Genomic DNA, 62,561 nt, shown 5'->3' on the forward strand with positions numbered 1-62,561 from the left:
TCTAGTGCCTTTCAGATGTGTTGGACTGCAGTTCCCATCAGCCCCAGGCTAGAAGCATGGCAACCTAAAATATTGGGTAAACTTCTGGAGGGGATGCCACACAAAGCTCAAAGTCAGCTGAAACACACACACCAGCATCTGCTGGGCTCTAGAAGGGTATAGTCTGTGTGTTTGTGTTGAGTGTATGTATTCATATAAAATCTAACCCTGTTGCTTTGTCTCTTTGGCTTCTGAGTTAACACCACTTCTCCTGAGATCCATAAATATTGCCTAACAACACTTGTGCTGATCATTCTGTAAATACCCACAGAGCAGTTATTTTCTGCTTCTCTGAATGGAAAGAGCCACCCTGAGTTACAGGAATTAGCCAGCTGGTAGAAGCACCCTGCAGCCAACTCTCCAAAGCCTACAGCATTCCAGCAAGTGCCAGCCCCTTGAGACTCACAGTACCATTGTCCAAGCAAGCCAAACTTGCCCAGGAAAAGCCAATTCTGTGACCTAAATAAATTAGGAAATCTGGGCTAAGTGATAGGGATGGGACCGCAGGGTCAGAGCACATGCTTTGCATATAAATGGACCCCTGCTGAGCCCCAACATCTCCCATTGCAGGTAAGGGGATACTACCTGAGTTGCCAGGTGATTGTAAGTGCCTTCCTTAACCTTGGACCCTGGAGAGCTGCCAGGCAGAGTAGACAGCACTGGCCAGGCCAGACAAATAATTCGACGTGATCTAAGGACCTTCCTATGTTGGCCAAATTAATTTCATGTACTTTACACAGTTTATTTGGGCTTGGCTAAATGCTGGAAGGGTTTTGTTCAGCCCACATGCTCAAGCAAATTGACCAGATTGCCACCTCCCAATCTAATTCAGGATAGTTATCCCTTCAATTTTGCCCTTCTCTGAATTATGTGGTGATTCTCCAGCTTTAAAAACATTCCAACGTGCATTTGATCGTGTGTATTTTACTATAAAACACATAAGAATTGGGCACATTTTCTGGATGGATTCTATCTTTTATTCAGTCTCACCTTTGGCTTCTGAGAATTCAACAGGCATTGCCAGCATGCTTTAAAATATATCTTTTACAAATAAACAGGAGCCTTACAAGTAGCACATTTCTTCAGCTGAATCTTCTGCAGCTTCATGAGAACATGGAAACCTGCATTACCCTGAGCCAGATATTGGTCCATTTATCCCAGCATTGTTAACAGACTGGCAGCAACCGTGTTCAGGCAAGTGCTTTCTTGCCCTAACTGGAAGTGTCAAGATTTGTATTGTATGTATTCTGTCTGTCCACTGTAAGCAGGATAGCAAAGTGTGTGATGGAGCAACCTTCCTCTACTGTTACTTGGCTCCTTTGTCTTCCAGTCTTTCCTCAAAGTTATCCCTCAACACGAGTTGTTTCAGGCCGGGGTCTTATATTGGATCTGATGATTTAGGAGACCAGGACTGGTGGCCCATTTTGAAGTGCACCCCTGCCTTTTAAATGGCATATTTCCATGACCACCTCTGGTCATTAATGCTAATATATATTGAGATCTGGCCTCTTTGATAGAGACACCACAGAAGCGAGAAAGAAAAAGTGAAGGAAGGAAGGAAGCTTTAAAACATGAGCAAGCTATGCATTTAAATTGTCCTTTTTGCTAGGTATGGCAGACAATATATTCCTGTAATATAATGATAATGATAAGGCAAGCTCCCGCCAAAATTAAGCACTTCTAAGGCTCATCTATTTCAATGGGAAAATTAAGTATGCACACAAATCTCTCAAAGATCCGAGGAGGTTTTGTTGTGGTTTTGGTTTTTCGCAACAAGCTGGGACAATTTCAGGACAATTCAGCTGGGAAAATACAAGGGAAATTTCCTCCAAAAATGGGGATATTTGCTAGATGGAAGGGAAAGAGAAGTTTCTTTTAAAAGAGGAAAATTGTAATGAAGCAATAAGCAGAATTTGGGCCAGTTTTCCAAATTTCAAGTACTTTCTGCATCTGGCTCTAAGCTTCTCTTCTCTTCTCTTCTCTTCTCTTCGCTTCGCTTCGCTTCGCTTCTCTTCTCTTCTCTTCTCTTCTCTTCTCTTCTCTTCTCTTCTCTTCTCTTGATGCAGGATGAAGAAATCCCTGAACTCTGGCAAATGTACACTCACTGGTCTGGAAGAGAAACTGCAGCCGGATTGTTATTTCTCTCCTGCACACATGCACAGACTTCTTTTTCCTTCCAGACTCAGCTGTACCCAGGCTCATGGAAGCAAGACAGTTTCTCACACGAAACAAAAACACCATTGAGACCTCTGGGAACACAGCAATCCAAACAAACAACTCAGTCAGGTGCCCAGGCCACTGGGAGACAATCAGAACATCTTGGAGGCCTTCCCTCAGTAGCTGCGAGGACTCATAACACTAGGAAGGATAAATGTAGCATGGTCTTTTTTTCTCCCCTTTTCCTGACAGCCAAATACTAATGGTACCAGGTTGCAGTATATGATACTGACTGCAGAACTCAAAACACAGCAAGCTACATGATGGCAGTTGAGGGTTAGGGAATACAGCACTTGGCCGTGGAGTGGATGTTTTTGTTACTGACTGAGAAGGTTGCTTCTCAAAACAAGGAGAAAAGGAAACTCCACCACAAAAAATGGCTGGATTTATTGATTTATTATTTATTTCCCAGCCCCTTAGCCAGGAAGACTTGTTGGGGGTGGGGGTTGATTTGCATAATATTTGGATATGCTAAATTATACTCAGAAATGCAAATTTAAATATTATTGCCTATTTTGATTTAAATGGAAATGCGTCTCACCGCATTAGGGAATCCTGTGGCCAGGTGACCCTTGTACCTGCTCCATCAGTTACTCCATCAGCTCTGCCTTCATGAGATTTTTCCTCTTTTCTCTGGCCTTAGACCAGACAGGCCTTCCAATAGAAGATGTCTTCAGATATCCATTCTGCCTTCTATCCATTGAGCTATCCAAAGAACTACCCCTTGTACAAAAGAACTCATGGCCAACCTACTCACCTTCATTATCTTGAACAATCCTTGCATTCAGATTTCTTCAGTGTGACTTTGGACAAAACACTCTTGTCAAAAATATAAGTGGGGTATGGAGAGAATTTATAATAATTTACAAAAAAAAAAAAACCCTTTGGAAGAGCCTAAAAAACATGTCAAACCCAACATTGTTTCAAAAGCTGAAATAAGTGTAAGGATGAAGGAGTCTCCAAGCTAGCACAATCATAGACAGTTAATTGATTCCTTACATATTGCTACATTGTTATTTTGCTAACTAGGTAATAATCGAATAAGAGATCTTGAATGTTCCGTGATGGGCACATTGCATTGTAACAAATGGCAGGCCTCACCTGAGTTTACTAGACCAAAACATTCTTAGAATCAATTTGTCAAAGCCATTGACCTGCTTTCTGCTCAATTCCCTGTTTGCCAAAGTCGTACTTTGCTAACCCCCAGATTGCTGGCTTTCAGTGTCTGCCTGGCGTGAAATAGCCACAGTGCGACCGAGAGAGATTGCAGGACTATGAGTGAGAGAGGGCCACTGTTCCCAGCAGTTGCCACTGCTGGCCCATCCCCTTCTGAACCCAGTGATGTATTAGCTTCCAAACATGCCAATATAAATCCAGTATAAATATTCCTTTACAGGATTTATTTGGAATTCCTTTGTTGGTCTTTATGCTGTTCTGAAATATTTATTTATTTATTTATTTATTTATTTATTTATTTATTTATTTATTTAGGGAACTTCTATGCCACCCCATTCGCTGAAGTCTCAGGGCAGCTCACAAACATAAATAAATAACATCATATAAAACAATATAATTTAACAGTATAAATTAAGTCACCCTGGCCAAAGAATACCCATCCATCTTTTGCAGCCCTGCCCACAGGCCACAAGGATGCACTTTCTTGGGCCGTGGAAAACAATGAGAACATGTGGGTGCAAGAAGAGGGCTTACCTGGAAAGGTGGCGGCAGCAGTGTGCCCTTACCCACCCACGTTATTCAGAGAACATTTCCCAGCTGCTTCAAGTCATCCCCCAGTGCAACCAGTCCAGCAAACAGGCCTTTCCATAGTGCCGCCTTTGGAATTGCCACTACATTGAAACTCCGCATCATTCCGGATGTATTGTAGTGGGAGAGAGGCATGAAGGACATTGCCAAAGGCTCCAGTCCTGATTCCCATCATTCCTATTGGCCATGCTGGCTGGGCTGATGGGGAATGAAGTCCAGTATATCTAGAGAGGATGCCAAAATGGGGAAGTTGGCTGTACACAGTTACCTGGACTATGTTTGATTGAACTTGATGAAGGGTACTTCTGAGTAGGGATGCATAGCATTGCACAGTAAATCATTCTGACAGCGCTGAGAAGTCTGTATTATTTAATGCATACTAATAAATTGTTAATTATTTAATCCATATATGAATGATACAATATTATCTATTATTTAATCTCACTTGATGAGATTTTAGCATCCATTGGATTGATCTAATACTCTTATTTTATTGTGGATTATTATTATTGAATTTTGTACTTTTATTTGTGCTTTTTAAAATAATAGTATTGTACATGCGAAAAGCGCTGGAAATATTTACTGAAGGGCACTATACCCATTTTTTTTGGGGGATTCATAAGTAAAATATTAATGCAGACACCCTGCTGTCCAAAACTGAGCTCTACAAAGGAACTTCAGAGCAGAGTTGAAATTCAGCCACATGAAAGCAAAGTTGGGTGGCAATAAAGAAAGACACACCACTACTCAAAGCTAAGGGTGTCTGAGAGATGGCCAGAAAGGTGAATGGCCATGAGGCTGCTTTCAAAGCATATGTTCTTTGTGCACTAGGAAGATAAAATCAAAGGCAATTACACAAAAGATCTGGGTCAAGCGCAAGTAGGGCTCTGCAGTCCCATGAGGAATTATGTTCACGCGCATGTTGGTTACAGTGACCTGGTTTCATCCTCTATCACATAAATGGACTGTTGTATCCTTTTCTCACAAGATCAGGGGCAGCCCTAAAATGAATACCATCCACGAAATACCATCTAAGATACCTTAGAACTGAGCCTAACATTTTCAGAAGAGATTTTGCTAAAGGTCCTGAGATTGTTCTTTCACTTAATCCTCAATTATGAGAAAACTAAAGCCACTTTTCAGAATTTCCTCCAAATATTCTCCACTGTGTGTGAGTGTGAGCACACACATGTGAGTGCGAGAGTGAGTGTACTGGTCACTGTTTACTCTCACAATAGTCTGGAATGAAGCAATGTTCAATGCTCTGTGGATAATGCAAAATGTGGGGACCAGCTTCCAACACTCCCAAAAATATTTGGGAAAAAGAAGGCAGCCCTGCTCTTGCTCCTCCTGCTGATGAGCTCAACTCTGAAAAACAGTTGGCAGATTTCTCCTCCACAAGGTGGAATTCACTGAAATTGTTCCCCCTTCACTGCCCAGTTTCTCAGTCAGTAGCATAGACAATTTTGAAAAAACACACAGGCAGAGCTGTGTTGCTGCACTGTTTAGCAAGGTAGTTGAAGGATGAAATGAAGTTATATTCTGCTGCAAAATGTATTCACTTATCTATAGGTAAAATGGGCAAGAAATAGGACATTATCAGAAAGGCATATTCCTCTCTGGCATTTAGGAAGTTCAGGGATTAAAAAAAATACTTAGAAATGCATGTGCAATTAAGCAGTGAAATAAGGACACACCTTCAAGTTCATGCAAACTGTATGGCATTGTCTCACCTGAGCTGTGCCACAGCAAAATGAAGAGATTAGAATCTGAAAGCTGCCCCACCTTCAAATATATGTGGCCAGAGAGGAAAGGGTATATCAGCAAGAGCGCTAGGTCAGAGCTGTTCTCTCTGCGGAGCATTAACTGGTAAGATTCTTGTCTACGATCCAAAATGGTATAATGCAGCCGGGCCAGTCACTGTAATCATATCTGCTCCCCACAACACACATGCATGCACATTCCCAGGCAAATGTGTATTAGGGTTGCATCCAGATTCAGGCACAAACAGTTCAGCTAGGAGAAGCAGGCATTCTTGGCCCCTCCTTCCCTCCACAGCCCCTCCAGCTGCAAAGAAAAAAAAAAGCTACACATGAAGTCAGGAGGCTGCCAAATTGGGTGAGGTGTTCTCTGGTGCAGTGAGATCCCCGAAATTCAGGGGGAGAAGGCTTTGGCTAGAAGAACTCTCCTTCCTGGCGAAGGCAAATACAGGATCTATCCCACACCTTGCATGCGCCAAATATCTGCAAAGAACTGTGATGCTTAACAAGAAGCATTCCCCATCCATAACCCCCCATAGACAGCGGGAGGGTGCAGTTTCTTTCATCAAGCTCATCTTGAATATACTCAAACCCACGGGTCCTCAAATACGACCCGTGGGCCAGATCCGGCCCACCATGCCCATTTCACTGGCCCACCCCAGAGGTTTTGCACTCGCCGCGCACACACACACGGGCACGCGGCTTGCTGGGATGGAGATTGTGTGCGCACCCTGGCCCACGACCCCCGCCAGCATCGCCTTGGAGGCCTGGGCCCACTGCCGGCACCTTTCAACTGATCCCCTGTTGGAAAAGTTTGAGGACCCCTGCTCAAAACCTGGCCTAAGCCTACTGCAGATTTGGACAGGACAGTCCTACTACTTGTGAAACCAGTTCTGCCATTCCCAACATTCCCTCACTAGCCTAAAGTTGTATAGGATTGTGTACTAGATGCATTTTGTATCAATATACGCATTTTAAAACACTTTGGGACTATTTATTTTTTAAAGCCCAGAACAGTCAGATATTTAGGAATGGCAAAATCTAGAAGTAGATAGCTAAGATCCCATCTCCACATTTGTCTGGAAAATGCCAATCAAGTGAGTTTCCATCAACCAGAGGATTGTACCCAAAGTTAGTCCTACTTAGAGAAGACCTACTCAAGTTAGCAAGACTTAAGCCCCATTCATTTCTCTGAGCCTATGCTAGTGAAATAACCCAACCCAAAAGTGCTTCAGGGAAATGTTTACAATGTCTTAAAAGAACCTTGTGTGGAAGTTATACAATTATCTAGGAACAGGACTGTCAAAGGAAGTTTATATCTCTCAGATTTACTTAATGCCACAATGGGTATAGTTCTGTGACGTTGCTAAATATTCATATCAATGGTGCAGCTTGACTGGACCTAGGAGCTAAAGTCCAAGGTTCCACAGCTGGGAGGTTGATTCAGGTAACTACCTAGTCAGCCATAGGTAATGAGGGCACTGGGACAGAAGCAAACTCCACTTTGATTCTGTCATCATGATAAAGCTATGAGGTAGGTGACTTAAAGATGCAAAACTGCACATCCGCAGAGTATTTTCGCTGTTGATATTCTTACGTATCTGGAATGTAGAAAGAGTTTTAAAGCAGCAGCTGTACTTAGCAGGCAGGGTGGGAAGAAAATCTAGCTGCATGCTTCTCAAGCAAAGTAATGCACACAATGATCTAAGCGCCCCTATCTCCATAAATCCAGGAAGTCCAGGGTCTGAAGTTATCTAGCTTCACTGCTGATAAGAATTACATTTTTTGAAGTATGTGGTGGTCAACTCTGTTCAGGCAGAGCAAATGATTTTTGGAATGAGTGATACTTCTCAAGGGGGTTGCAAGGATATAATTTCCCCTCACTCTTACGCCACCCTCCTCTCATAAAATGTCCTTAAAATTTAACTGACATTTTGTAACAAAAGAAATGTGAAAGCAATGATATCAAAAGTGAATTTTATTTCGTGGTTTATTTATCTGTTACTGCTTTATCTCACTTTCCTCCAAGAGTTAGGGTTATCTGCACAAGCTTGGTTAGCCTGAAACTTGATAACTTTCAGTTGGCCAACCAGGGACTAGAACTTGGGTCTCCTGAGTCGCAATTCAACATTCTAGCCACTACATCAGGGCAACTCTCCATCATCCTTGTTAATAGCATCAATTTTCTTTGGGCTGCATGTTGTTGTTGTCGTCACTAACTCATTTAATTTCCACTGAGTGAGGGTGGAGAGTCCTGTGTATGTCAAGCCAAGGAAGCCTCGGGGTCAACCTCCTTTTCTGAGGACAGACTTTGACCCTAATCAGTTGTGATGTGATCCGGACACTTCCTGCCTCCACCAGTTGTTTCTGCTGTACACTTTCTGGATTGACATGCTTAGCCTTCTGTCTTCCTTGAGTGCCCTTTCTGTCTGCAGAAAAAGTCCAGACAGAAACTCAATACTTCCTTCTCCATTTCCCCCTGCTTCCTTAAAGCTTTTTAATATTTATTCCTATTGATCTGCCATAATTTCAAAGTGATGTTCTTACCAAATAGCTAAACGGAGCGCTCTGCTGTTTCATCAAATCCACACTTAACTGAGATCATGGAACTTGTCCCATTATCCTATTAGCCTTCCGAAGTAATCCCCCCGGGGGAGGGGGAGAGGGCCTGCTGCCTCATCTCCACTGCTCCTGTGTCTGGCAAGGGAAGAAATCAGCCTGTACGGGCAGCCACAGGCAAAAGCAGAGCCGAGGGCAGGTGGCTCAGATGCAGAAATCAGCTTCTCTGAGTCTGGTGTCACTGAACCAAAGGTGGGAAGGGAAGGGGGGAAGTTTCCCCCAATGCTTTTTCCAGACCTCTGCAGATTGCAGGCACAAAGCTAATCACCCAGTGGCTTTCTTACCTGAACAGCACCTCTTTTGTCAAGAATCCCACAGTTGTACCCAAGAGCATGTCCAGAGCATTTTTGTCCCGGTGCTTCACATGAGAGGTGGGGACAGGGAAAATGAGGGCCACGCTGGACCATTCTCACTGTGCAAGTTACCATTTCTTTTGGCCTCTCATCTTCTGCCCACTTTGCGTACCTTTTCAGAGCCATTGATCCTCCATTCTATTGTTGCTTTGGGGAGGAAAGAGAAGCCCTATATGCTTTCTAGGCACCCAAGCCGGTGCTGTTCTGCCTTCTCCTGATGCTTTCCCCATGGAGCATAATTTTAACTCCAGTCTTCCTCTTGCTGCATTTGGTTATGAGGTAGGACTAGGTGAAGCAAAATGCCCAGGGATGTTCCTGTAGACGTGCACCCAGAGAACACCCACCTTTGCCATGCATCTGGGCGTCTCATTCATTTCAGTAGAAGTGCATCATGGACTAGCAATGCCCTCCTCCATGTGGAAGGGAACAAAATAGGGGTGTTCCACCCCTTTTTGCTCTTCCCTCCCTGTGGCCTTTTACATTTCCTCCAAGTGAAAATCACAGAGAGAAAGAGAGAGAGAGAGAGGTTGCTTCTACCAAACCAACTTTAAAACACTGAGCTCTGGCATATAAGAAATGTGCAGGTTGGCTGTTAGGTGTAAGATGAATAACCCATTAAAGAAAGATCACAAGATTTCAAACAATAAAGTAGAAAAAGTTACGTCAATAAAAATGTTGAAAGGAAAACATTCTATGATTTGAATGGATACATTCGAACATGCACAAAACCACATGAACAATAGGGTAATAAAATTTTCAGGGATAAATGTATCCAGATAATCTAACTAGACTGTGTCCTCACTTTAGACACGTCTCTTGTATACCTTTTACACCTTTCATACAAGTTTCTTGTACAGAAGCAATAGCTTAGGACACAGAAAAATCAATTCAAGTTGCAACCACCCAGATTCAGGCTGGACATCAGGAAAAGCTTCCTCACTTGTCAGAGCAATACGGCAGTGGAACCAGCTGCCCAGGGAAGTGGCGGCCTCTCCCACACCAGAGACTTTCAGAAAGAAACCGGACAGCCACCAGAGTGGGATGGTGTAACTTGGTGTCCTGCAACAGCAGAGGGTGGGACCCGATGGACTTCATGGCCCCTTCCAACTCTATGATTCTATGATTCTATGATTACTGCCAAAGGACCAGGATTCTCCCACCCAGTTCTCAAGTTCCAGTAGATTTCACCCTTTCTTTTGTCTAGAGTACATTTCTTTCTCTCTTCTCTTTGTGCCTCTCTCCTGCCCTTGCCTTTAAACTCAAGATTAGTCATTTTCCACCCCCAGATCTAACTATTCAGGTGAGTAGTTTCTTGAACATGTTTGCCCTAAGTTCTTTCTCCTGAGCTCTTCCTCTGACCTGCAGCTGAGCCTCCTGCAAACTATTTTCTTTCCTCCTCTTTGCAGGCATCCCAGCTCTGATGCACATTCAGATATACATCCAGATATGCATCCTCATCAACACTGTGTTCCAATTAGTCAACTAAGAATGTCTGAATGCGGCAAGGGAGCATCAACCCAGTTGCTTTTTAAAGTGATACACTTCCATTTTCACTCCTCCTAGATGTGTAATCTGTTGTGAAACTTCAGACAGAAGCCAGTGGGGCAGTTCTGCTCCCAGTTCTTTTCTGCCACTTGCGTTGCCCACATTTTCTCACCTGTACTTCAGAACTTCTGGGACAACTTGAAATAAGCAGAAATGGAAGAAGGCAGGTCAGCAGAGCTTCCATAAGGGAGCTCCATGACTTGCTTCTTTCCCAAAATGGACATTTCTGTTCATTCCAAGGCTTTCCCTAGAAAAAGCTAAATCTCCCTTCTATAAGCAGTGGCCTTGATTGTTCATTGCAATTGATGACTTGCAATGCAATTGCTTGCATAGTGGAATTAAAAGGACAGAAAACAGGGAGGTGGTAACTACCCCCACTGGTTTCTACCCAACATAACATACAGATAGTAAAAAGTTGATAAAACATTCTCAGCTTCCCTGTTTTCATGCAATATTTTTGCACCCTGTAATCTTGGAAGCTAAGTAGAGTTGGACTGGATTGAAATCTGGATGGGTGACTTACGTGTTGTGGACCACCCAGAGAGCTTTGGCTACAGGCAGTATAAAATGTAATGTAATGTAATGTAATGTAATGTTTATAATACTCTGAGATTGTTCATTCTTTGAGCAATAATGTGAAGCCTATTCAGCTATGAAAATACAATGCAAAGTCCATGATTAACAATAGAATGGGGAGAAAGCCAATATCAGTATAAGGCCTAATCAGTATAATAATACAAATGAAAATAAATACCATAAAACATAATAAAAATAAAATATGGAAAGTGTTCATCCACAAATACACAACATCTTTCCCTGCTCATAAGAATGACCATCACAAAAGCAGCCCACAACAACTAGGTCATAATTATTGCCCAAATGCAATAATTGCCTGGCACAGAAAAAGATGATATTGTTGGCACCAGGCAACCTTTGTTAGAGAGCATTCCATAAACATGGGTATCACAGAAAAGGAACTGTACATTTGAGAAGGAAGTTTTATTTAGCCATGTATGTGGTAAGAGATGAAAGGTTGATCTTTGCAGAGCAAAGCACAGAAACACCCATTTTTCCAGATACTATGGGAACTAAAAGTGCCCATTTTAATGTCCCAAAGCAAGCAAGGAAGAGCTACCAGGCCACATAAGCCTACTATTCTCTCAACAAAAACTCTTCAATACCAAGGGTCTAATTACCTTAAACCCATGGCCAGTAGCAACTCATGTGTCCACCATGGTTTCCCAATAGCATTTCACTAAAGCAGAAGAGTGCCATGAGATCGCCACATCCAGTGTCTTGCCACTCCATGTTATCAATTGCCAGAAGGAGCAAAACTCTGGATGTGAGGATGTCACACCTGGTTTCAATGAAATGCTAGGAACATAGGAAGCTGAGTCAAGCCACTGGTCCATGTGCACCACCACTGTTGAGGGTTGATGCTGATTGGTAGCAGCTTTCCCAAGCTTCAGGGAGGTTTTTCCAGCCCTGACTAGAGATGTGGGGGATTGCACCGGGAACCCTCTGCACACAAAGCACCTGTTCCATCACAAAGCTACAACCCCTCCTCCACATTGCTACCAATGAAGGGTTCACTGGAGCTTCCTCTACGTGGAAACAATAATGGAACTGTGCCTCCTGGTGCTGACCTCAAGGTCCCATCTACCCTAACCCTGATGTCACCATTTCCCCAACAGCGATTGTGTTCAGTATCAAGGTGAAGAGATTGTGTGTGTGAGAGAGAGAACACACACACACTCATGTGTAAGGAGATACCATTAAACCCTAATTCTCACATCAGTGGAATATAATTTGGAAACATCAGAACAGATTTCTGCACACATGCCATGACCAAAGCCACCAATGATGTAGCCTACCTCACAGCTTTTTGTGAGGGCTAAAGAGAAAAGAGAAGGCCTATGTTAGCCACCTGGGATTCTTTGCAAGATCAAAAGAATTGTGATGTACATGTCATAATAATGAACATGCACAAAGTCTCCTTCTCTTTTTCTATCTTGCACTGTCTTTTCCATAAAACACACACATTCACACACTGGGTCTAGCTATTTAGTTCTGAGAAAAGCTGGTATAGCCCAAAGACCAGTAATGATGTCAGCCAGGTATCCTTTAAAAACTGGGCCCACCTTCTAAGTGGATTTGAGCAAGGACTACCCGGGGCCTGTGCAGGTGATCTAATTCCCGCTCAGCCTAGCCTAATGTTGCATCTTCATCCATTATTTCAGCTTCAGATAGCTGATCTCCCTGAAGAGTTCACTTTAATTAACATTAGTACCACAGAGTGAACTAGCAACGTGAGTGTTTTGCTTGGTACCGAAAGTGAAGTTTCTCAGGCATGTGATCAGTTCTTGGGAGGCATCACACAGTCATGTGAAGAAAGCAACCTGCGTGAACTTCATCAGAGGAAGCAGCTTTGCAATCCGTTTATGACTTTTTCAGCCCACGCTGAGCTGCATGCCAGGCTAAACTGTGTTCTGTAAAAGCCTCTGTGATGTACTGAATAGTGTCTTCAGTTTGAGCCCAGTTCAGTCCTGGGCATGAGGCGTCCAGTGTGGCCTTAAGGTGAGTTGCCATCTCTTTCGGCTTAGTTCTCTCCCCTCCCAGCAAGTGTGAGCATAAACTGGGATAGCCTCACCTCTCTGGAGGAGTCCAAGGCTGGGGATGCAACTCTAGTGCTAATGAAGCGGTGGAAGATGCTGTGGCCACTGTACCTCCCTTCCTTGATTTTTTTTTTCATCCTAATCTCGCAACAGCAATATTAAAAATGCATTTCCTGGCAATCTGACCTGGTGCTCTAGTTTAAAAAGTACATTCCTCTGCTTGAAAGCGTCTTCCATTTCGAGAGGTGTCCACTCCAAACCTGGTATAAAGTCAAAGAACCCAAAGAAGGACAAGCAGCAGAGGCCTTAACATTGCCCACCCACGATTGGTACCTAAGCAACAGATTCAGTGAAGCACCCGAATGTAGACTGATGTTGGGTTTCTATTTATATCATACTTGTTATTCCTAAATTTGCACCCATGCATATATAGTTGCTTGTACAAATATTTGTTTATTATTTGTTTATTTATTTGTGCTGTTTTAATGAGGCTTACTATAACAAAATCTCTAAGCAGTTATGCAAAGTGGTGTCCTCTGTTCTCCTCTTTTTTAGGATGTGCTTCCTCTTTTTTATCAATGTGTAAGTGACCACCCTATACAGCTGGTAGAAAAGGATTCGTGCTAAAGACGAAACACGTTCTTCCTGAAGGCATGCGTGATGCAACAACTGTGCTGAGGCTAAACCATGGATGAAGACAATGTGGCCATCCAGCTGTTGCAGGACTGCAACTTCCACCATCCCTCACTATTGGCTTTGTTGAAGGCAGTTGTGATCCAACAACATCTGGTGGGCCACAGCTTCCCCTTCACTGAGTCTTGGGTCTGGTCCATGCTCAGATGGGAGCCCATTTGGCTCCCAAGTACACTAGCCTGAATTCCACAGGGGAAAATGGCAGGACATAATTTTTAACGCACACACACAAATAACCCATCTGTACATACATAGCAGGGATCCAGATCCATTTTCAACCCAAAGGGCAAATTGAATTTTAGACAAGTTGTTGGGAGACACATTCCAGTGGCAAAGAGAAAGGAGTCACATAGGTCAAAACCAGCAGCATTGGTAGCATATTTCAGTTCTCATAGCCTCTAATTAAGCCTTAGGAGTGGGATTTCAACCTTTGAGAATGGGGGGGGGGGGTTCACAAAAGGTTGCAAACACTAAACAATGGGTGGTTGATGTCCAGGAAAAAGTCATCTGGACAGTCATCTGAGTGAGATGGTTTAAACTGGTGACCTGCAACAGCAGGAGGTTGGACCTTATGGCCTTCTTTGCCCCTTTAACTCTACTATTCTATGATTCTGTAACTCTAAGGTGTGTGGTTCTGGGGAACCCTGGAAGAGCAGCCTGAGACCCTCAGCTTTGGCCTTAAGACCTCAGATGCCACACTCCTGATGGAAACACAGTAGGCACTGATGCCATGCTCCAAATTATTTCAAGGGATCTTGGCATACAAATGAAAATAATAAAATAATAAAATAAAATAAAACTCATGTTTAAAGAAACTGTTACTCTAAACTTCTCGTCCTTCCACACAGGTGAGGGGACTTGCATAGTAAAACCCTCGCTAAGTTAGATTCCTGAAAGAAGAACCAAAGAAGTGGAACAGTGTGTTTTTGTAGCTTTTTCTGCAAGGAAAACTGACATTAAGTCCAATTATCTGCAGGCTTGTCCCCATCAGCCTCTAAATGTCATTGTGTCCAACAGAGCAGAAGCAAAAGTGACCAACACCAGCTGGTACTGATGACAGTATGGAAAGCGCCACCCTTCTGCTTAGGGTTTGGCACACGCTCTTCGAGGCAAGATGAGGAGAAGCAGGTTCTGACACTCAACTTCCCCCATCTAAACGCACCACCAGTGTTCTAACACCAAAGGGATCCTGGGGGTGGGGAACTGGGCCTGCTTTCAAGAGATACAGGAAGAAAGAAGAGCTCAAGGAAAGCTGCCACCCCCAGCCCCACACACACATGCACATACATAATTTGTTCCTCATAATTCAAAGGTAACATAAACAGTGGCCAGGTAGGTGTAAACCTTCTAATCATTTACCCCAAGAACCTCCCTCAGTTGCTGAATGATGTTAATATTATTTGGCACTCGGGACTTCGAAAGCATAAAGCTTTCAAGAGGTATACCAACAAGCACCGTTACACAGAAGGAGCATCATGCCTGATCCACATGAAAACACAAAACACACATCCTGAAGTCACCTGTGGAGTCCTTGATCCCTCCAACTTTCTTCACCCGTGGAAACATTTGAGGTGAAGACACAGCCTCTGGAACGTCTGTCTTTTACTGTGCGTCTGTCTCCCACTTACAGTGTTCAGCAGGGGAATAACAGCTTTTGAAAACAAACCAAAACCCGCTCATACTCACTTTGAGTTGCAAAATCTGCCGTCTCCGTTCCGCAGGCTTCCGTTCTCCCACGATGAAGAGTCCTGTGCTTTCTACACCTTTGCTCTGCAAATTCAACTCCCTTCTGTTCCTATTTCCCCCCTGAAATGATCGACTTCTTTCTCCTTTGCCCTTTCCAACGATCCTTCCCTCCTCTTCTTTTTCACTTTCTTCTCCTTGAATATTCACACCAAGATATATATATATATTTTACTAAGGCAGAGAATCTGATCCTTGCTTTGACTACAGAGAGCGGGCTGTGAGTGAGTGAGTGAGTGAGTGAGTGAATGAGCAAGAGGAAAGGACGAGGGAGGGGGGAGCACAGTTCACTCATGTGATCTGACTGGGAAGCTTATTAAAAGCAGGTCACCCAAGGGGCAGTCTCTCCCACCAAAACCAAAGAAAAGACAGGAAGGGGGAAACGGGAGAACTCTCTAATCAGGAACAGCACACGTTTTTTCAAGCTGCTTCAGTCACTATTAAAGAAAAGTCCTAAGATAATGCTCCATGTCTAAAACCAAACTTAAGATGCTGCATTCCTCCAATCAGCTTCCAAGCTTTTCTCAGCCAAGGAACATTTGACTCTTTCTTTTCGGGGCAGGCAGCAATGTACGCTACATCTTTCACAACAGTTGGTTCCGATGTCTTTTGTCGAGACTTCTTCATGCCAGTGGCTCTTCAAGCCAACGATCTGCTGTAACATCAGAGAAGCCATGCACAAAAGATCACAATAGCAATTTCCCTAATAGGGAGTTAGTTCAGACAACATGCCAGCAGCTGTACTGTGCTAAGAAATTGGTGATAAAGCAAATTCCTCCACCCAGGCTTAGAACTGTGCTCAAAGGACCAAATGAACAGGACTCCCCACATCCCAAATTCAGAAAATAGGTCAGTTCATTTTGATTCCTTTTCAAGTGAGAGACAGTGTGATATACTGGTGAGGACGCAAAGCTGGATTCTAGTCCCTACCTGCCCAGGATGCTCACTGAGTCAGTCTAAACTCAGTCTAAACTCAGCCTAAACATTCTCACAAGATTGTTGTGAGCATAAAAGGGAGTGAAGACAGATAATGTACCCACACCCCCACACCCCCTTTATATGAGGGAAAAAGCGGGACATACCTGTGGCACCAAATAAATAATTTCCAAACCAGACTGGGCCCTGCTGTGGCGCCCACTTTGCCACAAGGTGCATAAGGGGGCACCATCCATCTACGCTTCACAGCCTGCTCCCTCCCACTCGATACTCCAGTGGCGACGCAATGGAAGAAGGGAGGGACGCATTGCTCCATTTCCTCTCTGGGACCTGGTACACCGCTGTGGTGGTGAGCCATGGGTGGGACTGGATGCTGGCAGATGTCAGCTAAGGATGGGGGCGAATTGCATGTCAGTTCAATTTTGATCAGAAACTGCAAGATCCACAAAGTTCTCCATGTCTGGGCAAAAGGAAGTGGAGGCTTCTTTTAAAAATGTGAATGTGAGGGAAATCAACCCTGTCAGTTACATTCACATAGAGGGCTTCGTCATTCAGGAGGGCAGATTTGTTCCTCTTGAATGTACAGTACATTCCCCACCACTCCTTGAATCGGTCACAGGTAGCAGATCTCCCACCCAAAAAAGATGGAAGGAGGCATAATGTCACCCCATGGTTCACCTTGTCATGCTACGCAAGCCTTGCTGGAGAAACCCAGGTCCACCTAGGCCATGCTTGGCCTTCCTCTCTCCACCGCAAAAGCAATTACTTCATTCAAAATAGCTTGCAATGAGCACCTGGCCTTCTCGGCACACTGCTTTTGTTCTTATACTTGATTGTGTATGGGTGTAGGAGCAATCACTTCACCAGAAGTGCCTTTCTTCATCAGAGTGTTACAAGAAAAATTGCACTGGGCATAATTTTTTATTCTATGCATCTCTTAAAGGTAGGGAAGACATCTGGGAAACACAGCAATGGTGTGGCTCTTGGCTTCTGCCTTGTCTCCTGCCTTCCAAAGCTCCCTTGCTTTAGGACAGCAGCCAACCTTTTTCCTAGCCCTACTCCTATTTGTAGAATCATAGAATAGTAGAGTTGGAAGGGGCCAAGGAGGCCATCAGGTCCAACCCTCTGCTGTTGTAGGGCACCAACTTATTTATTTATTTATTTATTAAAACATTTTAAACTTATACCATAGATAGAACAGAAAAGGCAACGTAAGACACAAACAGGTGTACTTTCTCTCCATCAGTTCACATTCTCCTGAAAGTAGTTCTCCTTGCTTGCTTGACCCTTTTGTTGCATTCAGTATGCAGTGGAAGGCACATCCCTATTGGAGCCACACGCACAAAAGACGCATGGCAGCTTCACTTGCCTATATGTGGCTTCTCATGTTCTTAGGCCCTAGCGAAGGTCCTCCTATGTTTTAAAGGTTGTGCAACTGGCAGGAATGGAACAGCTAGACCTTTTCTCAACATAGAAATTTAGTACTGTGAAAAGCTCCAGCTATGACATTTCTGCCACTTGGGAAGCTTGAGCCCTACACGGGGTTTGTTCGGAAAAAGCATCAGTGCTCCTGGAGTTCATTGACCTGAGCACACCTCTCTTCCAATGCAAAATCCCTCTGCATCAATTGTCTTCTAATGCCTTTTCAGGTCTGCTTCCTTCAGCTGTCTCAGCTTTCACCCGCTACCTGCTTCAGATCGGGGTGGGTGGATGGATTCACTGATTACATTTCTATACCATCTATTGCCAGAGTGTTCTGGTTCACAACAAATGGAAATATAAAAGTTTGTGAGTTTCACTTGGTTACTCTCTTGTGCACATAATTTGTGGTCTTTGTTTGTTCTGGCAATGCTGTGAAAGAAAGTTGCTGGGTGCACAACTACAGCATCTCTGGACTTCCTCTTGGCTCAGCTTGCATCCTAAGCTGGGGCCAAGCACAAAAAGAAGTCTGACAAGCAGAAGACAGCTAGATCTGAAAAGCATCACTGCAACCCTAGTAAGGACCAACAGCAATGTAAAGGTTGAACGGATTTAAAAACAGCAAAACTAAAGAACTAAAATGCCCAGAGAAAAAGTCCTTCTTCTGGTTCCGAAAGTACTATGACTTAGGTACCAGGTAAGTCTCTATGGAGAGAGCATCCTACAGCCAGGGTACCACCTCTGCATAGCAGCCGTCCACTTCGCCTCATTCAGAAGAGGCACCCACAGGAGGACCTCTGAAGATAAACTGTGGGGCCAGGTAGGTACATATGGGAGGAGACAATCTTTTAAGCAATCTGACAAGAAGCCATTAAGGATTTTAAAATTAATACCAGAACTCTGAAATGAGAAACACATTGGAAGTCACACAGATTGCAACGCACTGGTGTAAACAGGTTCGCATTGTCTGCTCTTGTTAATAATGTGGCCTCTCTAGTTTGGACAGCTGAAGTTTCCAGTCCATTTGCAAAGGCACCCCATGCAGAGCGTCATTTACCACCACAGGGATGACTGTAGCTAGGCTTTCTCTGTCCAGATAGGGGTATAATTAATATATTACCCTAAGCTGATAAAAGGTTCTGCCCTCCAGGTCACCCAGTGCCTCTAGTGGCAAGACTGGGTCAAAGAGCATCCGCAAACTACAAACCTGAACCTTTAGGGGGAGGGCAGAACAAGCTGCATGACACTTATCCTAGCAGATAAACGATGCACTAACAGTGCCTCTGCCTTGCCTGGATCACATTTGATTTTGTTGGTTTTCATCCAGTCCATTAGCACACCCGGCCACCAGTTCAGGAACCCACTGCTTCACCTGGATTTGAAGAAAAGGAGAGGCAGAGGTCACACCTCAGTCCATGCCTCTGGATAACCTTTGCACAGGGACACATGAGAAATCAATTTCCGTTCACTCACTTCATACTTTTCAGATGAAACATGGATCTGGAGTCGTGTCTGTACATTTCTGGGCTTGCAGTGTGATTCAGTGAGCCCTGATGCTGTGTTTGACAGCTTGCATATATTTGAAAGTGTGTGTGAAAAAATGTGTGGTTTTGAAAAATGCACACAAATTTGACCTCATCTGGAATACTGTGCCCAATTCTGGGCACCAAGATTTAAGAAAGATGCAGAAAAATTAGAAAGGGTCCAGAGGAGGGCAAGAGAGATGATCCAGGGTTTGGAGACACTGCCCAGTGAGGAAAGACTGAGAGAACTGGGCATGTTCAGCCATGATATCCCTCTATAAGTATCTCAAAGGCTGTCACAAAGAAGAAGGTCAAGATCTCTTCTTGCTGATACCATAGTATAGGACATGAAATAATCAACCTTAGTTGCAACAATCCAGATTCAGGCTAGATATCAGGAAAAGCTTCCTCAAGGTCAGAGCAATATGGCAGTGAAAACAGCTGCCTAGGGAGGTGATGTGCTCTCACACACTAGAGTCATTCAAATAGAGCCTGGACATCTGAGTGGGAATGGTGTAAACTGGTCACCAGCAACAGTGGGAGTTGGACCCAATGGGCTGCCTAATCTCAGAAGCTAAGCAGGGTCAGGCCTGGTAAGCATTTGGATGGGAGCCTCGAGTCCTGCGTTGAACAGGGGGTTGTATCTGATGACCGTCTAGGCCCCTTCCAACTATATGATTCTATGTCTGTCAAGCAGGAAGATTTGAGGGGCTTGTACTTACATTCTCTGGCTTAGGTCATCTTACCACAATGTCTGGTTGGAGTTGTGTATATCTTGACCTAACCCTACCCAATGCCATCAGAGTAGTATACTCTTGCATATATCTAATGCCATCTCCATATTTCTGGTAACTTTTTCACTACAGAGAGATATGGAATGAAGTAGGGAACATATGTTCTAGTATGTTAATTTTCTCTCAGAACTCTCCCTCTTCCTCTCCCTCTCTGTGTGTGTTTAATCAATGTTATATTAACTCCAATAATGGGGTGAGGGGATCCACTCATCTGCCAAGATACGCCACTGCTACTTACAATGTACGTTGGCAGGACTTGTATCAATGCAACTGGAAACTGCAGCCAAGAAATTAGAATAAGACTGAGACTTGAAAGGGTAGCAATGAAGAAACTAAAAAAAAAGATCATCCAGTATAAGGGCGCTTGCCTGGAAGACCAAGATCATCCACATGATTGTATTCCCAGTCACTGTGTATGGATGTGAAAGCTAGAAGGTGAAGAAAGGTGACAGGAAGAAAATTGATGCTTTTGAAACATGGAGAAGAGCTTTTCTGGGCTGGATCTTGGACTGACAGAAAGATGAACAAATTGGTCCTAGATCAAATCAAGCCAGAATTTGCTCTGGGAGCAAAAATGATGAAAATGAAGCTGTCATTCTTCTGGCACACCATGAGAAGGGAATACTTACTAAAGAAATACATCATGGTAGGGAAAGTCAAAGAGGGGAGGAGGAAGAGGAGGAGACCACCAAATATAAAACAGATCAATTCCATAAAGGATGCCACAGAGGTGAGTTTGCAAGAGTTGAGCAGAACAGTCAAGGACAGAACATTTTGGACAGCAGTCATTCAAAGGGTTGCCATAAGTCAGAGTTAATTTGATGGTGCATAACTAAAACAGCCACATGTTGCTGATCTTTCCAAGTGCCCTTGATAGATTCTTTGGAGATATTCCTGTGCAGCTTGGAGTAATGAAGAATGTCTGTGGTACACTCATGTCCCTGTGGCACAGGGACACTGACGACATGCTGAGACACACTGCATATACTGAGCTGTTCATAATTATCAAAGGCACTTCCTGTTCTATAGCACCTGTCCTGGAGCTATCACTGTTCCTGTTCTGGATTCTGAGGTTGCCTTTTAAAGAAATTTGGAGAAAGTTCCTATAACTGAGTGGTAGAACACATGCTTTTTGTGCAGAAGTTCCCAACTTCAAAGGTCATGCAGAAGAAAGAAAGAAAGAAAGAAAGAAAGAAAGAAAGAAAGAAAGAAAGAAAGAAAGAGGGAGGGAGGGAGGGAGGGAGGGAAAAAAAAGGGAGGATTTGGTAGTAGGACTTTTAAATTATAGTGCCAGGTAGCTAGGCAAAAAAAGGCCTGCTCTCTTCTTAGGGGACTAACACAAGCCTAACCACCAGCATGTTTTCTAAACTCTTTGAAGTCCCGGGTAGCCCATCCAAAATGTTGGCATCATTTGCAGGTTTTGGCAATGCTGAAGAAGACTTTACCATCAATTCTTCCTGACTTTCCATTTCTCCAAAGCATTCTACAAAAGGGGAAGTTTCCAATCTGGCAATGCTTCACACTGAGTCACATAACACCTTCCACTAGCAACAGCAGAAGGCACTGTATATCCAGTGTGTGTGTGTGTGTGTGTGTGTGTGTGTAGGATATATTGCCTTCACTAGGTGTAAAAATATTCCCTTTCCCTAACACTTTGGTTTCTCCTCTTGCTTTCATCTCATGCAGGATGCATATTATTCTGGATTGTCAAATAAAATCATTGTCATCTAAAACAAAAAAATCTCAAGGAGAGAGACTGTTAGAGATTATAGCCTTATTCGACCAAAGAGAACAGCTGTGATTCTCAGTGTAAAACAGATGATAAAAACGTGCAGCAAACTTCTCTTTTCTACACAAAGTGTTCCATTTGGTGTTGTGACAGGACATGGGAAGGGCTGCAAGGAATCATTGGCCAAGCAGGGCTTTTTGAAAGAGACGGGTGAGAAAAATGCTTCAGTTCATTTTTTAAGCAAATGATAAAATCAAATCTGAATGTATCAAAATTCACAAATCTCTCCATGTTCAGCATGGAAATAATTCAAGTTTAAAAAAAAAACAAATATGAAAGAAGCTGAAATGGACATTTATCCCTCCAGATCCAGGTCTTTAAGTAAACATAAGAACGTAGGAAGGGCAGGCCAGATTAGAGCAAAGACCATCCAGTCCAGGATAGTATTCACACAGTGGCGCACACAGTGGTCCACACCTGAAATCCGCAAGTAAGCATGATGTTTGCAATATCACCTCACCCTTGTTCCCCAGCATCATGCCTCTGGTACTGGAAGTAGCATAGCAATCAAGACTGGCAGCCAGGGATAGCTTTCTCCTCCAGGAATGTGTCCAATTGCCTTTTAAAGCTGTACAAATTGGTGGCCACAATTACATTTTGTGCCATGAAACTCATATTTTTATTATGTGCTGTATGAAGAAGTCCTTCGTTTTAACTGTCCAGAAGCTCCCATTAAGTGTTTAGCTCTTGAAAGTCAGGTCTGAAGTTAGGGAGGTGTGGGGAATCCATTCCTGGGGTGAGACTCCATCAGATTCCCTGGGCTTGGTTCCCCAGGCTCTGGACTGCTTTGACTTGGCCATGGATCCAAGTTGCTGGCCAGCGCACTGGAGCATTCTCATAGTGCTCATAGTTCCGTGCATTACGCCAGCAGCTTCCCTCTTCTGTGCCACATGCAGCAGCCTTTGCTTGTGCTGCTGCTCAGGCTGTGCAAGGAAGTTATTCACACCGTACTCACCAGGAATGGAGTCTTGCACATTGCACAAGCATCATCCCTCTGCCCCTCCATGTGTAGTGCTGCACATGACATGGAAGAAGGTGGCAGCTGAGCAACCTTCACACTGCAAGCATTTGCAGACTTCTCTCAGCTCAGCTCTCCTTCCAAACAGGGCCCAGTGGAAGTCTGCAAACACTAGAGGAACAGATTCTGTGGAGCTTCTACGCATTCCTACTGCATCAACTGAACACGGCCAGTGCAAATGGGTGATAACTTAGTTCTGGTCTGTTTTGACAAGAGCTTCCAAAATTCACAAATTTCTTCATGTTCAGGATGGAAAGAATTTCAATTGGAATGGCAAAGGAAGCAAAAGAGATAGATCCATCCATTGTTACTTCTGCATGTCATTTGGGGGATGCAAGTCTGCAATTCAGGTATAATTTCCTTGTTTCCAATGCAAGCTATCGGGTAATTGCCAACGTAGGTTGCACATGGATAGTGCATGGCTTGTGGGGTTTGAGGAGCATTGAAAGAATGCATCTGAGAGCTGTGGGGAACGATTCATCATATCATATGGCATCCATTACATTTCTTGGCAGCCCAATACCAAAAACTTTCCAGGTAGCTCATGAAAATTAACAAATAAAAAACCTAAAATGCAACATAAAACAAAAGTTTTAACAAATGAAAAAATAAACCATCTGAAACAGCTAAAATCATTAATAACATCCCACTGGTTGATTAAAACAACAGAAGTTAAGAAGGCCTATCATACACTGGAAGATGCCTGGAAGCAGAAGTTCAGACATAGTATGAGCAGATGTGCCAGTGAAGCCAAACCCTCTTTTTTAAAAAGTGTTTGCTTACAGGTGATCACAGAAAGCAAAACATTGTTCTGCTTAGGTTTCATCTTTGCCCTCGGGGTTTGCATCAAGCTGTTCAGCTTCTGATGGATTATGTACAAAGAAGAGAAGCTTGGAAAAAGAAGAGTTGCAATAAAAAGTTCCTGAAATCAAACCTTACTTTTGAGTAGATGGAAGATACAGTCTACAAGAAAGACAAAAGAAAGGGAGTACACTCTGGAAAAAATAAGGGATAAGAGGAAATCTCACTAGCCTGAAAAGGCTAGAGCAGCTAACACAGTTTCTTGAATGGACACCTCCAAGAAGGGAGTCCATTGTGAAGCTCCTTTTAAAGCTGATAGAAAATCCTGAAGTAGCCATCCATCGTAAATCTACTGCTGCCCTCCAGTTATCTCCCATGCAGGCCTGGCATCACCCTTGGTGGGGCAAAGGCCAAGATCTCCAAAAGGGCCCCCACTGCTAATTCCAGTGCCTTTTGTCTTTATAGTATTTTCAGCCCTGGAGGCAAAGCACCTAACTTGAGATTTGAGGAGACATAGGAAGAAAAACAAACCTGTGCCATTGATAACAGAATTTTTTGGATAGATATGGTGGTGAGATACAAGTGCAAAACCCCCCAAAGCATACAGATGTTTCTGTAGACACAGAACTTCCTGGTGTGACACACATGGCTCCCAGAGCTTTAGTCGCTTAGGCACCTTGTTTGCTCCTGGTTCAAGTGGTCAACCAAAGAACAAAGCACTTTGCCATGGATTTTACACAGTCCCTCCATCCCTCTGCTTCAGAGGCTGTTGGTACACACAAGCTGATCCCCCTTCCTTGGAGACAAAAGGGATGAGAGAGGACCCAGCTTACCCAGTTAATCTCAGCAAATCATCTTCATCTTCAGGATGAGGCAAGGAATTCATAGTGCTGGGTAGCTGATGATCTCATCCCTTCACTGCAGCCCTACAGGTTTCTCACAACAATTAAGCCTAGAAAGTATTTATGACTAAACTTAATGCCTGTGCAGAGCACTAGAACAAGACACACTTAACTCCTCATTGAAAAGACTTCTAGTTACTGATCCTGATTTTTTGTTGTTTAGTCACAAAGTTGTGTCATGACCCCATGGACAATATTTCTCCAGGCTCTCCTGTCTTCCACCATCCTCTGAAGTCCACCCGCTCCCACCACCCCAGTGTCCCCATCTAGCCACCTCAACCTCTGCCATTCCCTTCTCCTTTCGCCATCAATAGTTCCCAGTATCAGGGGTTTCTCCAGTGAGTTCTTCCTTCTCATTAGGTGGCCAGAGTATTTGAGCTTCCGCTTTAGTACCTGACCTTCTAAAGAGCAGTCAGGGCTGATTTCCTTTAGGTTTGACTGATTTGATCTCTTTGCAGTCCAAGGGACTTGCAGGAGTCTTCTCCAACACCACAATTCAAAGGCCTCAATTCTTCGGTGTTCAGCCTTCCTTATGGTCCAACTCACACAGCCATACATTACAACTGGGAAAACCATAGTCTTGACTATACGCACTTTTGTCGGCAGGGTGATGTCTCTGCTTTTTAGTATGCTGTCTAGATTTGCTATAGCTTTCCTCCCAAGGAGCAAGCATCTTTTAATTTCTTGGCTGCAATTGATTTTGATTTTAATTTTAGTTGATCCTGATACAATAACCAAAAAATTGCAACCCAGCATTCTGAGTAAGGCCGCTAGAGCACCCTCTGAAATTTCCCAGAATACCTTTGGACTCAGCATAGGGCTCAGAGCAATTAAGGGGACATTAAGATGGTAGGTACTGCCACTTCACCCAACAATTCTTCTCCATCAATGCTTTTCAATTTATTCTAAAATGATATGGAATCAGGAGTGAGCAGTGAAGTGACTAAAGTTGCTGATGACACTGACCTATTTAGGGTGATCAAAACCAGAAGAAGTTGTGAGGAGCTCCAAAGGGATCTCTCCAAGATGGGATAACAGGCATCAAAATGGCAAATACAGTTCAATATAAGCAGGTGTGAAGTAATGCATCTTGAAGCAAACAACAATAACTTTTTAATTTCTTTCTATTGCTTTAGTTTTTTATGCTATTTGAAAATGATTTTTAATTCTTGATAATTGTTTTTATCTATTGTGTTTTATGGTTTTTATACCTTGTTGAAAACCACGTGGGTGATATAGAAATAACAACAATAACAATAACACTTTCATGTATAAACTTATGGGATCTGACCTAATAGTAACTGACCAAGAAAAGGATCCTGGGATCTGGTCAACCACTTGATGAAAATGTCGACTCAGTGTGAGACTGCTGTGAAAAAGGCAAACTCCATGTAATGAGCAATTAGGAAAGACATTGAAAATAAAATTGTCAGCCTCATACTGTGCTTATGCAAATCTATGGTGTGAATGCTCTTTGTAAAGGATATTGCAGAGGTGGGAGCAGCATGAAAAAGGCCAACTAAATGATAGAGCAGCTGAAGCAACTTCCCTCTGAGGAAAGGTTATAACAGCTGACATTGTTTAGCCTAAAAACGGCAATTAAGGGGAAACGTGATAGAGGTGTGCAGAAAAATGCATGGTTGAAAGAAAGAGAAGAGGGAAAGAAAGAGAAGGGAAGAAAGAGAAAAATGCATGGTTGAAAGAAAGAGAAGAGGGGGACATTTTTCTCCCTCTCCCATAATACTAGAACCCATGATCATTCCAAGCAGCAGCCTGGTGGGAGATCTGTGACATATAAATGGAAGTGTTTCTTCACATAGTGCATAGCTAAACTATGGAATCCACTACCACAAGATGGAGCAATGGCCACCCATCTGGAGGGCTTTGAAGGCAGACTGGACAAATTCCTCAGGAGAAGGCTATCCACAGCTAAGGCCATGTGCCACCTCCCAGAGTGGAGGAAGTGTGACACCAGTTGCTGAGAACTTGGGCCAGCAGATGCTCCTCCACTCACTTCCTCCTTGTCAGGTCCTGCGGACAGCTGGCTTGCCACCATGTGAACAGAGGTGCTGGGCTTCATGGCCCCTGGCCTGATCCAGCAGGGTTCTTCCCATCTTCTTATTGTCCTATTACTCACATGGTTTTGAATATTCATCCAGATTTTAAAACATTTTTCTATTGACATTTTCCTTCCATAAAATGTAAATACACGTGAATGTCTAGCTCACAGGCATCCAGAAAGTTTTGAAATTCCCTTTGTGAAATGTTGCATGAGCAAGGAGAGGGACTCAAGTTTACTTTCAGGAAAGAGTATGAACTACCCCACTTGTGTTATTAAAAGGGATTTGCAAGAAATAAGTGTGACTCATTTTCACTTAAATGGGCATAGCCTTCTGAACTTTTTGCTCACTGTCAGTGTCTGAGGCAGAAACTGAAAGACATTTCAGCAAACTAGCACTCATTAAAAATGGGAAGTGTTTTTCTAAGGGTCACAAATGTTTAAACCACCTCTTTACTGTGTCTATCAAGGGTGAACTTGCAAGGGAGGATGACTTTGGGAAGATAATTCATGTCTTTGCAAAAAGAAAATAAAGTTTGTAGTGAATCAGTCTGTTTATAACAGATTTGCTGTTGCATTGGACCATTAGAATAAAGGAAATGTACCCAAACATTACAAAATATTTGGCAGCATTTGTGAGACCCTTCTTCAGGCCAATTGTTACATTTTGTAAAAAAGCCAAATATGGGGGTAGATGGGTTGGGGACATGGTAGAAAATCCCCAGTGTGGGCTGTGGTGTAATTCCAGACTGAAGGATATATGGTTTCAGAATTTACAGAGCTTCATTTTGTGACTCATGATTTTGCAAGTATAAGGGAGGACCATGATAAGCAACTACCTACTGTTTTCCACATGATGTGCACACCTCTTGGATCGCACCATGAAGAAGCAGCTGCTACATCACCAGGAATATGCAGATGAAGGAGACCAAGAACTCCTGAGACAAGAATCTTTTGCTTGCGGACGTGCATGAGAATTTTCCTTTGCATTGGCTTCATTCCCAATCATGAACATATTTGTGCACAATTTTCCAGGAAAGTTCACATGTTCCCAAACTTGCAGTCATGTTGAAGTATGTGCGTATCTGTTATAAGCATCATGCTTTAGACTCTAGGGGGAGGGAGGAATGAACATTTTGGATGAACCTTCTTTTAAAATGTGCCCTGAAAAGCTAGGCTTAGGAACAAAATAGACAGACCACAGTGCAGAAAGTAAAAGAATCATGACATGCACAAACTTTGCTGGTTCTCTCACTCCTGGATCATGTTGGTCCTTAATAAGATGAAAGAGTACAATAGGGTCACACCAAGCCAGCAGAAGTTTTTCTTTTCTTTTTTCTTTGTTGTGTGTTTTGTAATCATTTCTAGGAAGGTGAAATGTTCCTTGAAACAAACAAAGCTGCACATGCAGCCGGTCAGCAGGTCAAGTTGTCTCGAAGGTCTTTCTTTGATCCAGATGGCCCAGAAATATCCATTTCTTCCTTTCATCCTCCTCAGCCATTAAGCATAGTCCTGAAGCTGGGTGGAAGGGGAAGAGTAACACGATTCCAGGAAAACAAGAGAAGGGGGGAGAACACGAGCACTTTAAAGATTTTTTTTCACCTTCTGCTCTGCTGTTGTTTTCCAAGCTATTGAGCTGCCAAACATCAGCTGTGAGTGCCCACAGCCGCCACCTCATCTGCCGCGATCAGATTCCCATTAGTGAGACTGAATTATTTAGCTTTAGTATTGAACACGGGGCCTCAGCTGCTTTTGGCCTACCTTTTATATTGTGCCTGGTCCATCACAGGCATTTCTCTCTAGAAAATAGCCATCCTGCACTACAAGGGACATGTGCCTGAGCTTGTGGGAGCTCTGCTGAGGCACCGGCAGAATGAAGCAGGCAATCACTCGCCATTTCACCTTCTACACTTCAGCAGTGCAGAATGTACTGAAGGGCTCCCTCCTTGATCCAGCACAAGATGGACTCTGTGATGTGCTGTGAAGGGTGCAGTGGGGAGCCTGTTAGTACCACTCTTTCCTTTTCCTCGGAAGAGAAAACGCACCAGGCAACAGAGAGTTCTTTTATTTTGAAACCTTATTGCAATGAAGGGAGTCGGAGGGTTTCCTTCCCCTTTCCAACTCCCAGAGCACATGCGCACATCTCATATTCATGCTCTTTCCCCATTTGCTTCTCCCTCCTCTCCCTCATTGGCTGAGGTACTGGGTGGTCACAATCCTTCTGTCCGCCTATTCTGTGTCACTCCAATACCTGTTCTTCCCTCCCACTTCGTCCATCCCATGTGCATTATAATGAGCTTATTTTCTATGCAGGGTCTGTTAGTTAATATTCATGAGGCCATTGAGCGAGGGTAATGCTATTTTGTGTACATGCCAGTTCCCTCCTGCTTTCTGATCCTGGCTCCCTATGGCTAAGGAATTTCCTTTGCTACATTTTCACTCTTCCTGTTTCCTTGCTTCCAGTCATCCTTTCATCCCTATCAGAGGCCAATGAGTTAAAAATAGGGGTGTGCAAACAAGGTCATAAGGATTCTCTGAACATGATCATGCCCAGTTCCCACTCATGCTCAAGATCATTACTCATTTCATGTGAATGGGAAACTTGTAAAAATCGAGCAGCAACAGAATGGCAGGGCTGCGCAAGTTTCCCCACATTTGCACGTTTCTTGATCTGTGCAACTTTCCTCCTTAGATCAAAGTGCAACTGATTCCATCTGTGGAAGGAATTTGCGCAGACTGGGACATTTGTTTAAACTGAACTGAGAACTGGGACTGAGACAAACCCAAGCACCCATTCAACAGTTCGTGCATCTTTTCAGCAGACACGTCCGCATGCTCGTTTCCGGCCCTTCGAACAGTGTGCGCCTGCATGTTTTGTGAGCAAAATTGAATCATGCATCTCAACTTAAGAAGGCCACCTTGGAAAAGTGCCACTCTTTGTCCAATCAACTGGTCCCAAACTTCTCTTAAATCCTTTGTAACAGAATGAAAAAGTCTCCTTTTTGTGTTAAGTTCCCTCTGTTTGGTTGAGAACTGAAAGGACGAGAAGAGGCATACCCAAGGGACAGGAAAATCTGTCACACCCAATCACATTCAGGTTCTTAATTTTCCGCCACTTAGTTTTTCAATCCATCCCAGTTACTTGAGAGCCTTTTTCTATGCAGACATTTATACATATATTTAGGGGGTGGCATTGTGCAAGATTTCATAACCCTCACAAATTTACTTTTTCTTTTTTCATGCAAGGAAAGGAATGTCTTGACAGGCCCAGGAAAAGCCTAAAATCATAAAGACATCAAAAAGGCATTGATAACTTAAGCTGACAGCCCAGGCGCCATGTTCATTTAGAGATGTCAATGAATCTCCCAAGTAGAAGGAGAAGGCTGTGAAGGCTTGGGAGAAAACAAAAAAAGCGGGGAAGCTTCAGGAAACATTCTCCAATATCAGCTCTTTTGGGAGGTCTTCCAAGACTTCACATTTCTGCTTCCAAGCCAGGTTCAGAAAAGAACATTCAGGGCCCATGAAACCGTCCCCAAAAGAGGTGAGTTGTAAAAGTCTCCAAATACCCCCAAATTAGCAGTCAAGACAGAGACGTGTTCCCAGCTCAGCTCAGCTCTGTTTTTTGCCTTCCCCTGCTCCTGCAAAGCCCTCCCTGCCACCAACCTCTGATCACACATCACTGCTTCCCTAGCCTACCCTTAATTTGATGGCAACAACAGAAACAGCAGCAAGGATGTGTCAGGAGAAGAAAGGAGAGGTGTTCCTTCCATTCTCCCCCAACTTAGCCCATCTACAGTGAGGGAGGCCTTCAAGTTTAGCCTATGCATAAATTTTACTAATAGCAGTAAGCACAGGGGTACATGTATGTGTTCATGGTAATATATTTGCTCAAATGCCATGTAGGACAATGTAACAGATCACTTTATTTTACTATTTATTTTATTTTTCTGCTTTTATCTTGGTTCTGGTCTGGTTAAGTTTTCTGGAACTCACAATTAAAATTTATTTTCAAACACCATTGTAAGCAAACTTAACATACTGGTGGAAGATTCGGGACATATAAATGGAAGCATTTCTTCATGCATAGATAGACTATGGAATCCACTACCACAAGATGGAGCAATGGCCACCAATTTGGAGAGCTTTAAAGCTGAACTCTCTCCTACCGCCAGGGAAGTCTCCTGGCTCGGTCCCATTCAGGATTATGTCCCCCACTCTCGTTTTATCCATTGGTTTTAGGTAGCAGGGAAAAAATCGGGGCAAAAAGTGAAGTAAAGCAAAGGCCATGATGCATGTCAAAGGACAACTCTTTAGCTGTATAGTATTTGATTCCTAAAAATCAGTTCCTTGCCTGTGCTATCCAGAATAGTTTAGTGCACTAGTGTTGGGTGACCTCCCTTTGGTTCAGTTCAGAATTGGCCCAGCATTAATGCGCTTTCTTAGAGAAGATTCAGAAAACGCTTGGATGTTCTCTGAGAGTTCTCTCCAACATCATGATGTACGAATGGTGTCGTACATCTGCAGATTATTGTACTGCCCTTTGACCATTGTAATCTGGTTTTATTTCCCTTGGTCTAATTCCATCGCAGCAGAGAGATGCCCAGAAACTCATCCACCCATCATCCCAACAGAGCACATTTGGGAAACAAAAGCCAGAATTAGGTCTTGACAATGACTATGTTAAACCTTTTCAAGAAAAGTTCCAGAGAATTGACTAACTCCAGTAGAAAAGACAGTCATCAAACAAAAGGCTGCAAGGTTAAGTGGTCTGCCCACATTGTTCACACAATCAATGACGGTTTCATTGTGAATGAGCTATTAACCAGTGGTGTGGCAGTAAATTTTGAAATGCAGGCACTTCACATTACGGTCCCTATTGCTACATCCACATCCGCAGAGAAAGTCAAAAATGCAGGCAGCTGTGTTCATCCGTATCATATTTTAGCAGTTTCCTCTCCCACCAAGTGAGGTCTTTTGTAAAGCAAATGGTCTTAATTGCCCATTCAAGAGCAAGCTACCACAAAATAATTTGCATTACAACAGGGATATCTCACAACAATATTGTTGCTGGGAAAATTCATTTTATCCCCAGCTACTGCAAAGATTACATCTCTGCTAAGAGGGAAGAGGGAAGCCTGAGGTGGGGGAGGCACCAATAACATCATTACCCTGCCTTCCAGGAAAGTCTTGGCATTCAGGTACCAAGCCCTGGCTTCACAGCTATTAATATCAATGAACTTCTGCATGTATGCCTATAAAGCAACTTTATTTTCAGAAATTTGACAGCAATCAACAGAAACTGTTAGCATTTATGCCCATGGAGTGTAAGAGGTTAAGCCAAGGAATTTCTGTACACCTTCTTTACAAAGCAAATGGATTTGGGTGCCTGGCCTTTGGCATGCTGATCACACATGATTTTCACTGAAAATTCCAATCCAAAGGAGACTTTCTTGGGAAAATGGTAGTCCCAGCCACACATTTCAAGATGGATGAATTTATATACTGAACCACGTACTTATGAATTTCAGCAGCATCTCCCTTATTAGCCAGAAATATCTAGCAAGTATGATTTTTTAAAAGAGGCCTATTACAGCTTGACTCCAAATCATTCCTATGTATTACCTCTTGTATTAAGCAATCAGAGATACATGAGCCTTCTGATGCAGATGTTCAACAGGTATAGAAGGGTCAGGATGCTCTGTTCAGGATAGGACAAATTTTTCAGGCTTACATTTAAAAAATGAAGAAAATAACATGCACATTCACCCGAAAAGCCATTTCTGCCAATGTGGATTGAACATGAAGATGTGACCTTTAAGGCATCAGCATGGCATATGTGTTTTGCCTATCCTAATGTCATCCATTCAGAGAGAGGAATTAGACAAGATGATTCCAAAACTGGCAAAGGCTGGATATACAATGCTGATGGGAAACACCAATAGTCAGCAGATAAGTCCAATTATTTAAGACAAGATCTTAAAAACAAAACCCCCTTTCTTTAATTGGAAACTGCATTATCTTCACAGTTAATCCTGGCCAAAAATTATGAAATAAAGCAAGTATAACACAACGCTTACTGGAGTGCCTGGAGGGGAACTCTGTTAGCAGCGGGGCCAAGGACTGACTGCCCAAGTCATATTGGCCTTGGTTACCTTCCAGGCTTGTTTCAAGTGACCCTCAACACTATGGTGACATCCGTTCTCCTAATATTTAAAGATTCACCATAAGCAAGGCTTTCTATTTCCTGAAGCCATTCTATTCATCTTGCAATGGTTCTCCATGAAATGATAAAATTGTTGAGTGGGAAGGAGCCAGTAGGTTCAAACTCCTGCTCAGTGAGGGACTCCAAGTGAAATCATCCCTAGTAAATGGCCATCCAACTGCCTTTTCAGTGCCTCCCAGGTGGGAGAGCCCACAACCTTCCTAGGCAATTGGCTCCATCGTCATATTGCTCTAACAATCAGGAAGTCCTTCCTGATGCCCAACCAGAATCTGGCTTCCTGTCTTGAGCCCATTGTTCTGGGTCCTGCAACTGGGTTGCTCAAGAACTGATCCTGGCCTCCTCTGTGTGTCACCCTTTCACGTCCTTGGAGATGCTCTCCCATCTCCCCTCAGTCTTCTCTTCTCCAGGCTAAAGATGCCCAGTCCTTTCTCTCTCCTCATACAGCCTTGTTTCCAGGGCCTTGATCCCCTTGAGAATCATTTGATGTCATGCTGGGACCTCCCTCTCTTTCCCCACCAGTGACTCTCAGGCTATTCCTCACTAGTGAGGCAGCAGCAATGCCACTTCTGAAGATGAAGAGTCCATTAAGATGGCATAAATTATAAATAAACTGTACTATTGTCACAAACATGGGGGGAGTTGGCAGCAACAGTGACAATATACTAGTCTTCTGGGACTGCTGCTAGATGTCTTCAGGCAGAGTAATATTTAATATTAGACTCTCCTGCTATTGATTTCATCTGATTATTGTTGTTGCTATTGTCATGTTTCTCTGAGGCTCTTTCTCTGTAGGGTAAGGCATATGTTTTGTCTCCTGTTTTTGTTTTTGCAAAAGGAACCCTGTTCCTGTTCTGCCAGGTACATTTTTACATCAAGGTCACAGACGTAAATACAACAATAAATGACAAATACGGTGTTTTGTTTTGTCTTTTTGAACTGTCTTTCATATGCTAGCATTTCATAGAAGGCTTCATTCCCTAGCCAGTTGCAACCTGTGTGACAGGTCAGGGAAGTGTTCACACAGGGCCAGCCCTTTGATGAGGCAGCATGAGTTATTTTCCCAGGCAGCAGATGTTCGGAGACAGCAGCCAGATTGTTGGAGGAGAGAATGTCTATAAACTCCCTAAGTTCTTCCATCACCAGGATACTCTTGCATCACCAGTGTGGAAGAAAGTTACAACTGCCAGTCCAGCTGTGATAGTGCATCAGGGCTCGCCTTAACTTATAACTGCCTGATTGGCTAATCCCCTGCTTAAAACCTTCCTTTCGCCCTTCTCCATACTCACAAGCTCACCCCAAATATTTCCCTTTCGTTCAAACTTCTTAAGGACTTTGACTGATTTAATCCATGCCTACCTGACCTCTCTCACGCACAAACCCATTCTCTCCCTGCCAAGATACTGTGGCGAGCAAGATGCCCTCACTCCAAGTACAGTGCCTTGGTGTTGCTGATGCATTCTCAGAAGGCAGCATCATGTCTGGTAAAGCCCTATTAAAGAAAGTCATCAGGGAAAGGTGAAGGATGGTAGTATAGCTTAGGCAAATGCTGGTCCACAGAGTTTGGAAGGACTGGAGCTTTTCCTTCACTGAATGTAATGGGATTGTGCCTCGGCAGAAGAAAGATGTAAAGTGTGTTGCTTTGTAAGCCAAATTCAGCATATTTATAACTCCTGTGTGTATCATGAGCCCTGATTTCAATCTGATTAATTAGGTTATTATTTTTTCATTATGATATATTTTCAGTTCCTGTGCTGCACAGAATTGTAGAGGAAAGGTTTGTATAGTTTAGTAATGTCCTGTAATACAAGTAGGATCCTGGGATTTTTTAATTGTTTTCTTAGTTTAAAAAAATATTCCAAAGCAAAGCATCTACAAAATGCTAGGAAATTCTGTTCCTGCCAAGCACTCTCAAAATGGAGCTGCAATTCCCTGAAAATGGAACCGCTTGATCATATAGCACTGTTTCCAGGGATAGTACAGAAATAAGAGATGACAGGACCCAAAGAAGTAGCCGACTTTGTTTCCATACAGCCCCTGAAAGCAACATTATTCGGCCATGTTGCTCAGTCCTGTTGCCGAACTGCCCCCATTTTGAAAGCACATAGAGTCAGCCTTCCTTCCTAGCTTCTTGGAGACTGATCATCTGAACAGACTGTTGGTCTAGATGCAGCCTGATCTGATCCAGCATGGTTGTTCCCTCTGTTTGTGGGGCTGGAACCATCTGAGGCCTCGTAAAGGCAGACAAAACCTGCTCCATTTCCTTGAAGAGCCAACTTCCGAATGCTCCCCTAAAAGGCACTTGTCTGGCTTCTTATCCTTCAGGTTCTGCAAGGTTGAGCAGATGCAGGTGCTGCTCTGGACTCATCTTCTGAGTCTGAGGATGGAGGTCTGGGAATGTCCACTCACTGGGAAGTTTCAGGAAAAGTCTCCAAAGCTTTCTAAGGAAAGCAACCTAGATCTTGTTCTTAGCTTAGTCTTCCCACGTTCAAGAGCCATGCCAAAAAGAGAGGCCCACACTCTGCCATGGACATTCAGTGTGTTTTCCGTCTCACTGGGAGGTATTTCAATACATAAACTCTATTCTAAAACCTCAATGTGTAAACTCTATTCTACATCCTCAATCCTTGAGGATAGCAAAACTCTTGAGTAAAGCATTCCTTAATGCTCAGGGCTCATTTCGCACGACACACACAATTCTTTGATGCTTGAATGTGTATGTTTTGCAATGTAACACTTCTTGGCTGATGAATCTAGGGCTCCTCCCCAGAGTGGTTAGCATGACACCTTTTAACATTTCCCCTTAAGAGGATGCACAGCAAGAAAACTAAACACTTTAAAGAAGTGATACACTTTTCCAGAGACTAATATCAGACTTTCAACTCCTGTTGGAATTTTGAAGTGCTCCAAGCTGCATCATCTACCTCTTGATTTTTGTGTAACAACTCAGGCATGGTTTTAAAGGGAAGAGCATTAATTCCCACAGACAAAGGTATAGTACACAAGGCTAACATCACTACACAAACCTAAGATGATAGCAATGCTATTTTCTGTGCAAATAAGATACAGTTGATCCAAATCCTGGTTGGATCTGCACCAGCTCCATGCTAATCTCCAAAAGGGCTAATTCTCATGCTTTGCAGATGAAGATCTCAACCAAAACTTGGTGGCTCCAGTTAAAAAATATCATCTACAAGATGCATAAGTAGCCGAATAGAGCGGATCTCTGCTTTTGATGCACAGGAGAGACACTGCCACTCAGAAGTGCACAGTTATGTGCCAGATGGATAAATTGAATGATCTGGTATAAGACAAATCAATATAGTCCTTATTTAAGCCATGGCACCCACATCAGAGTGGAACCAGCATGCATATTGTTTCATATATGTGCTGGGTCAAACCAGATGTCCACAATGGATCAATAGTTTTGTGTCTCTAAAAAGAACCCCCCTTGTTTTTAATATGTGAAATGTTTTAAAATTGTGAGCCATTTCTGGAATTTGTTAAATGCAGGAACATAGAAAGCTGTTGATTTTGGTGGGTTCGCATGACATGAGAAGCCAAGGTCAAATCTTAACATTGTGGATAATGTTCTATTATCTGTACCCAGTTCCAGAGTTACTGCATGATAGGGATAGGGTTTAAACCATGGAGAGAATCAGTGGTCTGTTCCAAGTTGTGCATGCTTCTCTGTGGCTTCACTGTGGTCATCTGTACCCAGGTTTACCATTCTACAATAGCTGATGTGGAAACACCATAGAGTCTCCTGGTAAGAGTAGTCATAGAAATAGCCACTTCTAGCTTTCCCTCTCTACTGTCCTCAGCACACTAGCAACAGATGCATCATTACTCATTTTCTTTCCATCAACCAAGTATCTCTCTTTCCCTGTTTACTTTTAGAAACCAGAGTGCAGTGAGAATATACATGGAGGAAGAAGGGGGAAATCACATTGAAACTGATAGTAAACATTTCTGTGAGCACTGGGGTGGCTGGAAAGTGCTTCAGGTATGCAGGGAAGCGCTTCAGGTATGCAGGTATACTCTGGGGTGTGGGGGGGGGCACCTCAGGACAACAGCAGACCAATTAGGAAAAGGCTGCCACAGTCCACAGGAAAGAATGGGAAAGGACATGGGTTTCACCCATGGGGGCTGTGCTCTGAAGCCTGCAATCATCCACAGCTAAATTCAGGAAAAATCTGCCTGCTGTGGAAACAGCATGGGCTTGTTTGCTGTGCCATGTGAACCCAGCCATCAAGCCAGGTAATCATTCTTGGCATTGACTAGCAACTGCATGAGAATTTTTTCCTTTTCACACATCATGCAAATATGCCCTGTTTGCAACCCCAAACATCAACACGAGCAGGAACACCATTCTTGGGGAATTTCTACAATTTCCTGATCTTGCATCCACATCTGAAAGTGCACATCAAAAATGTGCAAAGCCACCCATGAACTGCAGAGAGCTTCAGCTATGGGGCAGTATAGAAATGAATCACCGCAAGGACTCCCCCATGACTCAAGCAACGCGCATATCTGGACACTCATTCCTGATTGCCCATGAATACTTGTTTCCTCCACTGGACTGAATATGGAAGAAGCACTTGGTTTACCATTAGGAATGTATGGCCAAAGACCAAAGCCCTGCATGGGGAGCACTGCTGAATCCTTGGGATGCACTGGTGTGAGCATCTGAAGGCCTGCTGTGCAGTGAAATTCATGACAGCGTAGATCCCAAAAGAGCTTTGAGGCAAAGCCTTATAATTAAAGGGATGGATGAACAGTGGCTTCCTGAACTGCAGTCTCCATTGTGGGCAATAAAGCAGTAGCTCATGCATAAATCTGGCTGCCATTATCGATCTGAGCACATTCTCTCTGGGTTAATTTGTAATGACAGCCTAATAAAATGCTATAGGTTCCCATATAAAATTGTCCCTTCAGTAACACAGAATTCTGCTACCAGTAAGTTATATGTGCCTGCGTATCCCTAAAGTCACAGTGTTAATAGCATTCAAGGCAGCCAATTCAGGGCTGAAACAGAGCACTGCAATTTCTGGCATGCAACAGCAAAGCCAACCAAATCAATCACGGTTGTGTTCTGCTCTTTCATTTGTGTCCGCCAGGAGCATCAGGATGAATGTGGAAGTTGAATTGGAAATTAGAATGGGAGAAGCTGCATTTGCTATCTACACTCAACAGGCCTTTTCCATGTACAACATTCTAGTTTGGCATCTGTCGGCTATGTGGTGCCAAGAACCCTGTCCGGAGATTCAGTGGATTCGTATGGTGTGGGCAGGAAGCAGGATCACACTCCCTGCTCATCAGTAGGAATGTATGAGGAATCCATCTTGGGGATGGAATATGCCAGATTGCCTGAGTTTACCTCCAGGATTCACACAGCAGGAATCAAACCCCATGGAACTTCTGCATCAGAGGAGTCCATCTTCTATGCATGTAATCTGCTGCCTGTGTTTTGCTGTGCATGATGAGGAAGAAAATTTCCCTTCTTTTGTTCCTATCCCTTTTTACTTATGTCACCAAGAAGACAAGGAGGAGTTGTTGTTAGTCATTGTGACCACGAGAAAATCAACTCCAAAATCCATATTAGTGTAATGCATTTATTAGACCAAGCAAAAGATCACAAAAATGTGCAAGCTTTTGAGAGTTACTGATCTCTTCATTAAGCAAGATATTTTAAAAAAATCAAGTAGGGGAAAATGGGGTGAGGGGATGCAATATGTCTCAGTATCTGCATGATTAGTTATTTCTAAGGGGTTTGTGAATTCTGATGTGTGGAGATGTCTGCATTTGTTTCCCCATTTCACTTCAGTAGACTGAGGGAGCCACATGATGCTGGAAAAAAATAGACACACATACTTTCCCACTCAGATTGAAGCAATGAGAAAATTGCTTCCCTTGCATGTGGAGGATTTGCAAGAATGCATCTGATCTTTCACCTCTGCACCCAATCACATAATTTATAGCTATTGTTCTCTTTTGACAGGTATCGTGTGAAACAGCAAGTTTCCCATAACGTAAGAGCCACATCTGTCCCCCTATTTCTGATGTGCAGAGGTGAGTGTTACACTTTATGCTGCAAAAAACTTTGCCACTCACACGTGGGGATGAATTCTTAGCACACTCTGGGAAACCCCAAAGTTTCAGAAGTACAGTCTTTGGAAGGCTGGACATAAATGGGGGAGCAAACCCTACAAACAGTTCCAGTGTGGACTGAAAAAAAAAAGCCTGCCATGGATTGACTGCTAAGGGAAAGCAGAAAACCAGCAGAAGGAGAGGACAGGATAGAGCAGCTGGAAATTTTCATAGCAGACATGCACATCTGAACATTTATCACAGATTACATTTGTGTACTACTATTTTTGTGCCTGAGCCCAATTTAAAATGCTAGAACATAATCCTGCTCTGAAGATTTATTGGTTGGCAGGCACTAGAGACAGAGGCATTTTGGTGGTGGCACCAGTTTTTCTGGAATTCCCTCCTAAGGGTGCAATCCTACACTCTCCCGCTGGCACAAATTAGCCTCTGAACTTGGAGGTCGATATGCATCCAATGCATGGAACAGAGCGTGGTGGCTATGATCTCTGTTTCTGCCATGCCTAGAACTGGGCTGTTTCTGAGGAAAGAACGTGAAGGAGGTTCAGGCACCAGTGGGAATCAGGCTAAATCCTCAGGCTCAGCTTCCTCCCCTCCCCACCCGCTAGGACCTTTCCTTTGTCCCCCCTCAGTCCCAGTCATGACCTGGGGGTGGGCAGCCCCTGCCGTTCTTTCAGTGCTAGCTGTGGGGAGGGGCATGGAGCTTGACCTTCAGAGTCCCAGCTCCAGGTTTGCAGGATCTTTGCAGAGCTGGGACTCCAAATGATGGTGTCACCTCCCAGACAAAGGCAAGAAGCCACAGGATAGCACCCTAAAGATCCTTGCATTTCAATCTCCCTTTTACTAAGTCACTGGGTAAACTATTACTGTTGGTTACTCTCTTTTCTCTATGTTGTGGTGCTAGGTTGTATGTTGATTTTGGGTAGCAGGTGGGGTAGTTTTGAAACTGTAATGGAATTGCTTTTGCTATGTGTTACACTTGCTGATGTAAAGTGCCTTAGCAGGGCTTACTCCTTAAGCAGATGTATTAATACTGGAAGGATGCAACTCACATTTCATCCTTGGTGTATGTCGGGACCAAATGAGCAAAAGCTTTGCCATAATATTGCTGCTAAAAGCCTGGCACTGTAAGAACAGATTTAGACTGATAGGATCCCCTGATTCTTGTTGCAAGTCTTGTTTCCTAGGTACACCCTAGAGAATTTAATGCTCACCTGTCCTTGGAGGTACACTCTTGGGTATGCTAATGGTTTGCCTGTCCTGGAGGTTCTTTTATACTTAATCCTTTTTGTTTTATTCTCATGTGCCTTTAGCAAACTGCCTAGGCAAGTCCCCTCCCCTCCTTGAAACTGGGTGTAACTGATAGGCTATAAAAGCTTCTTCTGCAGACTCTGTCTTTGTAGTCCCTTTTGGGACTGCCTACATGCCGCATGCATTTCCTGCATGTCTGAATAAACTGTAAATGCTCTTTTGATTGTGTACCCCCAGTGGACTCTCAAGGGGTGTTTTTTCATTCCTGTCATGTACTATATTCTAATGAACAAAATGCCCTTTTATATTATTTCAGTTATCACAACTTTAGACTTAAGCCACCGATAGAAAGCACAGTTTGTTTGCTGCTTTGGACAACACTGGATGTCATATTTTTGAGGAACGATTTCCTTAGCTGATTAGTGAGAATGCAAAACACGCACACACACACACATTTTTCTCCAAGAAGAATCTTACTATCTTATGGAAGTTTGACTTTTAACAGGGGCATAAACATTTGTGCCTCTTCCACCTACGCCATGCTTATTGCCTTACAAGAGCCATGGCTTTCCAGCATTCAGGATGCCCTTGGTTTCCATCCCTGCAATGGTGCATATGAAAAGACTCAAAATGCACATTTTTTCATGTACCCACTGAATTATGAATGTGGGTATTTGACAAGGAGCACTTTTGCTTCAGAAGTGCCTTTTCTTTCTATCTGGAAAAGTTCTTTGAGCCAGGCTGGGTAAGTAGGAAGGAGTAAGTGGGACATTCTTCACCAGCTCTGATTTAGCACTGTGTCAAAAATCTGTACCACAGCTCTTGAAATTATTTTCCTCCCATGAAAGAGCTCTCACTCCCCCCCCCTTCTTCTCTTCTCTTCTCTTCTCTTCTCTTCTCTTCTCTTCTCTTCTCTTCTCCCTCATTCTCCAGGCACTTGAGAATCCCCTCCAAGTTTACCTTTTCTAGCTGAGGATGTGCGCCTCCACCACCTCCCAGGCTGTTGCTCTTCCTGATTTGCAATAGCCACTTGAGAAGGACTTAGCTCACAAGGTCTTCCCTGGGCCTCGCTTGAGGTGGGGAAGCTGGGGTGGCTGCACCCCGCCAGAGAGATGGCTGCTCAATGAGAGACAGGACATGTGCACACATGCCTAGACACCACGTGAGTAATGTATGCGTAAGAACCTAGAATTCCCAGCCATGAGAATGTCTCCAACATTTTCTTCACTGTTGAATAATTTTTGAAGGAGATTTCTTTTACACCATATTAAAAGGGACTGCTTGAAAGGGGACATAAGGAGCTTTCAGCACAGCACAGCACAGCACAGCACTGCTCTGATTGTGATCCTAATCAGAGGACAACTATGGAAGGGGCCCAGTGCAGGATATAACCAAGCATTACGAGTTAGGCGAATTGGAAACACTCTCCCACCCCCACCCCACACACACACATAAATTTTAGTAATGTCTATAGCTTCCAGCACCGTAAACCGTATCCTTCCTTATTTTTGTTTCATTAAATGTGCCTGTGTCAAAAACGTCTCCTTCGAAGAGGGGTCCCCCCAGAATCAGTGTTTAAAATGTTGGGAGGGAGGTACCTGTACTGACTGCAGGATGCACAAAGATCAAAATTGGCTTGCAATCAACCTCATTTGACTTTATGGGTCTTCCAGAGTGTTGGAAGGTGCCATTTTTCTTTCTTTTTTTAAAAAATAAGATGGCACCCATGTGGGCTGGGGCTCTAATCTCCTGCGGTGGCACACCCTGCTTTAAAACATTTTTCCTGACCCTGTGAGGTACCTATAGCTCACCTGAGGTAGCTGAGGTACCTACCTCAGCCTATAGCTGAGGTAGGCTAGAAACACAGCAGGGTTAAGGCCAAGTGAACAATGGGACTTGCATGGACAGTGCTGGCTTTGTTCACTGCTCCGTTTATAAAAGAGGCAGGAGACGGACTACAGATTCAGTCTTCTCTGAAAGTTGCATTTGGTCCCGCAGCATCTCCCAGTCCTTACCATCCAGGAAATATAACATCCTCCTACTTCTTCCATAATCAAAACCTGCACCCATACTCCATCGTTAATAAGAAAATTTGTTATTTTCTGTCTTCTGGGAAAACTTATACACCCAGTTCCATTTTCAGATGCTGTCACTGAACAGCAATGGATTGCTATGTCACCTCATTTGGATGTAGATCCTGAATTCCCAACCGAATTATCTTCACCACATTTATTTTGTTATGAAACCAATAGCCTTCAGATTTTCATACCGGCTTCAGTTTGAAGACTGGATGACCCTGATCATTTCAAAGTCTCAAAATACAAATTAGTTTCATGTGCACATTGAAATATTAATGTGGATATTAAATAAAGAGCACTTTTGTTTCAAGATAGAATTTTTCCCTTCAGTCAGGAAATAAATTAGGTCTTGTGTTATCAGGGCAAACCTGGAGAGTTCTTCTGCAACTGAGATTACCTTCCCTCTCCCTGCCAGGTACCTCGGATGATGTACAATGGCAACAGGATGAAAACTCTTGCCATCCAACCAAGAAATGCAGCGAGCATGGCACCCTTCTGCCCCACCAAAAAGCAGATACAAAATCCAAATAAATTCTGTTCGGTTGAAGCTGTGCTAAATTGGAAGTTTGAAGCTGTACTAAAATTAGAAGGAAGAGTGTCAGAACACTGTCCACAGTTTATAGCCAGATAGAACTGAATGGTATCCACTTTAAACAGAAATAGACAGCAAAAAAGCCAACCTCACAGGGCTTCCACAGTTCAGATATTAGGTGCTACTACCAAATAGGTTCTGTCTTGATTTTTTTTTTTTTTTTTTTTTTTTTGGTTATTTGCAAAGTCGCGCCCAAGCCATCATGACCCCATGGACAACATTCCTCCAGGCTCTCCTGTCCACCATTCCTCAAAGTCCACCCAAGCCCACACCCACTGCCCCAGTGACTCCATCTACATAGCCACCTCATCCTCTGCCATCCCCGTCTTCTTTTGCCATCTATTGTTCCCAGCATTAGGCTCTTCTCCAGTGAGTCCTTCCTTCTCATTAGGTGGCCAAAGTATTTGAGCTTCATCTTCCGTATCTGGCCTTCTAAAGAGCAGTCAGGGTTGATCTCCTCTAGCACTGACCGGTTTGATCGCCTTGCGGTCCAAGAGACTTGCAGAAGTCTCCTCCAGCACCACAATTCAAAGGCCTCAATCCTTCGGTGCTCAGCCTTCCTTATGGTCCAACTCTCACAGCCATACATTGCAACTGGGAAAACCCCTGTCTTGAATACCCCCCCAACTTATTCTGTCTAGGTGGTGGGACATATAACAGGGTCTCTGTGATAATTGTATAGGATGATGGGAGCAACTGTGACTCAAAGCTTTGCTTGCTCAAAGTCCAAGTTTCAGTCTGGCATCTCCTGTTGAAAAAGGATACCAGGCAAATTTTTCTGTGCTTCTCAGATAAGACTTTGACCAAGACCCAGGAATGTCACAGGCAGTCAGAATTGAAAGCACTGGGCTAAATGCACACACACCAGGCTTGATATAGCGAGGAAGAATTTTGAATGTTGGCAGCATCTTGAGTTTCTGACATCTCTTCCTCAAGAGTGTGTCCACTGTAGAAAAGCAGTGTAAGCAAGAGCCACATTCCTTCCAGAAGCCTACAGTGATGGAGAAGGTGCTCTTCCCACCATCACAGGAGAAGTAGGTAAAGAGGACCATTCCTTGCCCACCCAACACCATAACTTGCCCATTTGCCAGTCTGCTGTCTTACATTAGTAATAGTAGCTACAACTCACCAATGCTACAGCTATTACCATCTCTGCTTAGGGACTAGGGTGACCCCCTTTACAGAGGATAGTCTTAGTTTGAAGAACTATCCAAGGACAGATCTTTGTTTGAGGCTGCGCTTGGTTGGAAGGCTGTTCAGCCCAAGTCCAGTGTAAAGATAAGACACTCCAACACGGGCGGAGCAGGGCCTTGACCTTGCCCATCCATCAATAGTCAGCAGATGGAGAAGGCACTCCGGGCTTCTGGTCACAGTCTTCCCCCACTCATTAATGGTTTTCAATTGAGGCAATGGTTTCTAAATGTGCATTTCTTCATATATCTGAATGTATGAAAATGTTTTGTAATTTTTCCCTCTTCTGCAGTGAGAAATTTCAGCTTTTTTGAGTATTCATAATTGGCCACCTTATGGAGGACAGGCTGAGAACCCCTTTGTCAGGGGCTGTATTCTTCTTCCTTTCATCCAACAGACCACTTTTTGGTAAATAGCACCTTATTTCCAACATACTGCCAGCAGACTGATGGCCAACAGAGGAAGGGTCTCTGAGCATGCACAGAGCAGTTTGTTGAACCCAAACTAGAAACTACTTCCAAGAACTCTCCTTTTCAGTTACCCTGGGGCCCACTCCCCTGGGTGTGTCCTGCTGGAGAATGACTAATCTCCTAGATCAACACAGGCCCCCTAGCCGGCCAGCCCTTCTCTTCTGATGCCACATCATGGGGTCAGGCTTTGGACATGGCTCCTCTTGTTCCTCTCCCAAGTGCCTCCCCAGCACTTCCAAACCCCGTCAGTTCTCATGCTCTGCCAGAACCCCTGGAGATGGAGGCCTTGAGATAAGCTCTCCCATCTCTGCCATCTCTATGTCCATAGACCTCATTTCCCAGGCCCCATGGTCCTCATCCAAACCATGCCAAGAATAATCGCCTCTTTCACTCTCATCACCTTTCAACTATTATTTCCCTATATGGAAATAATCCTTCTATGAAAATCCTTCTATGGAAAGAAAGGACAACGATCTGGTGGGAAGGATCCCCGTAATTGGCTCCCAGCATTCAGTTTCTGCTTCCCAATGTTTGCATGGTGTCATGTGAAGAAGTCACAGAAAAAGTTTCCCATGCCATCATCATAAGTTCTAAAAGGAGCTTGGACAATGGCTTGGCCATCTCAACATCACTTGTGAAAATGCGGTGTAAGATGCTGGCGTTCCGGCATGGCCTGAAAACACATGACTTGAGCCATGTTTCTTGGATGATGCTCACCCTCAACAACGGAGTATGAAACAATAAAAAGAACGTCTTTTTTTCTTCAAAAGAGAATCACATTTATTGTGATTTGTTGATAACATGAAATATTGTTGCCCCACTTTTACTGTAGAACGGGACAGCTACTTTAAGAGTTACAGTGGAACGAAAATGCGACAAAGACAATCTAGGATAGCCACGTTTCACATCATCAGGTCTTGACCAGGCCAGATTTTTGATGGCTAAACTCTAGATCCTACCAGTCCCAAAAGTGTATTCTTCATATATGTGCATTCTCATTCAAAAACACCAGCTTTGTAAAAACAAACCAAAGCAAATATATTATGAAACATAATTCACATTGTTTAAATTTGAGTAGAGTGGGTGTCCAGCCCCACACAAGAACATGGAGTGCTGCTCAGTGCCAACACCACAGCTGGCTGCAGATGACAGTCTTTCCCCAGACTGAAGGATTTAGCGGTTGCTAGGGGCTGATGCTCATTTGGAGTTCTGAACTTGACTATGCACATCATACTGCAAAATACATGTCCAAGCTGAAAGGTACATGCACGGGAGGGATGGAATCCTTTGAAAGATGCCAATACTGGAGTGACTTTTGGCCATCTGTGCACCTTTGAAAGAGACTTCTCCTGCAAAAGAGTCATGCATGCATCCTTCATTTTTGACAAAGCACACATATTCGGACGCACAAACTCAAGTATAAAATTTAAATAAGATTCAGGCTGAGTGATGGCAATCAAGGGGGAACAGCTTAAGCATGGAGATGGCTCATTTTTCTGGCTGGCACGGCATTCTGCTGATCAGGTTATGTGAGGATTCCATCGTAGGATATTGGTGTAGTTTGGTATCTCACTGTTTAGGTCCATTCACATTCACCCATTGGAAGGACCTGTCCAATGTCATCTGAACTGCCGCTTTCTCCAAGAGCAAACTGCAGAGACATATGCAGAGCCACCTAAACAGCGGTTGAATGGACTGACTGTAGGTCGTCTTAAAAGAATCAATGGTCAACAGACTCAGTGGTCATCACATTTTAGAAGTCAATAGATGTTAGAATTGCTGCATGGCCAATACCACAACCAGAAGTTTCATATCATATTTTCTCTCCCCCGGTAAAGGCTATATCAAACAAATGTGCTTGTCGTTACTTGATCATATATGCTTTCACCAATGTCATGCAGTGTAGGTGGGAAATTTTCCATCCCAGAGATGTGCAATGTCATATCACACAATTTAGTTTACTGGATGTTAGCCGGAAGGCGACCCACCACCTATAACATGCAGCCTCTGTGAAAGACGCAGAGCGTGCTTAAACTGCCAATTACACATGGAAAACTTCCAGGCAACCAAGTTCCACTTATTCCACGAGTGGAAACCCTCTTTTGGCCTTAGGGACTAATACAATTTCAGAGAAGCTCTTAGGGGCCTCCAAAGGTGGGGTCAAGGTACAAAATACAGATCAGCCTATGTTAGCTTAAAGTTCTTTTCACCAGTTACTCAGCCTTAGGAAAGGTATTACATCCTTTTAGAATGGGGGAAATGGTAGAAAAGCCAGGAAGCCACCAGACAGTAGCTAGTAGGGGAAAGGAGGTAGAGCCAGGGTAAGGGTCATGGACATCTGGCAAATCTGGAGGCTTGGATTAGTATCCCAGAGGGTCAGAGTTTCCCCACTCCAACTACTTCCTATTAACCAAGGTTGCTCCATAATATTAAACAGTATAAAGAAGGCACCTTCATCATGTATGAATGAATGAATGTGTGGCAATCGATGCAATGACGTATTGGCAATTGCACACTGTGTTCTCTCTCCTTAGTTCTCAGTCCAATCCTACGCAGAGTTAGCCATCCTAAAGTGCAGTGAAACCCATAAAATTAGGCATTTCCCCCGCTCTGCACAGGATTGTTCTCACTGTCTCCCCACTGGGGAGTTATGTCTGTTCATGGCTTCCTGGTCCATCTGCATGGAGTGAGAACAAAGCTGGCATGTTTTTCACTCCACAGGATGGTCTTCATGTGGGTTGTATGTTCATTACAACATGTAGCTGCCTATGTAGTAGCACTGTCACTTGTGATACCACATTGAAATCAGAGGGAGAGATTAGCCAAGACTAACCATTGACTTTAATGGGACTAAAGCAGGGTGAATATTAACTTAGTCTGTGCCCAGTCCAATGGTTGGTTGGTTGAGTCTACTTGAGAGTGCTGGGTAGGAGAGATGCCCAGCAGCAAGCAAATCCACCTAGCTCTTATAAGGCAGAGCTAGGTGGTGGTTCTCTTGGGCTGGAAAGGCCACTCATGCATGGAACTAAATGGGCTCTTCTCAGTGGCTCTCTGGAATCAGACTGCTCCGTGCAGTTATGTAGGAACCTCAAAGACTGCACCTGTTACCACTACTCAGAAAAGGGGAGGGTACTAAAAATAATGGGATGGAGAACTGAATGGCACTGATTGTTGCAGCAGAGGGTCCCTGTACTCCAGAGTCCGCTTTTTCTGCGGTGGCGCCCACTCTATGGAATGTGCTCCCCAGAGAGGTCCGCCTGGCGCCGTCGTTATTTGTTTTTCGGTGCCAGGCGAAGACCTTTTTATTTAAACGTCATTTTAATTGTTAACAATATTTGCTTCCAGGGCGACTTCTTTTATATTGTTATCTATTTTATATTGTTGGTTTTATATTGTTATTTTTGTATTGTATTGTATTGTATTCTGTGCTGTGAGCCGCCCCGAGGCTTCGGCAAGGGGCGGCATAGAAATGTTTTAATAAATAAATAAATGTAGACAAATATATACATGGGGAGAGTGGCTGGATTTGCATGACATGGTTAACCCCCCATGAGTTAAAAGCCATGGTAGGTTAACATATTGTCCAAACCCAGCACTGTTCCCGTGAAGTGGCTTATAAGCCACTTCAACCGTGGCTTGTTGTATGATTTATTTAACCTTCTGTGGGTTAACATGTCATTCAGATCTAGCTACTTTCCTGGGTTTCACAGGAAGATCAGCTAGCAAGTCATGTGGCAAGAGAGGTGGACATCTACAGTGAGTCTTGTTTACACGGGCAGCTTTCCCAGTCTGTGCCTGGCAGTAGAGCTCTCTTGGTCTCCTCCATCCCAGAATCTGCCTGGCAACTGGTGATGCCACAGTCAGTGCTCCTTGCCCACACCACCCCCTTCAGCGTTCAGCAGTTGAATAGACTGGGAACTTCCTCTGCAGAGTTTTAGTTAGCTCGTCAACACAGAGCAGAGTCACCTTACTCTATTCAATCCCTGCTCCCCCAGGTCCCAGTGTCCTGGTAGGGAACACACCCCTAACCCATTTGCCAGCTCAACTCCATTGCCCATCTCCCCATCCCACCTGCAGGCAAGAATCCCATTTTAATGAGACTTCTGCTGCCTTGAAGAAGGTCTTATTCTCTACTCACTTTTATACCAAATTCTTAATCAAGAAGGACGTCCATGTTACAGCACTAAAGTGTAAGGTTTTGGAAGGCTGGTGAGCATGCCAAACCTAAGTGGTGGATGGCGGGAAACCAGAGAGAAAAGCATTCCACCTTCTGGTGAGGTTGGGATGTTTCTACCAAGGATGGAGATGTGGGGAGTGGGAGGGGACGGCAAGGGGGCAAGCTGATGCCACAGCGGGAGGAAATGAGGTGCCTTTGCCAGTGTAGTATGTTTGTATGTTATGTATATATAGACCGTCCATCTACTGCTATTTCAGGATGGTTTACTGTGCTATGGTTTCATTTCTATACCACCTGTAGCCAAAGCTTTTTGGGTGGTGTACTGCAAACCATCTCAGTTTATTAGTATGTCATGCAAACCTTCCCAGTTTATTAGTATGTCATGCAAACCTTCCCAGTTTATTAGTATGTCATGCAAACCTTCCCAGTTTATTGAGGATGGGGTGGGGAAGTAGTACATTTAAGTAGAAAAAGAGCATCTCTTTCACCATACTCAAGGATGCATTAATGGTTTAGCATGCAATCCTATGCAAGTTTAGGGCATTACATAGGAATGTACCCTAGATCATTTTTTTAAAAATCTGCTGAAGAGGTGCTCTGATTAATTAGGTAGCAGATCTTAACATCTTTATTTTTTAAAAAATGGTAAGAGGTAGCAAGCAAAATGGCAGTAGGCATTCCCATTCCTCTCAAGCCCTGTAGAAGCACCTGCTTTTCCTCATGTGGTTGCAATATGAAAGGGGAAGGATGGGATTCCTGCAAACCACTCACTGAAGACAGATCCCATTCTTTGTACAATCAGGGTTATAAATCAGGCAAGCATCTCTCCTTTCCATCCCAACTTTGTTAGTGTCCGACTTCACTTCTCACATGCAGAGGGGCAGTAGGCCCCACTCCCTCTCTCCAATGAGAGGAAAATGACTGAATGAAAGAGAAAACCTGCCCGACACAAGGAACATTGTGTCGCCATCATCCAGGAATAATGAATGCTTTTTGCTTTAGCATTTTATTGGCTCGGATGAAAATCTTACCTACCAACACTCATAATTGACAAAGGGTTGAATCCTATGTAATCAACAACTCACTTTCAATGGCTGGACAAGCACCATTCAATAGGCTATTTTGTAGCTATGCACAGTGGTATGGCATGGTGGTTAGTGTCAGGATGGGGATCTGGGAGATCCAGTTTTGGTCCGCTCTCAAGCATGAGGCTCTCTGGGTGACTGAGGTCAGTCACAGTATCCGAAGATGGTTGTTGTGGGATAAAATGGGGTGGAAGAGTACCTTGTAAATTCCTTTGGGCTCCTCACAAGAGGAAAAAAGGTACAATATTAATGCAATCTTGTACTAATATTGCAATAAATGCTAAACTTCTACTTGTGTGAGATCACAAACCCCTTCCAACTCAAGCCCCCGCATGTTTGCATCTGGCTTAACACTCTCTGCTAGCCATGCATTCCATTCCTTAAAACCTCCTAAGAGTTTGTGACAGTGTACAGACCTCTCAGCAAGGTCTCCCTGCCTCCTCAGAACCCGGAATAATGTCATGGCAACATTCCTTGTGCTCTAGGAAAATTCAGCTTCCTGAGCACCCCATAAAGTATTCCAACTCTTATCACATTTCCCAGGGTCCTCGGCACCAGGGAAATTCCTTTCTGCATTCCACACAGAAGAGGCATTGAGGCCTCACAGGTCACTCAGCGATCTCCACCGCCACAACTGCCAGGCAAATTTGGAGACAAGTTCAGGTTTTCTGTGTTACAGCACAGTGATGGCATTAAGGTCCTGGTATGTGTCCCCTGCTCCTGAAGTAACCTTTGAAAGGAGAAAGGAATTACTTTCTTGCTTTCAAAACTACTTTCCCACATTTTAAGCTGACCCGACAAAAGAATCTTGCACTACTTTCCCAACTGGTCAGTAATAAAATATTGCTATTTGAATGCTGGGGACATGCTAGGTTTCCCACACTGGCTCAAGGAGACAATATCCCCCTGTCCCATAATGCCCCCCCCCATGAAAGTATACTTATTGCATAACTCCTCATCCTGACAGGAACCAAGATCACTGCAGCAGATATGCTTATGTGGTTTGATCCTGTCATAACAGATGCATTTCTTGCCACCTCTACAACAGACAAGGCCCAGCCACAAAGCAGACCACACAAGAAAGCAGTTTCTCAAATGTTTATTGAAGTAGTGAAAGGTTACTCATACTGTGCTGAAAAAAGCAATTTTATTTAATTCAGAAACTTAAAAAACAGTACTGCAGTACAGGATATTGTTATTTTTTACTAAACTCCCTTTTCAAAAGCTCTGCTAAACCATCAGGATCTAAGACCTAGTTGTCTAGCATCTCCATCTTGTACTTTTGGATAAACTGCAGAAAGGCACTTGAAAGCTCTTTTTAGTTTTGCTGGTAAGTGTTCATTTCTGCACAAGAAGTTGTGCTATTCTCTCTTCACTCCAGTTCATCATGGTGAGAAGTTTCGTTGATAACCTATTGAAAACAAGCAGCATCAGATATCAGAACATTAGCTAATAGTTCATTCATCTCGATGCTTAGGTTATTTCACAGTCAAGAAACCCATACTGACTAGGGAATGATGGGAGTTGCAGCACTTTTTTGTGGACTGCATCTTTTCTCTACTTTAAACTAGTGACTAGAAATCCCATATGAACATTTCAGCTGAGCTTGTTGCATGCTCCAAAAACAGGACTGGACATCATCAGGACCGCTGAATCTGGTTTTGCCTTTGCCTAGAATCCTAAGGCCCACCAACTGGAGCCCAAAAGGCAGACACTTCAGATGCTGAGCTGAGGCATTTGTTCTGAGTACCAGAGTTAAGCTCCCAATTCTTCCAGAAGTTCTAACCTTGTCTACTCTACTAGCCCTGCTGGTGCTGAACTCAAAAGCATACCAAGTGCATGCCAAAGCTTTCCCTGCCTTCTGCTGCCTGTCTAGACTTCTCACCCGAAGCCAAGTGTGGGGAAAAAAGCTGAAGGAATGGAAATTCTACAGTTCAGAGACAGCTGGTCTTCTTTCATCAGCCTGCACCAACTGTTCCATCTTGGAATTGCTACACTATACAAGCAGTGTGGAATTTCTTCATTGTGGAGGAAGCTTTGAACTGAACCAACTATCTGACATAAAGCTGCACTGAGCTTTATGATGAATCGCTGGACAAGTGGCCTTCCTAATCTTATCTGGAACACTATATTACTCTTTTAGGGAAGTATGCCCAACCTACAGAGCCATACCTCATCATCAGCCCTTTTCCCTTCCTTCTATCACCACAAGTATTACAAATGCAAAATCTGATGTTTTAGTAAAACAACTTGAATGCAAACACTGTTATGAACCCTGGCAAAGGTTCTGTTGCTGCTGCTGTTTTTCAGCAAGACTGGGAGCTGCAGTCCAGAAATGTACAATTTAACTGGCTTGGGGCACAATCCTATTGAGAAAACCACAAACCTCCTCCCACTCCACGTTTTCACTATATTGTACTTGGGAAGGAGAGAAGGAGATTGGGTGGCTCCAGGACAGCCCATATTCTGACTGCTCCAATCTCTTCCTCTCCCTGCAATTGCCCCCTCTTTGAGGTTGCTTTCCCAATGGCCAACAGCCAACATTGTTCTTTCTTTGCAGGGGAGGGGGCACCAAGCCCCAATTCCCAGCTCTGAGATCAGACTGCAGAGAATCTGAACCATTCTATGGCCCCTCTGAGAATGTCTAGGGTCATAAGATCATTCCCCATCAATTATCTTTTCCCCAAAACTGTTAGGCTGCAGAAAGAACTCAGGCATGCCCCTCTCCCCATTGCAAATGTGTGATGGTTAGGAAGCTCCCTCACCGTCAGTGACTAGTATTTGCCCACAGTGCTTCCACTCTAACTGTGCATGAAAGCAGAAATGGACACTTAGGCCGCATATTCTTTCTCCCACCCCCAAACAGTATTACTACCACTCACTTGTCCATCTCTAGTTTCAACAGTCTTGATAAGGAGTGTTCTCTTTGAGTGGGTGTCCAGTGGGATGGACTCAAGGTTTGTTTCTGTGGAGGGAAGGTCAGATCATAGTTCAGACTTTGGTTACAGAACGGTCACTCACATCAGAAACGCCCGGCAGTGATGCTGACTTCGGTGGCATGCTACATGATGGGCTGTGCAAACCACTAAGGCAGTGTTGGGGAACCTCTGCCCTCCATCTGGTCCATGGAGGTGTGGTGGTCCTTACTTGAACCCCACCCACACCCCTCTTCCTCACCTGGAGGCCACCAGGTGTTGAGGAGCCGTGGGGAGAAGCACCCCCTGTGATTGCCCACTACAGACGGAGATAGCAAACGGAGTCCCCAGCACAGTGCTCCTCCTCCCAATAGGAAGAACAAGAGGCATGCAGGGAATCCATTTTCTCTGATCACAAAGCAAGGAAAACCTAAATGCAAATCAATGCTCTGGCCACAAATAGGACCAACTGCTGAAGTACTGCAGTGAAACTTACCTCTGCAAAAACCCCAACTCTGGAACACATATTTGGTACAAGCAAGGCATGGCAATGCTATAGGAGCACCGCAGTTCCAATGAAGACCAAGGCACACATACAAACTATGTAACACCATTTTAAATGCAATTGCTAATGCTTTGAGAGGTACCATTTACTAGTACGGCTGGCAGCTACTTACCTCTCAGATTCATGGAAGCAAAAGTCTGAATAGGCATTGAAATTCTGTCAAGAAAAACAAAAGAAAAAATCACATGTAATGAGCACAGCTGTAGCCGTTTCCAGGCTTCCCTGCCAGAGGCGCACCAGACATGTTTTGTACCTGCTCTCTTCTCCTTCCAGCAGTTTCCTGTAAGTGGCAATCTCAATATCAAGGGCCATCTTGACATTCAGCAGGTCTTGGTACTCGCGCAGATGGCGAGCCATTTCTTCCTTCATGTTCTGAATTTCTTCTTGGAGGTTGGCAATAGTGTCTTGGTAGTTAGCAGCTTCGACAGCAAAGTTATCCTCCATCTCACGCATCTGGCGTTCCAGGGATTCATTCTGCAGTGATGATCAAAAGCACTCATTGACGTGTCAAGCAAGAGTCATCATCCAACAGTGTATACAGGTAAAAGCTCCTATCAATGGCTTAAAGTGTACTTTTGCAACAGTAATGCTTCAGCTGTTTCTCTTTCTACTTCAATAGAAATCAGCAAGGCCAAGAATTCCTTCACAAGTTGCACAGTGCAATGAGAGAGAAGGATGCACTTATTGATCTACAGGAAGCATCCAGCACCTCAGAGTTTAATTCATTTCATGAATGCACACATCCTATAGCTAACTGGTAGATCACATACTTCTTATGCACAGTCCCTGGCATCTCTACTTCCAGGCAGGACTACAAAATATTGGCCTAACTTAGCCTTTTCCAAACCAGTGCCTTCCAGATGACCATGTAGGTTGGGAATGAGTAAAACTACAAGCCAACATATGGAGAGCACCTTGAAGGAGATGAATAGGTGAATATATACCAATAAGTGGAGCTTCTTTGCCAATACAAGAGCTTTATATTCTGTACTTTTGCTTAACAAACAATACAGACCTAAGAACATTTAGGGGGAAAGCCAGCAAAAGCATTCCCTTCCAAGTAGCTTTTTCACTTACAGTTCCTTTAAGTGCATCAACTTCGCAGGTTAGAGTCTGAATTTGCCTGCGGTATTCATTTGCTTCTTGTTTGGCTTGGCGCAAGGCATCATTGTTCCGGGTGGCTGCTTCAGACAGATCTGCAAACTAATACCAGCACATGCATTAACAACCAGATTAACACTGCAGGTGTATTAGAATCCAGTATGTATTCTACCAAGGACAAAGCCAGCACAAGGGTTTCACCACAAGGATTCAATTCATTTTGGAGAAGCATTTGGCGGTCATGTTTTAAGTGGGGGGTGGGGCTGAGGACAAGGGGCAGTTCTAAATGTGCAAAAGCTACAAGGCTCTTTTAGCTTAAAGCTCTTCTTGCCAGAAATTAGGCCACAGGTGATGCATTTTAGAATGCCAACTGAAAAGCCAGGAAACAACCGAAAAGTGGCAACTGGGAAAAAGGGTGGAAAACCCTGGAGGGCCTGACTGATCCTGCAAGAGGGCCAAACCCAGCCCCCATGCTTCAAATGCCTCTCCTCTGGACTAAGCAATTACAAGCTACTACAAAGACTTATTATTACTAGATCACTTAGGGCACAAACCAACACATTCCAAGGGAGATGCACATAACCTCCAAACATTGAGGCTTATGTGCATCCAATGCATGAAACAAAGTGTGGTCATGATGATCTTCTTGCTGTGGTGCCTGACACTGCATATTTACTTTGGATGGTCATTTCTAGATTTAGCGCTAGTAAGGGGTAGGGAAGAGGCTGGGGCAACAATAAGGCCCCGTTGCATCCTCAGAGAGGTAGCCAGCATGTACTTTCTGTACTGGCTGTGAGGAGAACAGGGCTGAGACATGCACTGTCCCAGTGGGACTTGGAACTGATCCAGATAATCCTACAACCATTCCCCGACAATGTTTGGAGGCAATAGGATTGTGTCGTCCTCAATCAGTAGAATTCAGCTACAGGTTCAGACCTTTCAGGACAAGTGTCTTTTCATAGAATAGTCTGCACATAATTAAAATTCACTGAGACCCACATATTATTAAAAAATTCCCTGTATTTTAGCCAGCTTGTTTTGCAAAACTGCAACCTGAGCTCTTGTTCTTACATGTAGGGCTTTTGTTTTCAATACAGAGGCATCCCCACAGAATTCCAGCCTCTACCAACAACATAATCAAACCCATCCACTAATGTTGCATAGCAACAATGCACAAGACTAACATGTTTTGCCCTGCAATTTCCCCTTCAGGACAGGGCATGATGCAAAGGAGCAAATAACCTGTGCTTGAATCCAATGAAAAGAAAGCAAGTCAAGTTTAACATACAGTGCAGCCTCTAGCTTTATGGGGAATATATTCATAGAAGGCCTGAATTCTCAGGGTTATACACACAGTTCCCAGCATTCTCTAAGCACTCCACAAACAAACAAATTTACTCCCAAGGAACACCAAGCAGATTCCTCATTTTATCTATATTCTAGAGTGTAACAAAATTTTTGGTTGAGTGTTTTGACGTAGTGAAGTGACTATCAGTTGTTTTTTTTAATCAAAAAGTGGACATTTCTAGAATGCACTTGTACTTTATGTACATATGCAAGAGTTCTTGCACACGTCATTTGTTCTCAATTTTAATGGAATGATTCTTTAATTGTGTGTATTTGATTATTTTTATTGAAAGATATGAACTACTTTGGATCTGTTTTGAGACAGAAGTCCAGCATAAATTCAATAAACATGAGAATTCAGCATTCCAAAATGAAGGTGAAGGGGTTCCATAGCTTAAGGCAGAATGTTTATGGTATTGAGGCCCGTTTTAGATTCACAAATACTTTTCATTCATATTCAGCTAACCAACACTGGAATGACAGAATTGTCATAAGCTGTGGAACTGCGTATTATTTCTTCCATAAAGATTTTATAGAGAAAACCTGTAAGTAAGATGTGGTATGGATGGGAGTTTAGCTAAGCCTTTCACTTACTTTGGACTTGTACCATTCTTCTGCTTCCTGGAGGTTCTTGGCGGCAACACTTTCATACTGTTGACGCACATCCCGCAAAGCTGCAGTAAGATCTGGCTTGGCAACATCCATATCAATCTGGATATGCTGATCCTGGATTTGAACCTGAAGCTCACGGATTTCCTTATAGAAAGAAAGACACCCGTCATAGAAACATTTCTGAATGATATTCTTTTTCAAGGAATTGGCATTCCAAGAGCTGCCCCAGTCAACTTACTTCTTCATGAAGCTTCTTCAAGAAGGCAATCTCTTCTTGCAGGGACTCAACTTTGCGTTCAAGGTCCAGACGGTTCAAGGAGGCATTGTCAACATCCTGAGGAAGCAAAGCAAGAACACCCTCAGTAAACTTCAGAAGCTAACTGGAGCAAGCTAACTTTGTTCAAGGATAGGCTGGACATGCACATGGTAGGCATGTCATGAGCGGAGCTGGGGGTCAGACTAGATGGCCTGGGAGGCCACTTCCAACTCACACTGTTTCTATGTCTAAGTAGTAGTGAATATGGATCTAGCCCAATATCATGAAGCACAAGGCAATTACTTTGTGGAGGAAGCAGTGGCCAGATCCCGTTTCCTTTAAGAATGGTGCAAAGTGCTGCACATGTGTGCATTACAATTTTCCATGAAGATTTTGGAGAAGAAACTAATTGGAGAAAAAAACTACCATCATTTTGGCAGAGAGTTCTCAATTTTTAGAAACATACTGTTTTGTAACATTAATTTTAGATTTTACTGATACTAAAGTTCCAAATCATTTTTTCTAGGTGCTTATTCCTAGGAAACTCACACAGCTCTTCAAGCATATTAAGATTAGTAATAGCTCTCAGTATTTGTTTTTCTTCAAATCTCAACATTGTAAGGGATACACTACTAAACAGTCATGTTCATGTCTTAAAGTATATCAACTTCCAAGTCAAGTTTGATCTTTTTTAACATTGTGTTCAATCCCATTCTTTACTCAGTATTGCATTTTAGCTTTGGCTGCTGGAAAAAGGTACTTTGAGCATTTAAAAATTAATTTATTTCTGCACAGTTTTAGTTTAGTTATTGAATGTGAGTTGAGGAAACAAGCTGGAGCAAATCTCAGTCAACACAGGGCAACGTGAATGTTCTGGAAAGCCAGTGTGACTGGCGCCCCCTCCAGGCAGTCCCTTTAACAGGTAAGGGCTCCCACACTGGAACACTGCACTTGCTGGTCCCATCTCTTCTATTTCCATGTATGCCAGCATCTACCTCTTCAGGGCTTAACCTTGCTGTGCTGCACTAAATACACAGCTTCAGTTGCACCAAGGCAAACGCTAGCCTACCTGGCACAATATAATGAGGTTACGAAAGCACTTGGAGCAGCCCTTCTGCGTAAGGAATAAAATGAGGCTCACTGCTCCTTTGTTTTTTTGCTGTAGGCTGAAAATATCTTGGGTTGATCCTAGGAATGTAGTGATATCATGCCACTTCTGATGCAGGCCAATCAGAATGCCCACAAGCCCAGAGAATTTGGGGCATCCCATGCAGGGCTGAGGATGTGGACGAGACAGCCTCTGCCTCTTTGCTTGGTCCGCCCTGCAAGGCGGGCTGATTTCAGCCATCTAGCACTAGCTAGAGTGGTCACTCTTATGACCTTGCAGAAGCAGCTGGCACAGTTCTTCATATGCTGGCTGTAAGGTTCAGAGCACAGATCCCCAACTCCAAGGTTAGAGCTTCGTCCCTGATCTCAGCTCTGGGAATCCAAAGAATCTTATGACTCCTGCTAAGATGCAACAAAAGCCAGCTATTTATTCCATTCATACCCTGCCTTTCCACTAAAAATAGCACATCCAATTATAAAATTCAGATAAAATGTGAGGCGAGGAGACCATAAAAACAGATTAAATACACACCAATAAAAGAAACCGCACCCACCCACTCTAATTAAAACGTTTTTCAGAAAATAAGTCAGCTCAAAAGCCAAACACTGGTCTCAACTAAAAAAAAAAAAAAAGGGTGTGCCTGCAGGCAAAAGAATAACAGTGACAACTCACCCAGAAAACTGGCTGAATGCAACCACCAAGGAAGTCCTCCCTTACATTCCTGCCAGATGAGCTTCTAGTGGTGGTGGGATTGAGAGAAGGACCTTTCCCAAGTAACTTAACATGTGACAATGTGCTATTTCATAGAGCCATTGATAAATGGCCCAGACTAGACTGCTGCACTCTAATTGCGAGGCCAAACAAGTTGAACATAAAGAGATGTTGGCATCCTTAAAGAATCTCTGTTGTAGGTGAAGGCGGGGCAGGGCAGGGCAGAGCAGCCACACAGGAAATGAATTGCATATGTAGCAGGCTCTGCAGCAACAAAAGCAGAGATAATGCGCATATCTGGCAGCATGTGATGAGATTAGCGCTCATATCAGACTTTTGTTTCCTACACCCTGTGCAGGACAGCCAGCCATTTCACACAGGAACTGAGCTGCACAGGTTTAGAAAGCTGATTTCATGCTCAAATCTCACAGCTTAGCCAGGATGAATCTAAGTCAACAGTAAGGATTCATATTCTTCTCAAGACATCCAGCATGAAATGCACAATACACTGAATACATCCAACCCTATCCAAATTACTTTAGAGTAAGCTTCACTAGCTAGTGCACAAGGCCCAGTCTCTCCTCAATAAGTAGTAGTCAAAAACATAGTGCATTATTCAGATGTGAAAGTCCAGAAAACGTCCCTCACTTCTCCCACCCCAAAAAACACAACATCATTTTGTATTATTTATTTATTTAGGAAGCTTCTATGCCGCCCCATTCGCCGAAGCCTCGGGGCGGCTCACAATAAATAAATAACAACAATATAATCTGAGACGACCTGGCCAAAGATGTAAAATAAATAAATAATATTAGCAATTAAAATGATGTTTAAATAAAAAGGTTATTAAAGACTTTTCTAACCCATCCACTACAAATGTATGGGGACAGTGTACAAAAAATGAGAAAAAATTTCCAGGGAGAACTGGAAAAATGTATAAAAACATGTCCCACCCTCAAAAAAAAAAAAAAAAAAAACCCCCCGGGGGAAATGGGAAACACCGGGGGGGGGGGGGTTCCTATTTTTCCCCAGGCAACATTTCCCTTCAGTTACTTGTGACCTAAGACCACACTTCCAAATGCAACACTGTTAATAGGGACTCTCAGCACACCAGATACTTTGCTAGTCTGGGATTGATGCAGGGGAAGGAAATTGGTTACTCCACGGCAGGATCTCTCTCAACAATACAATGTGGAAAGATGTACTTGTGAAATGAAACCTAAATAAAAGCAGAGACAGATGAAGAGGCAGGAAATTTAACAGGACAGAAAAGGCCAAATAGGCTGAAGCAGAGTTGGAGGTGGGATTCTTAGCAGTTAGGAATTAAGGCTACAGTGTTACAAAGCTGTATTTTGTGTCTGAAGGCCAGTCATCAGTGTTTAGAAGTGCATCTAAGACACATCTATAGAGTTTAGAATGCCAAGCAGAGGACTTAAAACTTTTTGGAAACCTGTACAGATTTAATAGGGCACTGTTCATTTACCTTCCCAGTGTCTTACCTGAGCTGAACAGGGGCTTATCCTTTAAGCCTGCCTACCCGAAACTGAACTACAACACCCACCATCCTCAGCAAGCAGAACCATAATTAAAGCCTTAATTAGGAGGTCACAATCAAACTTGGGGTGAATACATACTGTAAAATGTAGTCTTGAGGTGGACTGAGTACTTCACATCCACATGGAAGGGAAAAGCCATTGCTTAGGCAGGGTGGTAACTTGGGAACAGAACACCTGCCTTGGGTGCAGAAGGTCCCAATTTAACCTCCTGCATCCACAGGTAGAATGGAAAAAAACCCTGCTGCTTGAACCCATGGAGCACTGCAGCCAGGCAGTGCTAATGGCACAAAACGTGATGGGCGAGTGATCCAACTCTTTGGACTGCTGTAGATATACCAGGCACAAAAGTTTAAGTTGGTTCTCAACATTTAAGCCATGTTATCTAACCTCTTCAGGAAGGCGGCTACAGTACAATCTCATCTATCTACTTAGAAGACCCATTGCATTCAACAGGGCTTACTCCCAGGAAAGCGCTTGTGGATTCAGGATTCCAGAAACCGTTTAGCAATCCACCTAGGCTAGCTTGAGCATAAAGCTAGCCTCCATGTATCAAGACAGACTAGCCCATTCACTGTAGCACAGGCAAATATGCATAGGTGCTTCAGCCTGCTTTCGACAATATTGTCTGTTAAAGATGCTTATGACTGAACGTGGGACTTTTTTCCTTGCAAACTGCATGTTCAGCCATTCAGCAATGCTCCCTCCACTGATATACTCACACACCTCATGAATGGCTAGGTCAAATACCTCTCATTCCACTTCTCTACAGCTTTTGGTTCTTTCTCCCTTGAGAAAAACTTCTTTAAATTTAAGTGGAGCCAAGAGGGAGTTTGGTAGCAAGCTAGAAATGGAGACCACAGAAATGGAGAAATTCAGTGCAAGGAACCTGGATAACTTCTAATGTTCTCCTAGGTGCTGCTTGACCCATGGGGCATTGTTTTTGTGGACACTGTACATACTATACATATACACTGCAAATCATGTCTTCTGGGGATGCCAGTATCTCATGGGGATATTGCTTAAGCTGTTTCATAACCTCTGCCAGTCCCAGTGTGGTTTACATTGTGAAATGTCCTTGTAAGTTGTTTTAAAGTTAGAATGATTATGCATAAACTGTAGATAAGAATAGGGGGGAAAGTTATTAATGAAAGAGACTGTGTGGATTCTCAGACTTTGTACTGCATCCCAAAGGGGCTCAATGCTGGTTTTGATGGTTTAATGATGAGAGCCAGGGTGCTGCAGTGGTTAGTGTTGGACTGGGGAAACAGGAGATCTGGGTGCCATGAAGCTCACTGGGTGTGCCTATCTCACAGGGTGGTTTCTGTGAGGAGCAACCTTTTCCACAAGAGGAAAAAAGGCAGAATATAAATGCAAAGCAATGATGATGATGAACATACTCTTCTCAATTTTGGCAATGGTCTGTATTCACTCAAGCCTTGATTTTTGGAAAAAAATTTTGGATGAAAAATGAGAAGGATAATTTCAGAATTAGTTTTATGTCTGCTCCTTAACAGCCGAGACTCTCCATCCCTTACTGAGGAATGGTGGACTGCAGCACAGATGTCCACGCAATGGAGATCAAGGCGCGCACACTCCCCACATCGTCCAAGTGTCACTTTACTTTCACTTGATTTTGAATTCTTTGCTCTAAGATCCCTCCATTAGACAAAGAATTCTAGGCACTATGAAATTATTAGACATAGTTATCCCTTTGCAATTTGATTTTAATGGGTTTTACTTTCAATTACTTTAGAATCTAGAAAAAGAACTCCTAAATTCTGGATCAATCATTAATTGGCAAACCCTTCTAATGCTGTAAGTTGAAGTTTTAGCTTTTAAGTTCGTAATTTCTAACACTTATAAATATAAGCCTTATAAATGTGTAACTGTAAAATGCTACATTTAAGCTATAATGCCTTGGAGAAAAGCTTAAAGTACAAGCAAACTCACCTACTCAAAGTTACCGTATTTTTCGCTCTATAAGACGCACTTTTCCCCCCCTCAAAAGTAAGGGGAAATGTCTATGCGTCTTATAGAGCGAATGTGTGTGTGCCTGACGCCCGGGACGCTGCCGGCCACCTGCACCACATGGCACCAACTGGCAGCGCACACTTGGCGTGCGCTGCTCCACACCCCCCCCTCTGGCACAGGTGAGAGCTGTGCTGCTCAGGGGGAGAGGTGCAGAGGAGGAGGAGCCGCGGGCTTTAACCCACCGGCTGCACGGAGAGACGGACTGCTCACCCCCACCGCCCAGGAACTGCTCACCCCCACTGCCCGGGAAGACCTGCCGCTGCGCCGCCCGGAAGACCACCTGGCCGGCACGCGCTCGGCACACCCTGCTCTGCTCCCCTCCTCCGGCGCAGGTGAGAGCTGTTAATCACAGGTTGGTGTGTTTTCAAATGGCAACCCGTCTTAATGAAGCCCATGGGGAAGTGATGGGGAATGTGCCTGTGATTATCCGGAAGCTTCCATGGATCAGTTATCTGTTAGTTGATCAGACACATTTTTTTTTGGATCAGTGGATATTTGAACAGCACTACCTTCGTGTATGAAGTTTATTCTTCAAAGGCTACTTAGTCCGCTGTGTGTTTGATTTACCGTACAATATCTCATTTTTTGTCAGAAG

At 43.6% G+C, this 62,561-nt stretch overlaps 2 protein-coding genes across 2 annotated transcripts in view; both read right to left on the bottom strand.

Annotated features, from left to right (window-relative positions):
- PTN (pleiotrophin) overlaps positions 1 to 15,572 on the bottom strand; it is a 113,643-nt gene extending 98,071 nt beyond the window's left edge. The window contains exon 1 of the mRNA XM_044434151.1: positions 15,292 to 15,572. The gene's annotated coding sequence lies outside the window, so the exon portion shown is untranslated. The remainder of the gene's footprint in view (positions 1 to 15,291) is intronic.
- A 35,275-nt stretch (positions 15,573 to 50,847) lies between these two features.
- On the bottom strand, positions 50,848 to 58,469 carry LOC123025432 (vimentin-like; the record flags this gene model as incomplete). The annotated part of the gene is made up of 8 exons (XM_044434137.1): positions 50,848 to 51,175; positions 52,647 to 52,729; positions 53,357 to 53,400; positions 53,498 to 53,718; positions 54,322 to 54,447; positions 56,287 to 56,448; positions 56,543 to 56,638; positions 58,341 to 58,469. Coding segments are annotated over 8 exons (900 nt in total), but the record flags the coding sequence as incomplete, so codon positions are not given.
- Positions 58,470 to 62,561: the final 4,092 nt, after the last annotated feature.

The sequence above is a fragment of the Varanus komodoensis genome, unplaced genomic scaffold, assembly GCF_004798865.1.
Source record: "Varanus komodoensis strain SLA01 unplaced genomic scaffold, ASM479886v1 scaffold27, whole genome shotgun sequence".
NCBI lineage: Eukaryota > Metazoa > Chordata > Lepidosauria > Squamata > Varanidae > Varanus > Varanus komodoensis.